Here is a 52,012-nt window from a genome sequence, read left to right on the forward strand (position 1 = left end):
GCCATTGGGCGCCCCGAGGTTAAGTTGGGTTTCGTTGTTTCCAATGCGTCAGTTATTACGTTAAACCCGCCGGCTTTTAGATCTAATCGTTGTTAACGCTTCTAATTTCCAGGGATTGAGGTAGGACAATGCATGGCACTCGCATTTGTTATTCAAGAATGATCCTGGGTGAGATATATTTGATCACCAGACATGACATGATCATATGGGCAAGATGTTGATCGGAACCTCGATCAATATTGTTCAAGATCTCCTTTTTTAGGCTCCTAATTAATCTGGAGACCCGAACTATTAGCTTTCTTGTATGGACTCATTAGTCATGTTCGTCATTCATTTATGGGTCTTGGGTCAATGCCTATCTATTAGCAAACTAATTACTTTCTCTTGCTTTAATGCTTTGAGAAGATACATTATAAATATGCAAGGCAAAGTACTCATTTTTAAAAGTTGGAAATAATTAAAAGATGGCTTTAGAGTGTATTATATAGAGGTTAGGGCATGCAAAAGCATTCTTCTTGATCAAGAAGAGATTGATCATAGATTGAAGCACATTTTGGATCTTACGTCCACATGATGCAATTCATGTGTATTTAGTGGACAGTAGTAGTACTAGCTTCCATATATATATATATATAGGAAATCTCTAGAGCAATACATATACCTATACAGTTGTGCATGGCAAAAGCTTTTTTGGCGAGGTAAGTACAGTGAACCAGTAAGAAATTAGCATTGAAAAATATTATGGTTAAGTTCTCCCTCGCCACCATTTTTTTTACATAGTAATTAAGAAAATATTTTTAAATAGTGTTGTGATTTTTTAAAAAAATATATAAAAAAAATGTATGGAAAAAAAAGCAAAAAAAAAAAAGAAAAAAAAAAGAATAGACAATTCGCTGGCCGCACTGTATGACTTTTATCTATGGCTGTATGATCTAAATAAAAATATTTATTTATTTTCAGAGAAATTGTAATAACTCATTGAGTTTGAATGGGACTGCATGCATGAGCATGATTCGGAGTTAACATGGAATTGAGCAAATTGTTGGAACAAGTGAGTATGAGAAAAGGCCCGGAGGTAACTGCACATCGAGAAATTTGATGGAGTCTGGGCATAAAATTAATATTAAATATAGTAAGAACCTTGGTAGTAGTCGTACACTATATGCATGGCTGCGCATATACCTTGGCTTGAGTAGCCATTAGTCAGTAGTAAGTTGTAACTGGGCCCAGCCTCATCGGACAATTTAGGAAGGAACCCCACCACCACCACGTTCCTTCATCGCTCCCCTGTCCCTTCGTCCTTACGGACCAGCGCACAGCTATCTACCCTCTTCATTTGCTATACGACACCCTTCTCTATTAACGTCCTTCCAAACTCTCTCTCTCTCTCTCTCTCTCTTAACCCCTAGCTATTCACTTCACAGACACAATAACGCTCGCTCTCTTTTCTGTCTCCAACGCCTCTCTCTCTCTCTCTCTCTCCCCCCCATAACCCAAAGCTATTCACTTCACAATCACAATAAGTTAAACACTCGCACTCTTCTCTGTCTGCAACGCCTCTCTCTCTCTCTCTCTCTCTCTCTCTCTCTCTCCCATGGTCTCAATCTTCCAATCATGCCTGCCCTTCCAAAGTTACACTTCTCCCTCTCAAGGTTACATTCTTCTTCTTCTTCTTTGATCATTAAGACGCAGTGTACAGTTTGTTTCGTTTTTATATTATAATATATTATTCAGGTTGCGTTCATCTGAACTGAATTTAATTATATATTTATATAAAAAAATATTAATCTTTTTTCTCATATTTTCTGACTTCTTTGGTCTAACATGATCTCAGATTTATTGGGCTATTCATCTCCAAGAATTCCTCAAACCGCAACAGCGACAGCGACAACAGCAACCACAGCAACGGCATTAACGATGACAACCCTATCTCCAACTCTGTCGAATGTTATGCTTGCACCCAAGTCGGCGTGCCGGTCTTCCACTCCACCAGCTGCGACCACGCCCACCAGCCCGAGTGGGAGGCCTCGGCCGGCTCTTACCTAGTTCCCATCAAGAACCGCCCTGACCGCAAGAAAGAGACACAGGGACCAGGGCCACGGCGCCCTCCGTCGGGGCCGTTCGGGCGCGTGCTGGACCCTCGAAGCAAGCGCGTGCAGCAGTGGAACCGAGCGTTCCTGCTGGCGCGTGGGATGGCCCTGGCGGTGGACCCACTGTTCTTCTACGCTCTGTCGATCGGGAGGGGTGGCGCGCCATGCCTCTACATGGACGGCGGGCTGGCAGCGATAGTGACGGTGCTCAGAACTTGCGTGGACGCCGTCCATCTATGCCATCTCTGGCTCCAGTTTCGGTTGGCATACGTGTCGAGAGAATCGCTGGTGGTAGGGTGCGGGAAACTGGTGTGGGACGCACGTGCGATCGCAGGCCACTACGTGCGGTCCCTAAAGGGCTTCTGGTTCGACGCATTCGTCATCCTGCCAGTTCCTCAGGTTAGTCCATTTCTTGGCCACCTTTCTGCCAAACAACATAAAACAGTATCAACACCCCCCGTTGCGCTGGTCTTCCTTTGAAATTGAATTTCACACACATTTACAGACTTTTTTAACTGCGCCCAGTCCAAGTCCGAGTATCATTAGCAGCCTGGCCGCAAACCGTGAATGTCTTGTCAGTGTCAGAGAGATACTGCACATCGTACATCATCCAGCGCAGAAAACCTTTCTTTTTTGTTTTTGCGTTTTAAGGAAGGAATCCTCGGTGAAAATCCATCACTTTACTTACTGTAGTAAAACAGGTCGCTGCATGTGATAATTATACTGCTTTTCATTTTCCGCTTTATTAATATTTGTTATTCATTAATTTTTTTTTTTTTTTTGTGATTTTTGTAATGAAATTTCAAAAACGATTCTACTTTACGAAATTTCAAAAGATTGTTGGTATCTATAGAAATTTTTTAGATATTTTTTCCCAAATTATAAAAATGAAAGCACTTAAAAATAAAATATATCTGCATATATAAATAATTATAAAATGATAATATCATTAATAATGAATGAAGGTCGACGTTCATTGCTCAATTAGATCTTAAAAATAATAACCCGGATAAATATGAGCATGATGTATAAGAGACGTGACAGACGTTTCATATCTTAGTTTTGTGTACTTGAGAACGTGTTGCGAATGAAACGAAAGACATGCATGTTTTCACACCATCCTTCCATATAGAAAAATTTTATTTTTTATCCCTATATACTATAAGTCATATATATATTTTTGTTATTAAATATGTGATATATAAATGATTAATAGCAAAATTAAATTAATTTTTTTTAAAAAAGGAGGAATTATAACCTGCAAATCCCTTATATATATAAGATTCTCCACTCTTCCCTCCAAAACAAAAGATTTCGATCTACTCTTCCTCTTACTCCCCGCTCTTCAATTATCGGCTTTCATATATAGCTCTTTGCTCCATGTGGCGACGCGGGCGTTTCCTTCAAATTGTAGCTCCCCAACGAGTCGATGTGGATTTCTTTGTGTTGTTATGCCCATTTTTCATCTGGTGGAGTATGGATTGGATCACCATATGACTATAATTAATGGACAAATACAAAGAAGATAGCAAAGCAAAATAAATTAAATATGGTGGAATTATTCAGGCGGTACCTAGTGAGTTAGTTTGCACAAATTCTCTGTTTTCTCTGTTTTTGTTTTGTTTTTTCTAACGTTGTTTCTCACTCGTACTGTTTATTTTCTCCCTTTTGCAGGCTGTATTTTGGTTAGTAGTACCGAAACTGATCAGGGAGGAGCGAATTAAAGTGATAATGACAATACTTCTACTCATTTTTTTGTTCCAATTCCTCCCAAAGGTCTACCACAGTATTTATTTGATGAGAAAAATGCAGAAAGTCACAGGTTATATCTTTGGCACCATTTGGTGGGGATTTGGCCTCAATCTCATTGCCTATTTCATTGCCTCCCACGTAAGCCTACTACTTGTGATCTACCTCCTCGTAGAACTCTTAAGGCTTTCATTTCACACCCATTTGTTGGCTGAGTTGTTCTTGTACATGGGTGGTCAATATTGTTTCCTGTCATCAGGTTGCTGGAGGATGCTGGTATGTCCTGGCAATACAACGTGTAGCATCATGCCTCCGACAGCAGTGTGACAGAAGTGACAACTGCAATCTCTCTTTGTCTTGCTCCGAGGAGGTTTGTTACCAGTTTCTGTTGCCGACAGGTACAGTAGGAAATCCATGTGGTGGTAACTCCACAACGATTGTCAGAAAGCCATTATGCTTAGATGTTAATGGCCCTTACAATTATGGGATCTACCAGTGGGCTCTTCCAGTCATTTCTAGCAATTCTTTGGCCGTTAAGATTCTTTATCCAATATTTTGGGGCTTGATGACCCTCAGGTAAATTTATGAAAGATTCACCTTGTTTTTTCTCCACAAAAAGTTTGTGGTACAGATTCTCTCGAATTTGTTTGGTGCATACACTTCATGGAATTGGCACTTTTCCAAAAATAAAAAATAAAAATAAAACTCACATAATTGTATCTTTCTAGTTGACCTTCCAAGGGCGAGATTTTGAGCTTCCTCGGTGGCCATCTATTGGCTGGACATCCTTAACACTATTCCGAATTTTGAAGCACAAACATATTTAGGGGGAGGTTGCTTTGTGTTTGATTCATGGTTTTTTCCCTAGTTGTGGCTTGAAAGCAGAATTTGAGTCTTGAGTTTCTGGTGGATTGCCCCCTTTTTGGAGGAAAATCTCTAATGTGATGAGGGCAGGAGAGAGTTGTGGAATATTTCCTTCTCATACTTGGAATTTGATTTTCAATCACTTTTTCTGCTTAAAATGGTGCTAAAACTTGGTGGGAATTGGAAGTCATAAAAACTATTCCAAACTTTTTCGCTTTAGATTAGTTTAGATTGACCATCTAAAGATGCTTTAATTTTCAAACCATGCTTACATTCTCAGCACGTTCGGCAACGATCTTGAGCCTACAAGTCACTGGATGGAAGTGATTTTCAGCATAATCATTGTGCTTAGCGGGCTGATGCTTTTCACTTTGTTGATTGGGAATATCCAGGTGTGTATACATGAATTGAAATAGTTGTTATCAATGCTAAAATAGTCATTTCTTGAACATGAAATCTTGGAGATAAAAGTGTAGTCTAACATTGGGGACCTGTTGCTGCTGTCCAGGTATTCCTGCATGCTGTCATGGCAAAGAAGAGAAAAATGCAACTGAGATGTCGGGACATGGAATGGTGGATGAGACGGAGACAGTTACCATCTCGTTTGAGATCAAGAGTTCGCCATTTCGAACGTCAGAGATGGGCCACCATGGGAGGTGAAGACGAGATGGAAATGATCAAAGACCTTCCCCAAGGCCTTCGAAGAGACATTAAGCGCTATCTTTGCCTAGACCTCATAAAGAAGGTAAATAAAATTGCCATCTATCAATGCGTTTTCATAATTTCCAAGCAAATAAAGGACCCTGAAAAGGTTTGAAAAACTTGCCTAAACTAATCGTAATATCTTATTGTGTTAGGTTCCTCTGTTCCACAACTTGGATGATCTCATTCTTGACAACATCTGTGATCGGGTCAAGCCTCTTGTCTTCTCTAAAGATGAAAAGGTGCGTATCATTGCAGTTAGAATCTTGTCATTGTTCATGACAAACTACCACGAGTTTGTTTTAACTTAGCTAATATTCACATCGAGACAGATAATCAGAGAGGGAGATCCTGTTCTAAGGATAATGTTCATCGTTCGTGGACGTGTAAAACGCAGCCAAAGCCTAAGCAAAGGCATGGTAGCAACGAGTATACTTGAACCTGGTGGCTTTTTGGGGGATGAGCTCCTCTCCTATTGCCTTCGCCGCCCATTTATCGACCGGCTTCCGGCCTCATCTGCAACATTCATTTGCATTGAACCTACAGAAGCATTTGGCCTTGATGCTGAACATCTTAGATATATTACAGATCATTTCCGCTACAAATTTGCCAATGAAAGACTCAAACGAACAGCAAGATATTATTCATCAAATTGGCGGACATGGGCTGCTGTTATTCTGCAGTTAGCTTGGCGCCGGTACAGGAAGAGGACAAGGGGTCCGGTGATTCCCGCCACCACTATAAATGAAGGCAGTGAGCGTAGGCTTCTGCAGTATGCTGCAATGTTCATGTCAATAAGGCCCCACGACCATCTAGAATAAATTCATGTCTGTAATGTTACTTCTTATTTCTTTTACCTTTTTTTTGGGTTCGTCGGCCCCTTCCCATGACGACTCAATAAAAATCTATGGCAATCGCGTTGAATGTAAAAAATGAGAGTTAGAAAATTACTTCTTCCTCTTGAGAATAATATCCCACTCTTTCACTTGAATTCTGATTGTTCTTCTCTTCACACATTGTATTATATTCAGAGTCTACATTATAACACCTACAGATGGGTAATAATAAAAAAGAATGAAGAATGAATCCCATAAATTTGGTATTTTAGATTATAAAATAAAGCTAACGTATTATATAAAATTATGTCAATTTATAATTTAATTTTTGTGGATTTAATTCCGTGGGCTCTTTTCATAATTGTAACATCTCTAAAATAAAAAAGAATATATTTTTACAAACAGGAATCTAAGAATATCTTACTTTATGGATAATTAAGTAAATACTAAGTGTTAGGAGGATTTTTTCCAAGGCCCTGGCCCATGAAGACCTGCCCAAACTAAACATTAGGGGGGGTCCCCCACATCCCAAGGGGCTGAGAAGTCAGACTCAGCCCATAGAGCCCCACAGCAACTCGACCAAGACTTGAGACCCATGTAAACTGGGCATATGGGGCCTGGTCGAGATGGGACGTAACACAAGAAGCGTAGGCAGCTGAACCAACAAAAGGAAGGAAAGCTTGCCAGAGGGAGGGGATGGGACTCCAAAGCAACACCAAGAGATCACGTCGCATTAAATAAATTCACCAGAAAATCAAGCCATATTAATTATTTAACTTAGAGGGCTATGTTGCATTAAATGTAGTATGGCTGAGAGGACTCTGAGAGGACATCCCTTCCCCCAGGCTGCAGGGTATGGTCTTCTGACCCTTGGGGTTGGGTATATAAAACCCCCGACCTTCAGGTAAACGGATCGAATATTTCAAACTAAAATTACTTGTTGTATTTCCTGCTTCTTGAAACTTTGAAAAATTATTACTGACTTAGGCATCGAAGGCTTCTTGGACCACCCAAGAGCCACCATTTCCAACTTTTTCTTTGTTGTCGCATGCCCAAGAAACTGAAGACTCGGACTGCTGAGAGCCCGGCTTTTAGGCATATGAAACATGTCGTCAATAGTGGCGCTGTCTATGGGATTGAGTAAACTTTTAACGTGCCTTTCGTATGCTTGCAAGGACCCGTTCTTATTTGGTGCGGGATTAAGAAGAAGCAGCATTAGTACACATGAAGACCAGAATAGCTACCATGGAACAACTCATGGAAAATATTAACCAACAAAATGAATGTTCTCCGAGAAGAAAACCAGGCCCTCAGAGACAACAATTAGGAGTCAACACATCACAGAGATTCGAGTGCCAGCGAGCACAAGGATTCTAGACAGGAAGAAAGAGGTGAAAACGACTAGGAAGAAAGAAAGAACATGCAAGATAAGCTTCGTAACCTTAGAGGGTAGTATGAGGAGGTGATGAGGAGGATGTGAAGCTCATTGTCTATGGATCAATTGCCTATTAGCATAGGCTTACCATATAGCGCAAAGGTGATGACAATCCCATTACTGCCAAAGTTCAGGGTTCCCCCCATGGAAGTATATGACAGGACTAGAGACTTGGTGGATCACTTTGAAACTTTCAAGGCCCACATGATCCTGCATGAGTTCTTCAGGGAGGTGATTTGCAGGGACTTCCCTTGAATTTAAGGGGACCGGTGAGGATGTCATTTGGCTCCCTAAAGTTGGGCTCTATAGAAAACTTCCTCACCCACTTCATGGCCAGTAGGAGGCATCCTGCGACATTCCTCCTAACCATCAAGCAAATGGAAGATGAAAGTTTGAAGGTCTACCTGACCTGATTAAATAAAGAACAAATGACGGCGGAGGACCAGGACGAAAAGATTACCCTAGTGGCACTTCTTGGGGGAGTATGACCCCCTTCTGCTTCCTAGGGAAATTGGCAAAGAAAACTCCCATGACCCTCCAGGAGTTCATGGACCAAGCCGATAACTTTATCAATACCAAGGACACCCATTGCGCTTTGGCTGAATCGAGGAGAAAGGAGCTAGAGCAGGTGGACTGTAAAGGGAAAGCATTGAAGGCCACGTTTGCGAGAAACTTGAGTGGAAACCACTAGAGACAAGGAAGAAGGAGCCTACCTCAAGGAATACAACGTATTGATAAGACCGATCAACATTCACCATCCAAAAGGAGGAGAGACGACCGACCTAGGAGGAGTGTCGCTATTGCACCTACCATCAGTTGACCACCTATAACACTGCTGATTGTCATTCACATTGAGGGGACCAAGCAGCACCCAGCCACCCCCCCATCCCAACAAGAGGAACAACCGTGGAGGGGATGCTCTCGAGAGAGGAGCCCCGACAGGGGATAACGACAGAGAAGAGCAAAAAGCCTGAGGAGAAGGGAGGCTGAGCAAGAACCTCCACTCGCTCCCCCGCAACAACCACACAGAGAGATGTCCCCAATAGGGGAAATTCACACTATCGCAAGAGGCTTCGTTAGCAAAGGGGTAACTTCATCCAAAAGGAAAGCACATGTAAGGGAGGCTCGATATCGAGAAGTCTACTCAGCCTTCTACTGCCCCACTAAGTACAGGAGGGGCAAACCTGCTCCCATAATCTCCTTCGGAGAAGTTGACGAGGATGGAGTCCTTTATCCACACGACGATGCATTGGTGGTGACCATGCAGATCGCCAACTTCATAATAAGGAGGATTCTTATCGACAACATCAGTTCGGCGGACATTTTATTATGGGAAGCATTTACCCTTATGGGAATAGACGCAGCCCGGCTCCTACCGGCCCCAATGCCACTTAAAGGCTTCTTCGAAGAGACAGTCCAACCAAAGGGGACAGTAGGCAGTGCTCCTTGCACTGCCCCTGTCATGGTCTACTTCTTGGTGGTAAGAGCCCATTCCTTATATAATGCCATCATTGGTTGGCCAACCCTCAACAAGTTGAAGGTGATCACATCCACTTACCATCTGAAGTCTTTTTTAGGAATTTAGCAAACAAATTTCTAGCAACAAAGTACCTCATTCAAACATCAAATTTTCATCGACCAATTACCTCTCCGCGGGATAACAAAGGTATGAGTGTAATGTCGAATGCTGCTTTATCTCTCCTGTGATGGAGTGCGGGCCTGTCCCCAAACAACTCGACACACCTTTCCTTCCTCGTGGGCTTCAACCAATAGAAGTGGGTTCAGTTAGACATATTGCTTGAACAACTTTACCTCCCCTTGGGGTACCAAAGTGCAAGATGAGCCAGAGGCCATCCCGACCCTCCCGCAGGGAGAACGAGTCCAGCCCTGAGGTTGCCCGAACATTGTCCCGTTCTGTGCACGATGAAAAGTGGGCACGACACTAGCCCGACCCTCACCTACCTTCCATATGGTATCAACGGATGGGAAGGGGTTCAGTTAGACATATGGCTCGAACAGACTACCTTCACGTAAAGGTCAATAGGTGGGATAAACCCCGGGTTAACCCAATCTGCCCTGCAGAGGAGAGCGGGACCAACCTTGATGTTGCCCAAACAGATTATCTCATCTCGCTGTGGCAAAGAGTAATCCGGCTCTAAAACCGTCGACTAATTACCTCCCCCAAGGAAATGAATAGGGAGAGAGCGGTTTGAGGTGCCTCTACCCCTCCCTCGGTGGAGTGTGAGCCTGTCCTCAATAGTCCGACATACCTTACCTTCCTCGTGGGTGTTGACCAATGGGAGCTGGTTCAGTTAGACATACTGGACGAACAACTATACCTCCCATCGGGGTACTAAAGGGGCGAGATGAGCCAGAGGCCATCTCGACCCTCCTGTGGGGGAAAGTGGGTTCGGCCCTGAAGTTGCCCGAACATTACCCCGTTCTGCCACGATGAAGAGTAGGCGCAGCACTAGCCTGACCCACACTCCCCTTTCCTACAACGTCAACAAACAGGAGCTGTTATAGTCTCAAACTGACTGAATAGACTACATCCACGTAAGAGTCAACAGGCGGGACTAGACTCAGGTTAGCCCGACCTCCCCCACAGTCTTACATACAGCTTAACTCCTCTCCCCAAGTGCAAGGGTCAACAAGGCGTGCCCGGTCATACCTACCACACAACCTTAGCAGAAGACTCTCGGGCAAGCTCGACCTCACATGTCGTTTGACCCTTCTCGTGAAGCACGAGGGTCAACTAGGCGTACTCGGTCATACATACCGCATGAACTCTGTAGAATATTTTTGGGCGAGCCCAACTTACGCGTCGCTCAACTCCTCTCACCAAACGCAAGGGTTAACGAGGCGTGTTGGGCTATACATACCACACGACCCCTGCAGAAGATTTCTGGGTGAGCTTGGCCTCACATGCTGCTCGACCACCCTTGTCAAGTGTGAAGGTCAACAATGCATGCCTGGTCGTACATACTGCTTGAACCCTCTCACCATGAGCAAGGGTCAACAAGGCCTATCTGGCTTATGTGCCACTGGACCTCAACAGAGGGTCTATGAGCGAAACCAGCCTTACATGCTCATTGAGGAATGAAGCATGAATTAAGTTGCTAAGCAGTGCCACTGGACCTCAACAGAGGGTCTATGAGCGAAATCAGCCTTACATGCTACGTCGTGCCCATTGAGGAATGCGGGCAACCATGAATTAAGTTGCTAAGCAGTTTTTGGACAAGATCGGCCTTACGAATGACATCATTGTTGAACCCAAGATTTCAAGTTTCGTATAATTATATATCTACACATGGATTTTCATGATATCAAACGAATTCAAAGAATAAATGAGTCTCAATCTCAAGTTGCCTACACAATAGAGTCAAGCACATCAAGGAACTAAACATAAGCAAGAAAGAAATAAATTCATATTAAAACTCATAGAGTAATGTTGTAAATCTCTTAAAAGTTTGAAATTAGGATTGTGGCTCAAAATTAATATTTTATCACAAAACATTAAAATACATTTTTCACATGTGCATGAATATTTTGACAATTAAATTTGAAAATTTTGAAAGATAATTGATTGTCATCTTTCACATGTGCATAACATGATTAACGGTTTGAATTTTAAAAGTATTAAAAATGATTGATTGTCATCTTTCACATGTGCATACTTTATTTGAATATTTTCAAAAGTAATTGATACTCTTTTTGACTTATGCAAAAGGTAGATGATTTTGTTTGAAAATTTTGAAAAGTAAATAGTACTCCTTTTGTTATATGTGAAAAGTAGATTAGATTTAAGATTTTTGAAAAGTTAATGATGTTGTCTTTGACAAATGAAAAAGAAGAAACTTTTATTTGAATTTTTTGAAAAATAAAAGATGTTGTATTTGACAATTGAAAAAGAAGAAACTTTTATTTGAATTTTTTGAAAATGTGAATGATGTTGTTTTTTACATGTGAATATTTTTAAATTTGAATGTGAAGTCTTATATCCCTATAAATAGATCATTTGAGAGTTTCAAATTAACAACACCAAGAGCATAAACATATCATTGCAAGTTTTGCAACATTCATTTAAAACTTTCAATCTCTTTTCTTTAAGCATTGAGTCTTAACCCTTGTTCATTTTTAGAGAGATATAGTTTGTGCTGTATTGTTCTTATTTCACTCATTGAGAAGTGTTCTCTGATAACCTACCCACTATCAGCCTTTATATCAGTAAAAGGGTGTATATAACCCTTGTAAATGTATAAGATATTCTACACAAGAAATAGTTGAATCACCACGTGTTAGGTGATTGTAAGTGTAGAGGGTGTTCTACATAGATCCTTTGTAGCGATGTTGTTCAAAGGTGTAATAGGTTTCTATCTCCACCTGAATGAGGTTGAATAATGAATTTGGAGATTCTCAAGGGGTAGCTTGAGGCGAAGACCTAGGCAGTGGGGCCAAACCTCGTTAACATACTGAGTTTGCTTCTCTCTTACCCCTACTCTTTATATTTATTATTGTTCCATGTTTTGTTTATAGTTTAAATTGTGTCTTTGATATATAATTGTTAATTTTTTAAATACAACCCAATTCACCTCCTCTTGTGTTAATCATTTGGACAACAATTGGTATCAAAGTAAGGGCTCTATTATAAGATTAACTATTTTTTGAATTAAAATCTTATAACTAACATTACAGCTTCATTTGGTAAAGGTCAATCTAGTAGTCGACCTCTACTCTTTTGTGGAGACAATTACTCATTCTAGAAATTTAGAATGAGAATATTCATTCAGCCTTAAGGTCGAGAAATCTGGAAATGCATTGTAAATTGACTTTATATTCAAACAAAAGTGATTGATAGAGTAAATGTCAAAAATGAAGAAGAAGAGTTTGATCGTGAAGACGATAGACTTTATACATTGAATTTAATTGCTATAAATTTATTATATAATGCTCTCAATGAAAATGAATTTAATAGAATAATAACTTGCGCTACGGCAAAGAAAATTTGGAATAATTTATGAAGGAATTTCACAAGTCAAAAAATCAAAAATTTATATTTTTACTCATGAATATGAAATGTTTAAGATGAATGATGATGAATTTATTTCTAGTATTGATACTCGTTTTATTAACATCATAAATAACTTAACAGTTTTTGGCAAAATTTATTTCAATGTAGAGATAGTAAGAAAAATTCTCAATTTTCTACCAAAATGTTGGGAATCAAAAGTGATAGTGATTCTTGAACCTAGAGACTTCAAGAAGTTCAAAGTGAGTGAACTCATCGGGTCACTTACCACCCATGAGTACACATTGAAAAGAGGAAAAGAAGAATGAAAGCCATAGAAGAGCTTGACATTTAAAACTATTTCTCATGAAAGTGAAAATGATAAAGATGAGGAAAGTGATGATAAAGATGAAGAAATTGCGATGATAACAAGAAGAATTAAAATGTTCTTAAAAAAAATAAAACTCATATGAGGAAATCATTCAAAAAGTTTTCCAAGAAAAATTAAGGTAAAAATGACTATTTAATTTGTTATAAATGCAATAAGCTTGAAAATATCAAGTTAGATTGTCCACTGCTAAAGAAAGATCGAAACAAGTTAAGAAAACAATGAAAGCTACATGGGATGATGTTTAAAGTAGCTCAGATAGTGAAATAAATAATAAAGAATCAGCAAATCTTTATTTTATGGTTAAAGATGATTTTGAGATAACAAATTTTGATAATATTGAAAATTCTTCATATGAAGAGTTGTAAAATATTTTGGAAGAGGTATATAAGAAATTTGAAAAATTGGATATCAAGTATGCTATTTTGAAAAAGAAAAATTCTTCTTTAAGAAATAAAATTGATGTTTTGAGAAAAGAAAACATCGTTTTGAAAGATAAAAATCTTAAGTTGAAGAAGAAAATAACTGATTTAGAAAATATTGTTGAAAACTTTACGAATGGAAAAAGAAAATTTGAAAAACTTCTTAGTAGTCATAAATGTGTTTTTGACAAGGCAAGCTTGGGATATATGCCAAAACAAAAATACAAACCTTATAAAAACTTTTTTGATAATTATTCTACATCAAAGTCCAGTATTCAAATTTTTTTTTACAAAAATAATTTTGTCAAAAAAAGATACTATTACAATCATTCAAGTTCTTCATATATACAACATGTTGTTTGTAATTTTTGTAATAGAAATGGTTATAATTATCATGATTGTCCTATTAGAAGAAATCATACAATGACTATTAGGAGTATATGAATACCTAAAAATCTTGTTTATTCTAATACTAATAAATGAATGACACAAAGAACTTGTGTATCAAGAAAAATAATTTTAGATAGTGGATATTTAAAACACATGACGGGAGACAGAACTAAATTTTTTGATCTTAGATCTAAAAAAGAATGACGCGTGACATTTGAAAACAACTCAAAAGGAAAGATCATGAGAATAAGTAAAATTGGTAATGAATCTTCTCTCATAATTGAGATGTTTTACTTGTTGAAGGTCTAAAGTATAATCTTTTGAGCATAAGTCAATTATGTGATAAAGGATTTACAATTACTTTCAAAATAGATAAGTGCATTATTTTGAATGATCATGATTGTAATGTTTGTTTTATTACTTTTAAAAGCAACAATATTTATATAATCGATTTTGAAGAAATTGCCTTACAAAATACTATTTATTTTTTAGCTCAAAATGAAACTAGTTAGCTATGGCATAGAAGACTAGGTCATGCTAACATGGAACTTATTTTCAAACTTTCAAAAAATAATCTTGTGAGAGGTTTACCAAAGTCAAATTTTCTTAAAAGCAAAATTTGTGATACATGTCAATTTGGTAAACAAACAAAAACTTTTTTTAAAACTAAGAAACATATTTCTACTACTAGACCACTGTAACTGATACACATAGATCTTTTTGGACCAAATAGAGTTGTAAGTCTAGGAGGAAAATATTATGCATTTGTTTTTATTGATAATTTCTCTAGATATACTTGGATCATCTTTCTTACTCATAAAGTGAGGCACATAATACTTTTACCAAGTTATGCAAGAGAATTCAAAATGAAAAGGCATATATTATTTCAAGTATCTGAAGTGATAGGGATAAACAGTTTGTTAATAAAAATATTAAAACTTTTTGTAAAGAAAATGGTTTTGTGCATAATTTCTCTGTTTCTCGAACTCCTCAACAAAATAGAGTAGTAGAGAGGAAAAATAAATCTATTCAAGATATGGCAAGAACAATACTCAATGAGAACAACTTGCCTAGTTACTTTTTGGCCGAAACGGTAAGTACTGCATAATATGTTATAAATAGAGTTTTGTTAAGGTCTAAATTAGATAAAACCCCCTATGAGCTTTGGAATGAGAAAAAGTCTAACATTGGTTACTTTCATTTATTTGAATGCAAATGTTTTCTTTTAAATGACAAGGATAATTTAGGCAAGTTTGATGCATAATCTGATGAATGTATCTTTCTCGAGTATTCTACTAATAGTAAAGAATATTCAATAAAAAGACTTTGATTATACAATAATCTATGCACGTAGTATTTGATGAATCTAATTCTTTACTCTCTAAGAAATTCGTTGATGAATAAATATGAGGTATAAATAACATGGAAAGTTTCAACCTCAACAAAGAGAACACAATAGAGGAAGTCCAATATGGAGATATCAGAAAAGATCATCAAAATTTAATACAAGATGCAGCCATGAAAATTTGTGAAAGATTATCTAATGGAACAAATTCTGAGAGAACTTTCATGAGGTGTAAGTACTCGATCATCTCTTAGAAAAATTTGCAATCATACTGATTTTCTATCTCAGATTGAATCCAAAAATATTGATGAAATATTTCTTGATAAATCTTGGATTCTAGCTATGCAAGAGGAGCTGAATCAATTTGAAAGAAATGATATTTGGATACTTATTTTTGGACAAAAAAATCATACTATTATTGGAACAAAATGGGTTTTTAAAAACAAGAAAGATGAGGCAGGAGTCATTATTAGAAATAAGACTTAATTTGTAGCCCAAGGTTTCAATCAAGTAGAAAGAATCGATTATGATGAAACATATGCACCAGTCGCAAGATTAGAAGCTATTCGAATGCTACTTGCATATGTTTGTTATAAAAATTTCAAAATTTTCAAATGGAAATTGAAAGTACTTTTTTAAATGGTTTTATAAATGAAGATGTATATGTTGAGGAATTTCCAGGTTTTGAAAATCATATTTCTCCAAATCATGTTTTCAAACTCACAAAAGTACTATATGGACTCAAACAAGCTCCTAGAGTTTGGTACGAGAGATTCAGTGGTTTCTTGATTGAAAAATATTTTTTTTAAAAAAAATCGACACAACTCTTTTCATTAAATATGAAAATGATGATATTATTTTGATTCAAATTAATGTTATGATATAATATTTGGTACTACTATTGAAATTATGTGCCAAGTTTTTGCTGAGAGTATGCAGGAAGAATTTGAAATGAGTATGATGAGAGAACTTACCTTTTTTCTCGGATTGCAAATCAAGCAAGCAAAAAGTTGAACATTCATCAATTAGTCAAAATATATTAAGCAATTATTCAAGAAATTTGGGATGAAAGGTGCTAAAAAAATTGGATACCAATGAGCCAATCCACTAAACTTGATGAGGATGAAACTGGTAAGCCAGTTGACTCAAAGGTATATCGAGGTATGATTGACAGCTTATTATATTTAATAGCTAGTAGACCAAATATTATGTTCAGTGTGTGCTTATGTGCATGCTTTTAATAATCTCCAAAAGAATCTCATTTTATTGCAGTTAAGCACATTCTTAAATATCTTAATGGTACAATTGACCTAGAGTTATGGTATCCTACGCACATATCTTTCGATCTAATCAGCTATACAGATGCAGATTATGCTAGTTGTAAAATTGATCGAAAAAGTATTAGTAAAACATGTCATTTCTTAGGTCATGCACTAGTTTCCTAGTTTAGTAAAAAGCAAAATCATTGCATTATCTACTGCTGAGCCAGAATATGTTATTGCGGGTAGTTGTTGTGCTCAAGTTCTTTACATGAAACAACAACTTGAAGATTTTAAACTCATGTATAATCACATTTCAATCAAATGTGATAATACAAGTGTTATAAATCTTTAAAAGAACACAATACAACATTATAGAATTAAGCATATTGAAATTAGATATCATTTTTTTCGAGATCATGTACAGAATGGAGATATAGTACTAGAGTTTACAAGTACACACAATCAATTAGCAAATATTTTCACAAAAATTTTGTCAGAAGATAGATTATGTATGATTAGAAGAGAAATATGTATGATGCATGTTATGAATATTTCTTAAAAAATAGACCAGAGTCAATAAAAATAGAGAGAATTTTTATAAATACTTTTACATAAATTTGAGGTTCTTAACCTCATGTTTAATATGCTCATTCTCTCCATACAATATCATGCCATCCCTATCCATGGGAACTGGCAAGCGGAATGCAGAATCTAATAGGGATTTCAACTATTTATTCTTCTGCCGAAAGATTTATTCCCTTGTGTGAGACTCTTGAACAATTCACTGGAGTACAACAATTTATTTTTTAAGCTTTTCAACCTTATGGATTCTGGCTTATAGCCGCTGGAAAAAAGCAACTATAGAGGAGGAGTAGCGAGTGCCAAGACTCACCAAGTCGTAGATAGTATCGGAGTCTGACTTATTAACCAAATTATTATTTTCTTGCTGCAACATGGCACCAATGGCAGTTGTAGAAAGGATATGAGATTAAGGTGAAAAATACCTTATGGATGGATCTAGATGAATGTTAGAAGAATGAGCCATTGAGACAAGAATTGAAAGTTTAAAGTGAGAATATTGAAGGAATGCAGATGAGTTATAGAGATGAGAAAAATTTTTGATACGAATTGGATGAACTTTAAGATTGATTTTATAGAGAAAGCATAAAGAACAAGACAAGTTATCATCTCTTCAAATTTTATTTAGTAAAAATAAAAAAAAATACAAGATATGCTGGACACATATTGCCTCACAAAATGCTACTTGCTCGGCCATACTATCGTTATAGAAAAACAGAACCCAGGTCAAGAAGCAATGTAATTTTTTTTTTTTGTATCTAATGGGTGAAAATGATAATTTTTTTAAGAAACTCGGAGCCTTCAATCTCGTTTGTCAATAACATTATGCAATTTTTTTTTCTCCAGCCACACTAAATTCATAGAATTAGTTCTTAAGGCTTTGCAGCACTTGTCAAGTCACTAGCAGCTCTAATTTTTCAACTATTTATAGTTTCTACTAACATATCGTTTTCTTTAATCCATTTACTTGTTACGGATCTTTTTTAATTATGCCAAAAAGGAGAGAAGTTTTAGACTAGAACATTAACATTGTCTGAATTGTTAAATTTGTTATATATGTTTTGAATTATATTTGTACTTTTACTTAAAAACTAACGCACATTCTCCGGAGGAACTTAAGTATTAATACAGGTTTCAGATTCTACCAAATATTTGTCATTATAAAAAAGGAGAGATTGTTGAACCCAATATTTCAAGTTTTCTATAATTATATATCTACACATGGATTTTGATGATAACAAACGAATTCAAAGAATAAAAGAGTCTCAAGTTCAAGTTGTCTACACAATAGAGTCAAGTACATCAAGGAACCAAGTATGAGTAAGAAGGGAACAAATTCACATTAAACCTCATAGAGTAATGTTGTAAATCTTTTAAAAATTTGAAATTATGATTAAAACTCAAAATTAATATTTTATCATAGAGCATTAAAATATATTTTTCACATGTGCATGAATATTTTGAAAATTAAATTTGAAAATTTTGAAAAATGATTGATTATCATATTTCACATGTGCATGACATGATTAAAGGCTTGAATTTTGAAAATATTAAAAAACATTCATTGTCATCTTTCACATGTGCATGCTTTATTTGAATATTTTTAAAAGTGATTGATACTCTTTTTAACTTATGTAAAAGGTAGACTATTTTGTTTGAAAAATTTGAAAAATAAATAGTACTCCTTTTGTCATATGCGAAAAGTAAAAAAATTAGATTTAAAATTTTTGAAAAGTGAATGATGCTGTCTTTGACAATGAAAAAGAAAAAATTTTTATTTGAATTTTTTGAAAAATGAATGATATTATCTCTGACAATTGAAAAGAAGAAACTTTTATTTGAATTTTTTTTGAAAAAGTGAATGATATTGTTTTTGATATGTGAATCTTTTTAAATTTGAATATGAAGTTTTATATGCCTATAAATAAATCATTTAAGAGCTTCAAATTAACAACACCAAGAGCATACACATATCATTGCGACTTTTGCAACATTCATTCAAAACTTTCAATCTCTTTTTTCTAAATATTGAGCCTTAATCTCATTTTGAAAGAGATATAGTTTATAATGTATTGTTCTTATTTCACTCATTGAGGAGTGTTCTCTGATAACTTACCCACTATCATCTCTTGTATTAGTAAAATGGTGTGTATAACCCTTATAAGTGTAGAAAGTATTCTATAGAGCGAATAGTTGAATCATCACGTGTTAAGTGATTGCAAGTGTAGAGGGTGTTCTACACGGATCCTTTGTAGCAGTATTGTTTAAATGTGTAATAGGTTTCTATCTCCACCTGAAGGAGGTTGAATAGTGAATTTGGAGATTCTTAAGGGATAGCTTGAGGAGAAAACGTAGGCAGTGGGGCCAAACCTCATTAACATACTAAGTTTGCTTTTTTCTTACCCTTACTTTTTATATTTATTATTATTTCGTATTTTGTTTATATTGTATATTGTATATTTGATTTATAATTGTTAATTTTTTAAACACAACCTAATTCATCTCCCTTCTTGTGTCATTCATCTAGGCAACAATCACCAAATGCAAAGGTCAACTAACCAATTTTAACCTAAGTAAGTGATCAACCCTCGTGAGGGTAAGCAGATGAACAAGCCATTAGGCTCGGTGGGGTGCCACCCAACATTTGGAATTGCCCTCGCAGCACGGGAAGTTGGTCACTTAACGAAATGAAAGAAAAGAGCCAAGCCTCAACGAGCAGTTAACATACTACCGCCTGCAAGGGGCTTGTGCAAAAAACAAACAAGTAAAATAGAAAGGAGCGATAATGTTGAAGGCATAAACATAAGAACACTTTACTCATCAACCATCAGAATGATTACAAAGAGGAAAAATACAACATATTCGCGAGAAACCATAATAGGCAGGGTGCGCTACAGCACCATCGACATAAAATAATTAGCGGGGATACCAGAGAGGCACCATCCCAGAAGTATAGGAGGAGATAAAGAAAGGAGGGCGAGACCAACCCTAGCAATCGGAACCCACAACCATCAAGGACAACCACCAGGGAAACCAACCCCAGTCGAAACTGTTCCCCCACCGATTGAGGTCCTATGTGGAAGTAGCAAATAGAGGCTTCACCCTGTGGCCACTGCTTGAGCCAAACACAGTGGGACAATGAGGAGCTTGAATTGAAAGAAGCCCCCCTCCCCCCCAGGTCGAGACAAAGGCCCCCTCTTTCTCCTCCTTTGGCAGGAGAGGAAGCGCTAAACCAAGGTAGGTTCAGGTCGTGAGAAATCCCCTTCACCCACCAGGCCTGAGTGAGAAGCCTTGCTCCATCCCGAACATGGGAACGAGCCCAGATGTAATGATGTAACATGGACTGCACAACGAGTCCTGAGATGGGAAAAGCCATTGAATAGCGCAGTCACAAGGCTTGGCTTGCACCACCTTTGCAACACACCTCATTGAAACGATGGATGACACTGCCTTCGAAAAAGTTTCCTCAAAAAGCCTCAAGGAACTATTGAATGCCTATCTCAACAAGAGTCCACTGTAGGAAGTAGTACAAAAAGGTTGGCCTGGGGCCAAAAAGCTCATTAGAGTGAGGATTAGCCAGTGAGGGCTTAGTACAAAGGAAAGGGAAGGTTTTGAAACACTTGAAAGGCAGGAAAGGAGGTTTGATAGCATATGGCAAGACAGTAAGGCACTATATATAGGCAAAGTGCGAAGGTTCATCCCCCAAGATTGGGGGATCCCATAGCCCGACCAAATCTAGCATGAATCTCGCAAACAACTCAACACGAATCCCGTGGCACTTGCTACAAATGCCACTCGACGCCATCAATGTGAGGAAATGTAATGGGTAGGCATTAATGGCCAACTACCCAAGATCTTTGTAGATTCATGAACGGTGCATCAACCATTGGACCCGTGTCATTGGGAAACCAAAAGCTAGTGTGTGGCAAGGAAACCAAAGGGGTGAAGTACGAGTTGTTGCCCTCTAGAAGAGAACCCCACGTAGCAGGGTAGGCAAACTGACTGTAAAAGGGGAAGAAGTTGGAGATACAGAGGGATAATCATAACACAAAGAAGATGTACTATACATAAAAGGAACAAAACGTATGTACAAAATGAAGGGACACACTGCACCCCATGGCCTGCACAAACAGAGAGCCAAAGGCAAAGAAGCTACATCAAGGTCGATAAAAAATAAAAATAAAAAGAATAAGAAAAAAAAGTGAGAGTCAACAATAGTGATGAGCAAAATCAGTTGCGAGAAGCAATAGGGTCCCTCTCAAGGTCAGCATGGCCCCCCTCGTGAGAACCTGGCTCCAGTTTAGGCTTGGCGGGGTCAGCCCCAGCCTTTTCAAAGCTACCTCCCCCTAAGTCGACACCAACGTCATCCCTGGAAGGACGGTCAGGAGGATCTCCATCCTCAAGTAAAAACATGTCTGGAATCATTGCCCGCCCGATCTCATCGGCATGATTAAAAGCAGCCGGATCAGGCTTGAGGTCTTTAAATTCAATGGTCCGCAAGTGTGCCTCCAACATCTTGAAACTTTCTTAAGGGTTTAGCATGAAGTAGTCATGCATCCTTTCAAAGCCCTCAAGGTACTCGTGAGACCAAGTGTCGTCTTGAATGAAGAGGGCCCTCCCCAACTGTTCACTCGAGCGAGTGGCGACCTCTTGCACCTACGCCAAGCCACTCTGTAGATCTTGGATAACGACGTCCTAGGCAGCTATCCTCTTATTGGTTGCTCCTAACTCAGTCAACACCTCATCCCCCCAGATTTTGGTTGTGGATAGCAAGGCTTCTCAATCCTTTGTAATGGCCGACAAGGTTAAACGCTCCTCCCCCAGTATCTTGAGCCGTTGAGTTTCAAATTCCCTAAGGCCTTTTAGCCTCTTGTTCTCTGCTTGCTCTAGGTCCAGGGACTCCTAAAGCTTGCTCAGTGACTCTTGGGCCTTCACAGCCCACTCTCTAGCCATGGCGCGCTCCACCTTCAAATAGCTTCTCTCCACTCTCTTCGCCGGCATAATGGAGAGTCGTCATCACCAAGGACTGAAGCTCCAGGTTCTCCCTCTCAATTGCCTCTCGGCTGCTCAAGATATGTTTGGCCAGCCATTCAACCCCCTGTGAATTCTGAAGTTAGAAGAGAAAAGGCAAGGATAAAGAGAAAGGGCAAGGATAAAGAGAAAGAAAGTAAATGTAGCGAGGGAAAGGGCATAGAACGAGAGGAGACCTTAGAGAGAAGCTTCCCTAGCGGCCTAGAAACCTACTCTAGGGCTTCCGCTCGCCAAGTTTTACCCTCAAGCAGGGGAGACGCTAGGATGGCCTCGTCTGAATCTTTTGAAAAATGTAAGTCCACCCCTCCTTCCCTAGATTTGCTTGAGACCACCTCACTTGGCTTACGGTTGGAAGAAATAGGAGCACCCTCGGTCACCAGCAGGGGGTAGACACAAAAGATGGCGACCATTCCTCACTGCCAGGACTATGCCAGCTTCCCTTCCTAGAACTCCAACAACTACCGTGGCCTCCCCAAGACTCGACAAGGTAGGGACAACAGGCTCGATATCTGTGGTCTCCCCAAGACTCAATGAGGTAAGGACAACAGGCTCGGCCGCCAGCTGATCACCTATGGCAGTGTGACACCCCCAAATCCCCATGCACGGACACGAGGAAATCGAGGTGTCCGGATGATGACATCACGGGTCATTATCCTATCGACGAGTGTCAAGTGTGTGTAAAATCAACAAATGTGCAAAAAGAAATACGCAGCGGATAACGAAAGTTATGACTAAGTACCAGAATTTTTCTTGTTTAATACAAAACTGTTCAAAACATACATAAATAAATATTACAAAACACAAATATAATTTTAAACCAAATACAAAACATAAACTTCAGTACCCCGGCGAAGCCGCATCCTCGGGCTTAGCCTCCTCCTCCTCATCCTCGATTTCTGCACCAAAATCTACGGTACCGAAAATGGTGCTGCAAGTAAGTAAAATCCAAACACCACCAGATAAAAATATATAGAACTCAAACAATATGCATGAAAAAATGCCAATGTACAAAATCCATAAAATCATATTTTTCCACACACGCCAAAAATCCACTTTGGCCCAAAAACATAACCTTTCCAAATATCCCGCCAAAAGTCACATTTGGCCCATATCCAACTAAAACCATTAACCAATTAATCCGTATGCACCATGACCTCCCCTAGGGGTCATCCGCACACCTTGGCTCTAGTGCCACACCGCAGGTAATGACCACGCATGTGACACCTAAACGAGCGATGCCCAGTTCCGCGCCCCGCGCGTTTGTAGCCAAGCATCCTCTAGCCCTCGCCAGTGAAGGGCCATGGAGTTGGTGCATAGAGCGATACCCGGTTCTGCGCCCGGCGCGTTCGTAGCCAAGCATCCTCTAGGCCCCACTCCCGTCGTTGCCCAGCGATAACCCAGGGGACATCACTCAGTTTATTACGCTTCCGAGTGATCAGAGGAGCTCCACCGGGATAATACCCCATCCCGACTTGGGGTCGTGATACACACGCACCCGAAAATCCACTTACGCCAATAAAACAGGATTTTCTCAAATTAAATAAAACGCACGTGCATGCACCATGTAAATGCGATATCAATACACAAAACGATCAACCAACCATAAATCAATAAATCAAGCAACTCCGTCCTCTATCCATCCGACCCCCGAACTCCTCGAACTCAGTCCGGAATCAGCCAACTAACAACAAATAATTTATTGAATGAGAAAAATATATTTAAATCTAAAAGTAGGGTTTATAAAATACTTACAGTGCTATATGGTATTTTTAGAAAGCTCGCGGCGTTGCAAACGGCGGAAGGAAAGCAACGTAACAGTGAAATTTCATTGTAGCCATGGGTTGTAAAATACCCACTTTTGAACGGGGACAAACCAAAGCTCAAGATTGATAGGGAATGGTCTAAGGATATTTATGAAGCTAGTGGAAGTGAAGTTTGGCCATGGGTGGCGGCGAAAACGGCGGAGGAAGGGCTTAAACGCCCAAAATGGAAACTAGCTCGTGGGAGCTGTTCTGGTGACTGGTAGAGGTCGGAAATGGGTGGGTTAGGATGGCAAGGAGTTGGTGATGAAGTGGTGAAGAGGTGGTGGCCGGAGGTGGAGCGACGGCTGCAGATCAGAGCAAAAATCGTGTGGCTTGATAGGCTTTTTTCTGGCTAAACGGCGGCTCCGTTGGTGGTGAAAATTTGTGGGGTGGTTTACCGGGGGGAGGGGAAGGAAATGGTGGGGGTGGTGTGCCGCACGGTGGCCGGCGGTAGCGGTTCTGGCCGGAGAGAGAAAAATGAACCGAAATGGGTAGAGAGAGAGTCGCGCGGGAGAGAGAACTGGGGAGGGAAAAAGGAAGAAAAAAAGAAAAAGAAAAAAAAAAGGAAAAAAGAAAGAAAAGAGAAAAAAGAGAAAAAGGAAAAAGAAAAAAGAAAAAATGGAGGGAAGAAATGAGGTCCAATCCTCACTCCGGAAAACAAAACAGATCCGCCGAAAACGAGATTAAAAAATCGAAAAACGACTAAATAAATTAAACACCGCATCAAATAAATTAAAAACCAATTAAAATACATTAATTTAAAATAAATAAATCAATATATTAATTAAATTAAAAAAACCCTTCAGTGAAAATATACGTAAAAGCAGGTCATCACAGGCAACGCCAGCATGAATCTAAGGATATTTGACTTGATGGATAATTGAGTAAATATTAAGTGTTGGGGGGATTTTTCCCTAGGGCCCCAAGCCCATGAAGACAACCCAGACCAGACATTAGGGGGGTCCCCCACATCCCAAAGGGCCTGAGAAGCTGAACCCAATATTGGTACCTCCGCTCTCAAGGAGATGAGTCTTGAATCCACTTCCATGGGCTTATTTTGAAATCAATAACTTAAGTGACACATCAAGTACAACGTGCATGTCACCAAATGTGATAAAGCTAACAAAGCTTGGTCTTATGCCATATCAACAATTGCATTTTTTTTTTTTATACATTTAGGGAGGAGGTTTTGAACTCCAGATCTCCTTTTGGAGGCTGGAAGTTATGTCAATCAAGCCACAGGCTTGGCAAATCAACAATTGCACTAAAATGGCCACTCTATAGCAAAAGAGTGAGATCAATTGAGTTCGATGATGAACCAAGAGATGGCACATATATCCACACATCTAAGAAACAAATTGGAATTTTGAATAGCTAGTATATAGTTCACAAAAATTCCTAAAAGAAATATGATGACAGCTAGTTAACTTTGCTAAACAAAACAAATCTAAGAAACACATAGTTGCAAGTTACAATTCACTTCAGTTCTAGTCCTTGTAATCTAAGGCTTCCTCTTGAGCAGAAGCCATCAACTCATCAAATTTCTTCGACTTCCCTAGCAATATTTCAATCTAGCAAATAATACAACACAAAATCAGCCAGGAAATAAAATCAGAGTTGCAATCCTTTGATAAGTTACAGGCTTAAAATTACATGAATGAATAAAGAGTAATTTGATTAAGACATGCTAAAGTTTAAACCCAAACCTTTGCCATCTAGACACAAATAGTTGCTGGTTTGATGGGACAGTCAACACTACAGCAGATGCAGCTATAGATAAGAATCAACAAGTCATGAACACCCTTTTTGAAATCATACATGCTAGTACTTGGAATGTGTCTGAATCATCATCTACCAGAGGACAGTCAATAGTCAACAGACCGAAGGGCCTGAAAGCCTAAAGTTCTCAAACATAAGCATCTAATTCATGGAAATTACTAGCTCTTTTAAGGGGTTTAATTTGGACACACCCACTTCTATAAAAGCAGATCAAACACCATGTAGACCTAAGTGGTTACACTGGCTGAGTGGGAATTCATTAAAAGTATAGTCATCTTATATTTGAAACAAAGTGGCACATCCTCAAGCACCTCCTAAAAGAAGAACGATATTCACATAACACTTCAGTCAGAAAGGATTGCCCATGTGTCATCAATAAATAAAATCATATGTGATAACAATAAGGAAATGGATGATCACGAAATCAGCTTAGCAATATTGATGGTCCAATAAAATATCAAAACCGAAATGTAAATGTTATCAACATAACCAGATGGTGCCTGGTTATATATTCTCTTTAGATTTCCAACATATATTATGTTCACACTTTACCTTTGCCTTTTGAATGGGTTGCCCTCCTGCATCCTCTCTCATATCAACAGTGTAAGTCATGATCCCTATATGCATTGCTTTTCACCAAAGCTAAGTTTTCAGTGAAAGATTCAGAGAAAAATGGAATTTGGAAAAGGATAAAGAATCTAACTCTTCTCAATAGCCAGTTCATTGTTCTTCAAAATCTCAACAATAGTAACCACCATGGCAATAGCTAGAGATACACTATAAAAGTCCATCCTTTAAGAAATACAAGAAAACCTCTTGACAATATAAATTATATCAGTCCAAAAAATGTATCGTTCCCCACTTATTTGAATATACCATACATGTATTGTGCACAATCATTCCTTCTACAAGGATGATGGCAATCCATCTTGCAAGTGAACATCTCAAAGACAATATATAGTAATACAAGAATTTATCATATGTTCACAGTTCAACAAACATAGTAAATATAAAAATCAAATTCCTAAAGCAAACTTAGCAACCCATCACCAAACGTTTGTGATCGGCAAGAGAATGGTTGAATTGAAAAATATTAAATGCATTTCCAGCATCCAAAAGATATCAATAACAAAAAAAATATATGTATAAGAAATGACATTCATATTGAGATACTAGAACTACATGGCGTTAAGGGGATAATTTAGGCCTGTATATCTAGATTGTATATAGCAGATAATTAGGCTGTAGATAATGTGGGAAATACTTAACGTGTACAGAAAATCTAGGTTGTAGATAATGTGGGAAATACTTAACATGTACAGAAAATCTGGCAGCAATTAGGTGCTGAAATATCTAGCAACAAATATGTAACTTTCTATAAATAATGAAAAAAACCCGATGGAAAAAGGATTCAGACGTATTGACATGGTATTAGAGCTCCTACTCTGACTATCATTTCTCTATTGTCTTTATCCAGATTTGTGAGGTGCAACGATAGGAAATTTTTTTTTCTCTATTCCTACACGTTTGTCTGGTTTTTCTTTATTCCTGCACATTTGTTTATGGTATTTTTCAACTTCTAGGCTCATCACTTTGGTGGTTGTCGGCATTCTTAGGAGTTTCGAGTGCTATTTCTGTGCCAGTTGTGGTGGTTGACAGCGTCTGTGGGTGGCTATGAGGTTGCTAGCAGGTTCTGTGGGTGGCTAAGTGGTGGTCAGCAATTTCTGTGATGGTTGGTAGCTTGGACTCCTCCTGGTGTGGCCGATGAAGGTGACTGTATTTACGGCATTATATAGTTTCCTAATCTTTGTTTGTTATGGTATTTTCATTGGGCCATTTTGACTTGGGCTTGGGCCAACTTCCTGATGTGAACTTGGTTTGGGTGTCGTGTTTTGCTTGGGCTTCTCTTTTGAGAATTATTTTGCTACTTATTGCCACGCATTGCTTATTACCATTGCTGTTTGAAATTTTCTGGTTGGATTTCTAGCTATTTTAAGTAACTTTCATCATATCTATTGAGAATACTATTATTCGATTTATTGGAAAGAATTTTCCTACGTGAAAATTTCAATGTAAAATGTTTTTGAAATGGAAAGAATAATCAACTCATATTGATGGTTCTGGTCAAGTTCCCACTGATGAAAAAGAACTTGCACAATGGGAGGTCAAGGATGCTAAAGTAGTCTCTTGGCTATTAGGGACGATTGAGCCTCATCTTGTGACCAATTTTCGCTATTTTATTACGGCTCAAGTTATGTGAGACTATCTCCATCGCATTTATCACCAGAATCATAGTGCTCGAAAATTTCAATTGGAGATGGAAATTAGCAATTATACTCAAGGTTATTTGACTATTGAACAATTTTATTATGGTTTTATTAATTTTTGGAGCGAGTATTCTGCTATTGTTCATGCTAAGGTTCCCCATGTGACTCTCGCGGCTCTTCAAGTAGTTCATATTGAGAGTTAACACGTTCAATTTTTGATGAAGCTTCATCTTGAATTTGAGCCTGTTCGAACTGGCTTATTAATCCGTAGTCCGGTTCCTTCTTTAGATATTGTTTTGGGAGATTTATTACGTGAAAAACAATGATTATCCACTCAGATGGGTATGACTTCTGAGAAAGTCTTTTTTGAAGCTGTGAATGTAGCCTATGCAGCATAAGGGAGATGGAGGAACAAGTTTTCCAATTGCAAGTAATTTGGTCATATTGCCCGCAATTGCTCTAAGAAAGTTTGTAACTACTGCAAAAAAGAGAGTCATATCATCAAAGACTGTCGAGTGCGGCCTTAGAATTGCCAATCCCAAACTTTTTGGGTTGCTGTTTAGTCCTCTTCTTCTTCTGCACCACCTAATGTAAGCTTTAATTCATCTATTCTCACACCAACAATGGTCCAACAGATGATTGTGCCTGCTTTTATAGCCTTAGGCCTACAAGGTATGGATATTAACTCAAATTTTTGGATTGTTGATTCGGGCGCTTCTAATCATATGACTAGTAATACGACGAGTCTCCACGGGATTTGTAAATGTAAAGGCTCACAAAATATTCATATCATTGATGGCAGTACTCTTCCTATTACTGCTATTAGTAAATTAGGCTCTTCATTTAGTGATGTTTTTGTCTCTCATGGATTGTCTACCAATTTGATTTTTTTTGGACAATTGGTAGATAATAATTGTGATGTTCACTTTTCTCATGGTGGTTGTCTTATACAGGATCAGGTGTCGATGATGGTGATCGCAAATGGGCATAAAGTGGGATGTTTATTTCCTTTACAGTTTTCTATTCTTAATGTTGTTTTTCTTGCTTGTACGGTTACTGCCAATACTAATGAAGTTTGGCATAAGAAATTAGGTTATTCTAATTCTGTTATTTTGGCTCATCTTATGAAACCTGATTTTTTGGACAATAAAGATTCCTTTTATTCTTCTCCTGTATCTTTTAATTGTGCTACTTGTCATCTTAGTAAAAGTAAAATTTTACATTTTTTTACTCACGGTAATTGTGCTTCTAATTGTTTTGAGATTGTGCATACTGATACTTAGGGTGTCCTGTTATTTCTCATGGTCAGTATCGTTATTTTGTGACATTTATCGGTGATTGTAGTCAATTCACTGGATATATTTTCTCCATTCTAAAGCTGACATATTTTCTATCTTTCAAAAATTTGTTGTGCTTGTCGAGACACAGTTCAGTACTTGTATAAAAAATTTACTCTCTGACTCAGGGGGAGTACATGTCTATTTCCTTTCAGACTTTTCTTAAGCAAAATGCGATAATTTTCCAACGTTTTTGTCCTTATATTTCTAAACAAAATGGAGTTGCTAAGCATAAGAATCGTCATCTCTTAGATGCCGTCTGTATTTTATTGATTGATTCTTCTATACCTTCTAAGTTCTAGGTAGAAGCTTTATCTACTGCTGTATATTTGATCAATTGTTTGCCTACTACCACTCTAGATTATGATTCTCCTTATTTTCGATTATTTGGCATATCTCCTATGTATAAATCCTTTCATACTTTTGGATATGTTTGTTTTGTTCATTCGCCACTTGTTGAGTGTCACAAGTTTGCTGCATAGTCTGTCATGTGTGCCTTTATGGGATATAGTCCTACTCAGAAAGGATTTGTTTGTTATGATGCTCATGCAAATAAATTTCGAATCTCACGAAATGCGAAAATCAATATTTCTTTTAGTCTCAAGTTATTTTTGATCATCTTATTACTCTTCTTCCTGCTTTTGATGATGTTCCTCTTCTATTGAGCGATTTAAATCAGGTATGGTGTATCATCAACGTCTTCCCCCCTCTTCAACTCCCCTTCCAGACATTGATCCATCATCTGATTCTACGGTTTCTATAACTCTGCACTCCATCTGGGCTACACATCCACTAGATAGGTATAATTTTCCTCATATCTCGCTTACTACCATTCTCGGCATTGTTTTTGTTATTCACTCTTACACCCAGGCAGCCACCCAAACATGTTGCCAACAGACCATGCAAGAAGAAATTCAAGCTCTTTAAGACAATCACACTTGGAATCTTGTGATTTGTCCATCTGGTGTCAAGCCTATTGGTTGTAAATGGGTGTACTCAGTCAAGTTTCGAGCTGATGGCTCACTAGACAGATATAAGGCTCGTCTCATGGTTTTTGGAAACCGAGAGGAGTATGGTATTGATTATGAAGAGACATTTGTACCTATTGCCAAAATGACTACTGTGCAGACTATCTTAGCACTTGATGTATCGCAACGGTGGTATCTCTAGTAGATATGCTTTTCTACATGTGGATTTGAAGGAAGAAATCTAGATGTCTCCACCTCTTGGCATGTTTGCTACACCTTCCTCAGAGGTTTATCGACTACGTTGATCCTTGTATGGATTGAAATAGGCTCCGCGTGCATGATTTGATAGATTTTGCTCTACACTGCCTACTTTTCATTTTACTCAGAGTCAGTTTGATTCCTCTTTTTTTTCGCAAGACTTCTGTAGGAATTGTATTGCTTCTTGTATATGTTGATGACATTGTGATTACAGGCTCCCATATTAAGTTAATTAAGTAATTACAACAGTATCTTAAGGCCTATTTTTACATGAAAGATCTTGGTTCCCTACAGCACTTTCTTGGCCTTGAGGTGTAGCTTACTCCGATTGGTACATTGTTACACTAGCACAAATACACACGGGAAATGATTTCATTGGCTGGTCTCCAATCGAGTAACTCTGTTCTTACTCCCTTGGAGGTAAATCTTAAACTTCGTCAGGAGGAAGGCGATCTTCTATCAGATCCATCCTTATATCGATAACTTGTCGGGAGTTTGAACTACTTGACGATTACTCGTCCTGACATTTCTTTTGTTGTGGCAAGTTAGTCAATTTATGCAGGCTTCTCGACATCTTCATTTAGTTGTTGTTCGCCGCATTATCCGATATCTAAAGGGCACCTCTATACGTGGGTTGTTCTCTCTTAAAAAATTTTCCTTACAATTGGTGGAGTGTAGTGATACTAATTGGGCTGGATGTGCAAATACTTGTCGCTCTGTTATTGGCTGGTGCATGTTCTTAGGCAATGCACTCATTTTTTGGAAGAGTAAAAAACGAGACAAAATTTCCAAGTCCTCCACTAAGTTTGAGTATTGTGCTATGTCTTCTGCATGCTCTGAGATCACATGGCTTCCAGGGTTATTGGGTGAACTTGGTTTTCCTCAGCTGCATTTTACTCCTCTTCATGCTAATAATACCAGTGCTGTTCAGATCACTGCTAACCCTATCTTCCATGAGTTTATGAAATAGATCGAAGTCGATTGCCATTCCATACATGAATTCTTTGACAAACATGTGATTACTCTCCCTCACATTTTCACCGAACGTCAAACTGCAGACATATTCACTAAAACTCTTTCTCAGCACTGGCATCAGGTCTTGGTTGACAAATTGATGCTTCTTAATCTACCAGCATTAATTTGAAGGGGGTTGTTACGTGGATAATTTAGGCTTGTATATCTAGATTGTATATAGCAGATAATTAGGCTATAGATAACGTGTGAAATACTTAACGTGTATAGAAAATCTAGGTTGTAGATAATATGACGCCCCCAAATTCTGTTTGGGATCGGACGGATATTTGAAGCGTCGAGACATGTAACACAAGGTTACCTACCTGCCACCGTTCATGACATATAAGATGCAATGTTCCTAACATGCATCTAACAATATGCAATATTCGCAGCGGATAAATTTTTTCTTTAGCAATACTATGCACCAAATTGAAAATATCCCAAATGCTTAAAACATACTTCATACATAAAAACTCATTGAACAACTAAGATCACAACACTAGTCCAAAATGGTTATGATCCAAAAAGTACAGTCTGCTTTGCATATTGCTCATAATCCTGTGTTTCATGAGCGCACCAAACACATTGAGATTGATTGCCATATCATTCGTGACAAAATTCGCTCAGGGCTCCTCAAAGCTGTTCACACTTCTTCACATGAACAACTTGCGGATATCTTCACCAAAGCTTTGGGACATGACCTTTTTCATCATTTCTCGTGCAAGTTGGGCATTACGGATCTCCATGCGCCAACTTGAGGGGGAGTATTGACAGCTATCCATTGACAGTTTTCTTACCATATCAAGACTTGCACAATTTCTGTAATTAGCTTAATTTTAGGTCTCCATCACATTAGTTTACTTTCCTTTTGTATAAACTTTCCTTACATAACCTATTGTACGCCTATTTATTTGTATAGTTTGATATGAAATAAGAAGACATACAACTCCATCATACAAGTAATAATTTACACTAACTACTATATTAACATTGATGTCACACCGTCGCTTAGTCAACTGTGTCTAGTTGGTCAGCTTCTGATCCTCCTTCAGATCTTGTAACAAGATATACCATTCGGGAGGAATGGTAGTTGCGACTACCACAGTGAGATTTGATTACAAATCTCAATAAGTTAACAAAAACTTCCACACAGGCTAATGATGCATGGATGACAGTAAAAGCATGAATGTACAATCAAATTCATAAGTAATTCTCAAAACAGAAACTGTTTTTCCTCTTCCAGTTTCTAAGTTTTTAAATCTAAGAAAATATTTCATCAAAACCTTTAATCATGCAAAAATCCTCAATCAATAATCATATACACATGTTAACAATACTCCATAAAAATTTTAGACCAATATCTATCCATTAGCTTAGTCAAAAACTCCAAACTATAACATATTCTCCAGTTTATCTCCCAGAATGACCTTTTTATAGTTTATACAATATTTGACTAACCAAATGATCTTTAAATGGGACAAATAATATATCCACGTAAACTAGACTAAAAAAGGAACAACTTATATGGAGGAAACTTTATGATTAAACACTTAAAAAAGCTTCGAAATGGGTGTGCAAAAGAACTCCTAAAAGCTATCCGAGAGATAATGTTTGGTATTCTTTTAATGGAAAGTGTAAATGAAGATAATTTCGTGGGGGGGTGGCTGGAGATACTTATGGATGAGATATGGAAGAGATGAGGCTGGAGTGAAAGTTAAGTGTAGATCTCTCTTACCTAGAGTGAGAGTTAAGTGTAGGACTCTCTTACCCGATAATATCTACAAAAATCATCTCAAGATATTTTTTACCCAATAATATCCACGAAATTAGCTTAAGATATTTTTATCCAATAATATCTACAAAATTAACTTAAGATATTTTTATCCAATAATATATACAAAATTAATTTAAGATATTTTTATCCAATAATATCCACAATTTTGAACCGACATTTTGTCCGAAAATATGAAAAAGTGTTATTGCGCCATAAGACCTTAAATGACCGTCCAAGTCTAATGGCACAAACCATAATACATTTTGACACTTCTAACTATCTCCAATAATAAAAAACACACTTCTGATACCATAGTAAATAATAATACTAACTATGTAGTTAGACTAAAACTTATACGATTAATGGATTCGTGAAAACTTATGGAGTCTTCACGAGGTTCCTAAAGCTAATAGAAATTTCACAATTGAATTTCTAGCGGGTTGTTACAATCTCCCCTCCTAAAAATAGATTTTGTCCTCAAAATCGAAATAAGTAAGAAATAACAAGTTAAGGAATAGGTGTTGCTTACCAACTTGTTGTCTATTCCGTATATATCTATCTTTGAGATTATGTCATTTTTTTAACTCTCTTACTTTAACCAACAATTATATTATACTTCTTTCCACAAGGTTGGCCAAGTTCTATCAACATACTCTCCAAACCTAAATTTCAAGTAAATAATCTTCCAAAACTCTTCCTTAGAAAAACATAGGCAGTATTCTTTAAGTGTTCTTGTAAATACCATAGTTAGTAGAGAATTCATCAAAAATTAAGCCGTTAACCTTTAACAAAAGCGGTGGCCCTCTGTTTTATACCAGACAACTCTGATCTGCATGATTTTTATAGATCTTCTGTAGCTGTCAGGCGCCGCATAGCTATGACACTACTTGCTCTTTTGTAGTTATCAGGCGCCGCAGCTATGATACTACATTGCTCTTGTCTATTATAGAGAAATGCTTCACGAGAGATGATTGGTCATAATTTTCTCTATAAAAGAATTATTCAGTTCATCTTCTTTCGCATCTCATCTTTTTCACTTTTCTGAAATTAGTCTGCGTTTTTACTCTGCAATCTCTTTCTGCTTTCTCACTTTGCAATGGCTCAGCAATCTTCTCATTACCAATATATGAGGTATTCTGCACCTCGTTTACCAGTTGTTTTTGCTTCTTCCGTAGGTTCTATAATGCAATCCAATAATGATCTGACTAATAAGTCAGATAATGAAATTATCTACGAGCTTGTGAGTCTCGGTACCCGATACTCATCAACCCTTGTCGCATATTCTCAGCAACTACAATCTAGGACTGGTGGGGTTGACAAACTCCACAAGAATATTTCTATCATTCAGCGGCTTCTTATGGAGTCCAATATGAAGATAGAAGCACTAAAGTGAGAAAACAGAGATTTAAAATCTTTGCTTAACTCTTCTTTTCGAGTGGCTATTCCTTTAGATACGAAAGGTATGCAGATTTTTGAAGAGGAATAGCGTTTAAAGATTGAAGCAAAGAGCCTCAAATTTCTGTAATTTTACTTTATGATAATAAAATAATACTTCACAAATATTCATATTTGTATTTCTATCTTCTGGTAGATATTTTATGTGCTCCATTTTATTTCTTTCAGGGATTTTCATATATATGACATGATCCAATGACTCATATAAATATGCATTTAATCATGCATATCCAAACTCTCTGTAATCTTCAAGTTAATAAAAACCTCAAGGAGTTCTATTGGTCTAGGACTAACTTATTTCTTTATAATCGCAACAATCAGTCCTCTTCTTAGGTGGTACTTCAATAACTGACCAGTTAATAACTTAAACTTGACACTTTCACTCTTATGATTGTCATAACTCTTCTATCCATCATGAGTTATCAATTATTCTAACTCTAAATGATTTGTTCTTAATGTTCACATAAATCCTCAAGACCAAGATTTTACTCGATCCCCATATAATAGTCTCCAAAAGAAGATCAATCTATGTATCCATAAAGATAGTGCTTTGCCAGAAATCATTTACTGGCGGCATGGTAATACTATTATCATAAATGAATCCTAGTAAAGCTAAAGCTTCTCTTAATCAAATTACTCTTCCAAACACAATTTCTATCGTATTCTCAGAATCAAAACAATTCTCCAAATATGTGGAATACCATTCATCAATCCTAAATATCCTTTCTCATATTACTAAAAGGTATTATATATCTACATTGGTATGAACAATAATACTTCTAATGAAAATTGTTACTCTTACCACTAGGGTAACAATTCAGCTTCCAAGCTGAATTCTCAAGTACTACCACAATTAATAGAAACAATGACTCATTTGAATCAAACAATGTACAATTTACCAACCCTAATGACTTGACCTACTCCAAAATAACAATAATACAATACTACCATCAATTGTAATCAGATCAACCTTAACTATGTTTAACCATACATAGGTCCTAGTAAAATACTAGTGACGATACCAGCTCCTGCAGTTCCTGGGGCGCCAGCATCTACGTCTCTCTGAGTGACAGCATACACTTTAATGGGTATGTGCACTTGCCATAGTTGTTGATGTCTAAGCACTTTGGTTAGCAAACTTACTATCTCAGCTAATCCTTCATCCATAGGGGAATTATGATCCTCTTGATTGTTATCTTCCTTAGGATTCCGAGGTATTCTACCACGAGTCATGTGTCCATTCTTAAAACACAGAGTACACGTATTAAAACCACATACTACCTTTCATACCTTTAAAAAATCCAAGTCTAATGACGACTAAAATTTTAAACCTAATATTTGGTGCATTTCTTAAGGACACGTGGATTTACTTCCCAGAGACGTATTGCTCTGATACCACCCTGTGACGCTCCCAAATTTCGTTTGGGATCGGACGGATATTTGAAATATCGAGACATGCAACACAAGGTTACTTGCCCCCGTTCATGACATATAAGATGTAATGTTCCTAACATGCATTTAACAATATGCAATATTCGCAGCGGATAAATTTTTTCTTTAGCAATACTATGTACCAAATTGAAAATATCTCAAACGCTTAAAACATACTTCATACATAAAAACCCATTGAACAACTAAGATCACAACACTAGTCCAAAATAGTTATGATCCAAAAAGTACTAGAGATGTAACTTCATCGTACAAGTAGTAATTTACGTTAACTACTATATTAACATTGATGTCACACCGTTGCTTAGTCAACTATGTCTAGTTGGTCAGCTCCTGATCCTCCTTTAGGTCCTGTAACAAGATCTACCATTCGAGAGGAATGGTAGTTGAAACTACCACAGTGAGATTTGATTACAAATCTCAGTAAGTTAACAAAAACTTCCACACAGGCTAATGATGCATAGATGACAGTAAAAGCATGAATGTATAATCAAATTCATAAGTAATTAAAGCATAACTTGACGTATAACATAACATAATTGACATAACTTAAATTGAAACGTGAACTGAATTTGACTTGACATGAAAAATACATACTCCACAGTTGTTGTAGCCTCATGTACATAGCATAATTGACATAACTTAAATTGAAACGTGAACTGAACTTGACTTGACATGAACTTGATCTGAAACTTGACTTATCATGAACTTGTTCTGAAACTTGACTTAACATAAAAAATACATACTTCACAGTTGTTGTAGCCCCATGTATTCTACGTGTAAATACATACTCCACAGTTATTGTGGCCCCATGTATTCTACACATCACAATGCAGTTAAATACATACTCCACAGTTGTTGTGGCCCCATGTATTCTACGTGTCACAATTGCTATGTCTCACGTAGTGTATGCATCACAATTGCTGTGACCCCATACATAAGTAATCAAGATGAAACGTGACTAGAATACGAAAGGACTGAAGTGCTGACGTAACATAACGTGACTTGAACATAACTTGAAATACATGATCAACTTGAGATAGAAACATTTCGTAACATGGCATAACATATAATAGACAACATATTTAACATGACATATTTGCAACAGTGAATATTACATGACTTGACATACATGTAATAGATGGTATACTTAGCATGACGTACTTGTAATGTACAGCAATACATGACAGAATATATTATGTAACAGATAAAAACTGATGACGGAATAAATTCTGTATAGCAGACAATTACGTGATAACTTGGCATGGCATGACATATATGATAACACACATACATACACTATAGTTCCTTTACTTAGCACACATACACAGTAGACTGCTAGTAAGTTAAAAGCTAATTTACCTAGATTTCAATGTTTCTTATAAAACTTTAAGCGCGATCACGAGGAACTGTAATTAGTGATTCTAAAAGTTAGCACTAAATCACTAATAAATTGAAATATGGAAAAATACTAACTTAAAGAGTAAAATTTCCATTTTTCTTTCTGCATGTAGGAAAATGACCGTTCAACCCATAACTTAAGGATTTTGTATACTAATTTCAAAAGTCACCAAAATTTACATGCTTCATGTAAATTTTATCCTCAACTCAAATATTAATTTAGAAAAATTTAAAACTAATCACAACTATTAAAACTCCACAGGGCCGAAATTCTCATATGCTATTTCCATTGATTTTTGTTTCTAACTTGTTTTGATTAACCTTTTGATCTATGACTTATAAAATTGTGATTTTCAAACTAAACCATCACATGGTTTAAAAAGATATCCTAAAACATATATAAGTTTCTAATTCAAGATCACATGGTTAAACATTAACCAAAACATAAATTGAGCCAATAACATCCACACTTTGACCTATCCGAATATCTCTTTGCATAAAATTTCATATATTTGAAACTAACATCAAATATCTTCAAAATAATAATATAACATGTATATAAGATGCTTAGGATCCTCAAATAAAATTATCAAAATCATTGGAATAGGTTCAAACCACCAAAGAGTTAAACTTTCTCAAAACAGAAACTGTTTTTCCTCTTCCAGTTTCTAAGTTTCTAAATCTAAGAAAATATTTCATCAAAACCTTTAATCATGCAAAAATCCTCAACCAATAATCATATACACATATTAACAATACTCCATAAAAATTTCTGACCAATATCTATCCATTAGCTTGGTCAAAAACTCCAAACTATAACATATTCTCCAGTTTATCTCCTAGAATGACCTTTCTATAGTTTATACAATATTTTACTGACCAAATAATTTTCAAATGGGACAAATAAGATATCCACGTAAACTAGACTAAAAAAGGAACAACTTATATGAAGGAAACTTTATGATAAAACACTTACAAAAGCTTAGAAATGGGTGTGCAAAAGAACTCCTAAAAGCTATCTGAGAGAGAGTGTTTGGTATTCTTTTAATGGAAATTGTAAATGAAGATAATTTTGTGGGAAGGTGACTGGAGATACTTATGGATGAGATATGGAAGAGATGAGGCTGGAGTGAGAGTTGAGTGTAGGTCTCTCTTACCTAGAGTGAGAGTTAAGTGTAGGACTCTCTTACCCGATAATATCTATAAAAATCATCTCAAGATATTTTTACTCAATAATATCCACGAAATTAGCTTAAGATATTTTTATCCAATAATATCCACAAAATTAACTTAAGATATTTTTATCCAATAATATCCACAGTTTTGAACCGACATTTCGTCCGAAAATATGAAAAAGTGTTATTGCGCCATAAGACCTTAAATGACCGTCCGAGTCTAATGGCACAAACCATAATACATTTTAACACTTCTAACTATCTCTAATAATAAAAAACACACTTCTGATATCATAATAAATAATAACACTAACTATGTAGTTAGACTAAAATCTATACGATTAATGGATTCGTGAAAACTTATAGAGTCTTCACAAGGTTCTTAAAGTTAATAGAAATTTCACAATTGAATTTATAACGGGTTGTTACAGATAATGTGGGAATTAGGTAGCAATTAGGCACTAAAATATCTAGCAACAAATATGTAACTCTCTATAAATAATGAAAGAAACCAAAAAGGATTCAGACCTATTGACACATGGTACACAAGGAAACGAACAGAGGGTAAAAAAAAACTACCCATTCCCAGCGCAAATAGTTCCACCTCGTTGTGTTGCTGCATGCACCTTTGGAAAATAACTTGAAATCACATAATTACTAAAGAAGGGGCAAAAATATATAAAGGGACATGCACAACTAAATCAGCCTAATCGAACTGTCAGAGCCCATTAACTTCCCTAATCCCAGGAAAAAAAAAAAAATCCCTTCATTTATTATTTTACACTCGACATAAGCTCAATTATGCCCGCAACAAAGAGCATGTAAAAACCCTAACCAGCGAAAGGATCAATGAAGTCTCATAAAACAGAGCACAATGTTCTTTTTTCTCAATGGGTAAAAACATAACACAATGTGCAAACTAGCATTACGATTAAAAAAAAATCTTCTCAACAATCAAACATAGGCAAAATGAAACGAAAGCCTATCGTGAGAGCCTAGTTCGTAGAAGTGACGAACGAACATATATTATTAACTAAGAAAAAAGGGCGATAAGATTAAATAACGGTAAATAACACCAGACCGTTCGGTCAAGAGTGAAAAGAGTTCAAAGTAAAAACCAAAGAATAATCTGTTTTATTTCCTCGAGTTCTCTTAGTAGACGAAAAAGGAAGAGAGGGCCGCTAAGAATTGTTGAGAATGTGAAATTATATAATAATAATAATAAGAAAAAGAAAAACCTTGGCGAGATTGACGTAGAAAAAGAGGGACTTTTTGGTATTAGAGTATTGTTAATGAATTATGCATATGTAAAAGATAATTTTGATGAATATAAGATGAATTTAGATTTTGGCTATTCCATTTACAAAATACTCCACATTGGAATAACTATTTTTTATTATATAACAATAAAATAACATAAGATGAATTTGAGTTTAGTTATTCACATTAAATCTCCATATTAGATATCTATTTATTTATTATATAGTAATAAGTAATTAATAATTTAAACAATATTTGATATTTTTAATTATTATTTTATTTTATTTTATTATATTTTAATTATTAATTATTAATTTATTTTATTTTATCACATTTTACTATTTAATTTAAACAAACTTATGAAAGTTTGGGGATGTAGATGAAGAGAAGAGAGAGAGTGTTATAAAAAAAAAAAAAAAAAAAAAAGAAGTATTTAATATATGTACAATAGATATCAAATTTGATATTTTCTTTATAATTACTGTAGCTAAAACTTATAAAATTTGTTAATGGCTAATTCATTGTAAGTGAATTTTCTATCCTATAGTTAAAAAGTACACTTACTTTTAGATATAGATAATTCAATGAGACTGCTATTAGAGACTTGGATGCGATTTCGCTTAATGGACGAAGGATCCGTGATTTTGATATTGTTAACTACCTCAGTACTGATGCCCTCCATTCTCTACTTGTTTCCTAATCCCAAAGTTCTCTCTCTCTCTCTGAAGCAGATTGGGACAATAGAGGGCTTTAAAGTTGAAAAACCTTCTTTCGACCAGCACTGGAGCCGAGGGTTTATCAACTGGGCATACGAGATTCAGATGGGGAAGCACCAGAAGAAAGCTTCTCTTGGCCTTGAATGGTGTTGGAGCAGAATATCCTACTAGAGAATCCATCAGGGGACAGAAACCCAGATCGGTAAATCCCTATCTGAGGTTGAATCCTCCTTCTCCAGCTGGAAACCGAGGGGGTAAAGAACCCATATGCATTGGCCATTTACAACTACCACCCAAAACCCAACAAACAAAATATAGATATATACATTGAAGATAAAGAAGAGATGGTCTTTTAGCGTAGTTGTTAGAGGAGTTCCGCTTTGCACCACTCCATATATTGTTGAGGCTTTAACAACCTTAATAGAATTACACCACGTTAGCAATTTCACACAAATCAGAAGATGAGAATCACACTGGATAAAATGAAATATTTCTGCAGAAACTCAACCTCGCCTTCGCCTTAAGCTAGTTGAACCTCGACCTCAACCTCGACATCACAGAAATCAGCTCTCGTCTCCATCGCCCACGGCCACACGTCACCACTTCCGTCACCCTCCACTAATTTCACTGTCAAACACCATCTTCGTTGCCTACCATCTCCCCTGTAAATGGATTATCATGCTAGCTATTTTTTTCCCACTCGATCATGTTGTTTGCTTCTTAAGAAAAAAATTCTTCTATAGAAAGGATCAAAACAGCTAATTTAGTCCATAAAGCTACAAAGTTTCCACCTATTTTTCTATTATTTGTATGATCGTGGTGGGAAAATAAACATGGTACTTTTTTTTTTTTTTTTGTTGCTTTGCTCCAAGCTAATAGATCCAAATCCCCTTGTAATCTTGTGTTCCTAACCCTCTCATGCTCATAATAGTTTGAAAAACCAACTTTCGAACAGCAACAGAAGACCACTCGATCATAATCATGTATATTAAAACTCAATTGATGGAGATGGAAAATCATGTGCAACACAAGGCACTAGGGGCGAAACAAATTTCGAAAGAACAAAAAAGAAGAGAGAGAGAGAAGAAATCTTATGTTAATGGAAGATCATTATCTTGTCCGTAACCCATGGACTGGTCTGTATTATTTCCAAGCGAGAGGGGGAGAGGAGATGAGGGGCTAGAAAGGACCGAGCGAGAGGGGGATGAAGAAGGCACAGTTCCTCTTTGGGTTAGTCACTCAATCCTCAAAGATCCTGAAAATGTATGAAACCCACATCTATTTCTCTCAAAAATTCTGAAATTGGCACAATTAAGCCAATATCCATATGAAAAAACCGTATGAAAAATCTTCGAGTTGAAGGAACTGAAATTTCGCTCCAAATGGTGAAAAAATGAATACCCATTTGGAGACTTGGTTAGATTTGTAAAGCTGGAATGGTTTAGAAGAGATTCTGACAGGTTTGTAGAGATACAAGAAGTGGATTGAGGGGAAGAAGTTGGCCTTGTTGAATTGCATGGGAGGGAGGGACTTTTACAAGGTTATTTGTTGTAGACAGGTACATGCATTGAGAAATAAAATAGTTACATGGCACAAATTTATTGGTGGGCTATTGTTTGAGGAAAAGTATATGTACCGGTTGGAAGTTTTTCTCTTGTTAGAGTATAGACTTACGCATTGAGAATATGGAGTTAAAGTAGGATTGTACATTTAATCCGAAAAGGCCGACTCGACCCGAATAACCGAATGTTTCAACCCGAAGTTACCCGACCCAAACCAAAATGGGTAAGAAGGATGAAATGCCGAACCGGTTTTATTCGGATAAAATGGATCCGGTTATTACCTGATACCCGATTTATTTACTTTTACCGTTTAACTTTCAAGTTTCAACCTACTTCATCCTTCAGCAGTTCAGTTGACTTACAGCTCCAGCACTGCCCAGTGCCTCTGCCTCCATTTCATTTCAGTCTTCACTCTTCAGCCATCATACAAGGTAAGTTAGGTAACACGGAATCCTGAATAGATTGTTTATTCCTAAAGTTTTAGATGTTGGATCTTTATGGTGTTGGGATTTTGGGTTTTTTGGTTCGTCAATGGTGTTCCTTGAGACTCAGACACCATTCATTTGATTTGAGTTCCTGAATAAAATCGTACGCAGTTTCCGACGATGAAGCAGATAGTCCCGGCCATTCTTTTTTCAGGTCCTCAGTTTGGGCGAACACTGAAAAATCTTTCAAATCCTCTCTCTCTCTCTCTCTCTCTCTCTCTCTCTCTCTCTCTCTCGTGTACGGATGAAGGAGCTTCCGGTGTGCTTTCGGCTGCTGAAAATTTTAGATTAGTAAGATTACCTTTATTTAAGTAAGATTAGTAAGCTTCCGTACGGATGTGAAACTGACACCTGGTAATAAGGATTTGATCTTTACGTATTATCAATCATGCTTGGGTACTATTACCAGAGTAATATTTTTATTCGAGGAGAAGATTCAGGGAATATTCTCGTTATGGCTCTTGCTTCATCTTTATTTTCTTGTCCTTTTAGTCTTGTACAGTAGAAAGAGTCAAGTCCAGTTAAAAACTAGATTGACCACCACATATATATTGTGATGTAAGTGATCAAATTAAAGCGATTAATGATTGCAGTTGGTACTAATTAAGTCCTACATCGATGGCCCACATGAATATATATTTGAATATAAATTTTTGTTTGTGGGCTTTTCTCTAACTATTTGTTTGATATATATTTGAATATGTACAACTTATATATATAACATGTCTCTTCATTCAATTTATGACGTACTCTTCTACTATTTTGATCAATACGTGCATGAGCTATACATTATTTTTTATTTTCTAATGATACTTTCTTTATGTCAAATTTCAGTTATGGAATCTAGTGATGCTATGTCTTCGTCAGAGTCTGAAATCAATCCCTGATGTAATCCATTTGGATAGCTCTTTCCCTACAACTACTCATTCTCATGTTCGCCCTCCTATCAAAAGATCTTGAGGTAGATCAGATGTATGGCTTCATTTTTCTAGGATTGAGGATGGGGACACCGATGTTCACAAAGTTACATGTAATTATTGTGGTAAGGTTTTATTATGTCATTCTAAAAAACAACGTACTTCATCCTTGAGGTACCAAAATGACAATTGTAAGGCCTTTATTGAGATTGGAAAAGTTAACCCCCAATAAAAAACGACCGGACCTAGGAGGGATGGGGTGGATGGTACAACTAGCAGTCCTAGTTTTGGACCTGCCAAGTATAATGAGCAGAAAATAAGGTTGACGGTAGCTAAGATGATAATTGTAGATGAGCTACCATTTAGATTTGTAGAAAAACAGGGATTTAAAGACTTTGTGGCTACAGTTGAGTCTAGATTTCCAATGCCCTCTCGCATTGCTGTTATGAGAGATTGTATGAAAATGTACTTGTTAGAAAAAGACAAGTTCAAGGACATATTTATGGCATCTGATTATAAGATTTGCATCACTACTGACATGTGGACATTAGTGCAAAATCTTAACTATATGTGCATAACATCCCATTTTATTGATGATGATTGGGTCTTGCATAAAAGAATTATAAGTCTTATGAAAGTTCCTAATCATAAAGGAACAACAATAAGAAGAGAAATTGAGTCATCTATACTTAGATGGGGTATAAAGAAGATATTTACAATCACAGTAGACAATACATCTTCTAATACTACGGCCATTGATTATTTGAGGAAGATTACCAAACTTAGAGATTGTTTGGTATTAGACAATGACCTTATGCATGTTAGATGTTGTGCACATATTTTAAATCTTATTGTCCATGATGGCTTGAAAGAAATTGATGGATCAATTGTGAAAATTGGTAATGCGGTGAAATATGTGAAATCTTCTCCTGCAAGACTTGATAATTTCAAGTCATGCACAGAGAGACAAAATATCTTGCGTGGTGCGCTTCTTTCTCTTGCTGTTCCAACCAGGTGGAACTCAATATATCTGATATTGAGTATGGCTTTCAAATATTATGCGGCTTTTGAGGTGATGCAGGATGAAGACAATCAGTTTGGTCAGCATTTACGTGAGGTTGGAGAAGGACCACCAACTTTAGATGATTGGAAAATAGTCAAAGTTTTTGTATAATTTTTGAAGATTTTCTATGATGTCACCTTGCAAATTTCAGGGTCAACTTATGCAACTTCGCATTTGTTTATGAGAGAAGTATCTTCAATCTATAACCATTTGATCAAATTTTCTGTGGGTGATGATGATATGTTGAAAATTATGTCGAAGAGGATGCTTAAGAAATATGACAAGTATTGGGAGAATTTTAAGAAAGTAAACAAAATCTTATTTATTGCGGCTATTCTTGATCCGCACTCCAAGTTGGAAGTTTTGGAGTTTTGGTTCACAGGGGTTCTTGGCCATGAGCGAGCGTTCAAACTTGTTACAAGGTTAAGGAGGATGATTGAGCAGATGTATAAACAGTATTCAAAATCCAATGTAAGTTCAAGTGTTGGTGAAACTTAAAGCAACACAATGTCCTATAATGATGCAAATATTTATAGTATGTATAGGCACTATCAAGCATCAAAAGGTGTCGTAGAGTCCAAATCAGAGTTGGATCGATATTTTATGGGGAGCCTTGAAGGATTGACACCCAACTTTGATATTTTAATGTGGTGGAAGATGAATTCAATCAATTTTTCGATCCTTGCCAATATAGCTCGAGATGTGTTAGCTATTCCCATAACTACTGTTGCTTCCGAGTCGGTATTTAGTGTTGGTGGTCGTGTTTTAGATTCATTTCGTAGCTCATTGGCCCCTGCAACAGTTGAAACTCTTATTTGTATACAAAATTGGTCGATGGCTCCCTCTGTTAATTATGACTCCCAAGATGTAATGGAAGATGCGAAAAGCTATAAGTTAAAAACTGGTAAGATTCATATTTCAAGAATATTTTCATATAGTTATTTCAATTAATTATATTTTTAACGTATTTTTTTTTTTTCATGTAGAGATGACTTTGATGAATATTTTGAATGAGGCCGATTGAAGATTACTTGAATTTTCCTAACTTGAACTCATGGTGATTATTGAAATTCCTTATTTGATCATTTTCCATATATGCTGGCTATTGTGAATCCTCATTTCAAACTCATAACCAACTAATGGTCATTGGCTCATTTATGCTATTCTGAATTGCTTATGTAGGTTTATGATGAGATGAGCTTACCAGATGGTGTTATGAGGCCATCACACTTGGAAGTTTGCAACAGAAGTAAGAATATGATGATGTTAAAGAGAAAGAATTGGAAATTTTTGTTTGGAAGTTAGGCATAATGCAAGATTTTGTTCTCTTTTGCATTCTAAGACTAATTGTTAAATAGAACAATGTGCTTCAGTTTTTTTAGCTATTTTTAGTTTATTAAGTTGTAGTGCATCATGTTATTTTTTTTTCCTATAAACTATGAACTTTGTAAGCAATTGAATCATGAATGAAATGATAACATGAGGTATATTTAATGCATGTCTTATGATTGGGATTTGTACTTGTAGTTGAGGTTTGGTGGGTTGGCAATAAGGTTTTTCTTGCCTGTCTTGACTGACTCTTCTACACGTAAGCCTGACATCAAGTTGAAGAGAAATTTAAAAATTCATATTTAATGATTAGATGCTTATCATGTGACTGATTCCCATTGACTATATTAAAGAGCATCAGTAATAAGGTTCTACCGTTCTGGTTGGATCAGTTTAAGAGGATTAAGAGCTCAACTTTTCCAATTGAAACCATTTGGTGTATACATGTTACTGACCCAGAGCTGGAGTCTTTTTCCCTATCTCAAATTTTCACTATATATTGAAGAATTTTTTTAAGGTTGAGGGCGTCTTTAGAAAGTTGCTACTGTAGGGCCAAAACAAAAGCCCTAAAAGAGCAAGTTTAAAACAAAAATGAACCATATTAGAGTCTCTAACATCAACAAATAATGATCAAAATACATTGATTTAATGCATTAACAATGAACAACATGTGGCCCTGTGAGCAATCCTTTAATTAAAAAAAAAATCGGGTAATCGGTTAATTTTCGAAAAAATCGGGTTCGGGTAATCGGGTATTTGGATCGGTTCGGAAGCTTATGTTTCGAAATTATGTATAATCGGGTCGGGTCGGAAGCTTTGTTTTTGGGTCGCCCTAAGTTAAGTACAAAGAATAACAAGCAAAAATAGTGTTAATTCTATTATTAAGTTTATATTATTCTATAAATACAGCTTGACACTTTGTAAATAATTCATTCCATTCAATTCAGTTGATTATGAAAGTTTTCATTTTCTCTCCTCTATCTCTATTATCTTTCTTTTCACCAAGCTCTCAATTAAGCCTTCATCAAGTTCTTGACAGTAGTTTAAATGGGAGAGAAGAAGAAGAACGTGACAGACAGAAGTGTATACAACCCATTAGAGAAAGAAATAATCTGGGTGGCACTGGGTAGAGGAAGGAGGAAACGTGAGGCGGCGTTGGGCAAACTGAGGATGGAATGACGGGCAGCACTGGACAGAGGGAGGGCCGTCACGGGGTGATGCTAGGTGGGTAGAGGGACAAGCGTTGCAAGGTGACACTGGGTGGGCAGAGGGACGGGTGACGTGACTTGGGTGGGCAGAGCAGGTACGAGGGTGGAGAGGAGGAGAGCAAATTCGAAAAGGATAAAGAAACTCTACCCACCTTTTTACAACTTCTTTACCTCTCATGTGTGTTTTTTTTTTAATTGTTTTTAACAAAAGCAAATGGGCCCTTAGTTCAAATTATTTCACATAAAGCTTCTAGCGTACACTATCTCGTGTTCTCTCAAGTCCCCTCCCTCACGTTGTCTCTCTGTTATCTCCGCCGACCACCATTGTTGGTGTCATCTCAGGTGAGTCTCTCTCTCCCTTTGTCCTCTACCTCCCACCCTCATTCTCTCTCTCTCTCTCTCTCTCTCTCTCTCTCTCTCTCTCTCTCTCTCTACATGGGTTTTGAGGGAAAGTGGTTATGTGTACAATTACAGCTACCATTGTTGTCACCATCTCGACTCCAGCATCGCCATAGATAGCCTCCATGAGCCTCTAGTAAGCCCCAAAACCCTTATTCTCTCTCCACCCTTGCATGTGCCCTAACTTGTCTTTGTGCAAAAACACAAGATTATTATCTAGTGAGAATTCCTTTTAACATAAAAAATTTCTTGAACTGTACTTAACAAACCAATTTATGCTATCTAAAGGACCACATCACCAAGCTTCATATTCCAATATCTCTTTTCAAATTTTGATGGTATCTGTAAGAAGAATAAAACTTAAAAGGGTTAATAAAATGCTCACAAACTGGAAAGATTTGTAGCGTTGTTAAAAACGAAGCATCTCTGCACAAATTTGTTCTATTTTTTAACAGTAAATCGTTTGGAATTTAAAGGTGGTAGAACTTGTGATGATGACGTCGGTTTCAAAGTGAAAGCTTACCAAACACCATCCAAATTGCACATATGATGGTTGCATGACAACCATAAAATATGGGTTTTCTCTGTTTTAGCACTTGGATTCGTTCTCTTCATCTTGCAAGGCCCTGGATCACATGGCAACTTCTCTCTTCTTTTGGGGTTTGTTGGAAAGCTATCTAATATCTCAAGAAAACTATTATTTTTAGTTTCTTCCATTTGTCATGTTTTGAGTGGCTTCAACATCATGATTTTCACTTTAGGGCCCAAGCATTTTTCATACATAAGCTGCAAATAATGTAAATTATGAGAACAAGTTTTCTAAAAGTGTTAAGAACTTAAGTTGCAATCAAAGTTGATTATTGGTCCTGAATGAGTGCCTTTGGTTATTTTGAACATTTGTTGGACTGTTGTTCACTTATAACTCATTGGGTTGTGGGAGAGAGCTTGACTTTGGATTGTTTAGTAGTGAGTGAATGATTTTCCATGAGGAGGTAAGAGAATTGGATATCATAGACCCAGGAATGGGAACAAAATTTTGGGTCCTCAAATTTAATTTTTCTTTGTAATGTACTTTTAGGCTGTATTTTAATTATCATTTAGTAATGGAATTAGGTTTCTGACAAATTTCATTTAATTAATATCTTTAGCTTGGGAACAAAATATTGGGTCATTCAATCTTTTAGCCTTTTTATGTTTGAGCAATTCACCATCTTGAATATGATACCTTATTTTCGTGTATATATATCCATATATGTATTTGAAAATATTTATATACATATATATTTGAAAAAAAAAAACCAACAACACAAAATAAATATTTGAAAATATTTCAAGTATGTTACAAATCAAGTATTTCTAAATAAAGATAAAAATGCATTCATAATAGCATTCATTTTGTACCATGACAATAATTTTTTAGTTTATCTACACATTACAACTTTGTAAACAATGTACATAATACAACCAACTGATGTACTAAACCTTATAATTTGTCAAAAATTTTACACATTACAACAAAATATCAAAAACTGTACATATCACAACAAAATCCCAAAAACTATACACGTGTGATCTATTACATGTTGCAATTTGATCAAAGTAACATAATCAATCCATCCATCCATCTCAAACCGGTGCTACAATCCCAAACCTACAAAATAAATAGAGTTGGAAACTTATTAATTGTTAAGAGATGACTTATTATTATATTTTCTAAAATAATCCAATATATATTGAAATTAGTACTCATGAATATCAATGTCTACATCCTGGCTTCTGGAGAATTGCAAACATCATGGTGATCTACAAGTTCAAACAAAGGTTGTTGCACCTAAAAAAAACATGTTAAATTACAAGTATGAAAATATGAAGAAAAAATCATAAGACAATACTGCAATTGATTGAGCAGTAGAGATTGTCACAAAAGACATCTTGGTATTGTGCAATGAACATAAATCAGGAGTCATAGAAAAGTGGGTTGCTTGACTCAGCTTCTGTTAATGGCAGTACATTCAAACATTAATTTTGATATTTTCAAAACATGAGAAAACTTAGTCAACACAAACATTTTATAACTAAACCTCAATTTAACTATTTTGTATTTTTCTTGATTTAACTCTCTTGACTGCTTTCTCAACAAATGATTGTTTTCAATTGGACGGTGGCCTTCCTTTACTTCATATTACTCTAGGACTAAGCAATTTACCATTTCTCATCATATTGGTTGGATTAACTTGGGTCAGAGTACTACTACCGCACAAAGACTTTAGTTGGACCCATTGTTGCTTCAACCCGTCTAACTGGCTCAACAACTTGATACAATCTTCTTTAGTATTGGATGCATTAACAGCGATCTCATAAAATTTCTTAGTTAGTCTACCCAATCGTTGTGTTTAGGGTTGTTATCCAAATCATCGTAACTAGATCGAACGAGCATATATGTTCGCTTAATGTCTTTTCTCCACCTATCAATGATGTAATATGAAGGTAACTCATCCTTATCATGGAATCTGAGCACACGAAGGACATGCCTACACAGAATGCCCTTGAATTCAAATAAATTGCCTTTACACTTTATTTCAAACTTCTCATCATTGAAATAAATAATAAAATATATCCGTTTGATTAATTCATCCGTTACTTTTACTTTATCCGTAACTTGATATGTCTAAATTACACCTTCACAGCTAATCAAAACTTGGCAATAGTATAGCATGCCTCTAAACTCATCTTGCACTTCTTGAAATTTTGCATTTATATATACTTCCTGAAATTGTCTCTTAATGGCATAATGGCTTATGCACAAAATCTGGGTGTGGAAGGAACTAAAATCAGCTGCACTCTCATTCTTGACCTCCCGTCTTAGGGTATTGTAATACTGATCTATAGATTGCTTCAATGTCATTTTTGAATTGACATAATCATCAAAAAATACATTCATAGATTCACTTCATTGCGTGGTTAACATACCTGCCCATAAATGACATTTCACATATGCTGGTACCCAAAGATGCCGCTGAGAATATAGCCACTCCAACCATACATTACAAATCATAAGTATCAAGCAAATGCATCCAAGATTTTTCAAAGTCATCATGATTCAAGGTGTCATAAACACACTTGTGCTGGTCACCTTAATGGCCTCGTATTGGAAATTTGCTTCAAATTGTTTCGGTATTTTTTTCATAATATGTCACAAGCAAAATCGATGGCAAGACGATGGAAACACTTTTGCAATTGCATTTTTCATTGCTTTATCTTGATCTGTGATTATTGCAACTAAAGCTCGACCATTCATGCACTTCAACCATGATTTGAACAACCATATAAATGTCTCTGTATCATCAACCGATATCAAACTGCATCCAAATAAAATTGATTGAATATGATGATTGATCCCAACAAATAGAGCAAATGGCATTTTATATGTATTCGTTAAATATGTTATATCAAATGTGATAACATCTCCAAAATATTTGCATGCAGCCCTATTTTGGGCATCTGCCTAAAAAAATTCGTTACTCGAAATTTATCATCCACATCCATCACATAATAGAAGCCAGAATCCTGTTCTTACATTCTAATGAAGTAGCTTTGTAGAGCTTCAGCACCTCCCATCTTGAGTCGAAGTAGTCTTGCCTCACGTATGTAATCACGAGCATCTCTCTCTCCAAAAGTGAGATTTTTATAACCACATGCTTCAACAACTAAAGAATTGTAGCTCTTGCTCAACCATATGTCAATCCTGTCATTGTATTCCAATTGCTTCTTACTCACTGAATCTAACCTCTTATGACATCTAATATATCTTGCTTTTTTAGGACTTAAGACGTGTGTGCTCAAGCACAACATGGCTCAAGCAAAACTCGCCTTCAGAACCTAAGGTTGCATTGATTCTGACCTTGCATCCTTTGTTCCTCCATAGGCCTTGGCTTCAAAATATTAGACAAAGTGATTTCAAATATGCCTTGAAGTACACATGCAAGCGTGAAATATCCCACCTTCCCATCATCTCTAGTTTTGGAACTCCTTTTTGTAACACCAAAACCAACTTGTTTCGCATATCTTGTACAGTATGCTCTTACTTCTTCTTCTGAAGAAAATGACATTCCCACCTTAGGCTCTTCAATGTCCACATTTCCATCTCTCTTTTCATTTATATTTGGACCATCATCAACATTCTCAAAACCTTCAATGCCTTTTTTCATCTTTTTTAATTGACAAGGAGTGTGACTCACAAAATAATCTATAAAATCTAAATAAATCAAATAACCATAAGTTCATCTCTTTAAT

The 52,012-nt window shown here is 36.6% G+C and overlaps 3 protein-coding genes across 3 annotated transcripts; 2 read left to right on the forward strand and 1 right to left on the reverse strand.

Annotated features, from left to right (window-relative positions):
• The first annotated feature begins 1,347 nt into the window (after positions 1–1,347).
• On the forward strand, positions 1,348–6,396 carry LOC122303102 (cyclic nucleotide-gated ion channel 2). The gene is made up of 8 exons (XM_043114674.1): positions 1,348–1,652; positions 1,835–2,489; positions 3,765–3,980; positions 4,099–4,415; positions 4,984–5,095; positions 5,212–5,448; positions 5,561–5,647; positions 5,738–6,396. The coding sequence occupies exons 1-8, from the start codon at positions 1,615–1,617 to the stop codon at positions 6,224–6,226; spliced, it is 2,151 nt and encodes a 716-aa protein (XP_042970608.1). The 5' UTR covers positions 1,348–1,614; the 3' UTR covers positions 6,227–6,396.
• Positions 6,397–8,709: 2,313 nt separating this feature from the next.
• LOC122304445 lies at positions 8,710–9,261 on the forward strand. Its single transcript, XM_043116720.1, has one exon. It carries the CDS (start codon positions 8,710–8,712, stop codon positions 9,259–9,261), a length of 552 nt encoding a protein of 183 aa, XP_042972654.1.
• A 16,129-nt stretch (positions 9,262–25,390) lies between these two features.
• Positions 25,391–40,722, reverse strand: LOC122305839 (uncharacterized protein At2g34160-like). The gene is made up of 6 exons (XM_043118365.1): positions 40,643–40,722; positions 40,021–40,064; positions 39,360–39,410; positions 26,386–26,448; positions 26,235–26,299; positions 25,391–25,474 (listed from the first exon to the last, which is right to left on the reverse strand). Exons 1-6 carry the CDS (start codon positions 40,720–40,722, stop codon positions 25,391–25,393), a joined length of 387 nt encoding a protein of 128 aa, XP_042974299.1.
• Between the last annotated feature and the right edge of the window lie 11,290 nt (positions 40,723–52,012).

Source organism: Carya illinoinensis, chromosome 3 (assembly GCF_018687715.1).
Source record: "Carya illinoinensis cultivar Pawnee chromosome 3, C.illinoinensisPawnee_v1, whole genome shotgun sequence".
Lineage (NCBI taxonomy): Eukaryota > Viridiplantae > Streptophyta > Magnoliopsida > Fagales > Juglandaceae > Carya > Carya illinoinensis.

Excerpts from the sequence above, each read along its gene's own strand:
- LOC122303102 (XM_043114674.1), top strand. The coding sequence starts at position 1,615 with ATGCCTGCCCTTCCAAAGTTACACTTCTCCCTCTCAAG. Across the intron at positions 2,490-3,764 it reads TCATCCTGCCAGTTCCTCAG|GCTGTATTTTGGTTAGTAGT; the intron begins GTTAGTCCATTT and ends TCCCTTTTGCAG. Across the intron at positions 3,981-4,098 it reads CCTATTTCATTGCCTCCCAC|GTTGCTGGAGGATGCTGGTA; the intron begins GTAAGCCTACTA and ends TCCTGTCATCAG.
- LOC122305839 (XM_043118365.1), bottom strand. The coding sequence starts at position 40,722 with ATGGAGGGCATCAGTACTGAGGTAGTTAACAATATCAAAATCACGGAT. Across the intron at positions 40,065-40,642 it reads AAGCGAAATCGCATCCAAGT|CTCTAATACCAAAAAGTCCC; the intron begins CTCTAATAGCAG and ends TCATTAACAATA. Across the intron at positions 26,300-26,385 it reads TGAACTGGCTATTGAGAAGA|GGATCATGACTTACACTGTT; the intron begins GTTAGATTCTTT and ends CAATGCATATAG.
- LOC122304445 (XM_043116720.1), top strand. The coding sequence starts at position 8,710 with ATGTCCCCAATAGGGGAAATTCACACTATCGCAAGAGGCTTCGTTAGC.